We start from the raw sequence: 72,089 nt of genomic DNA, 5'->3' as shown, positions 1-72,089 counted from the left end.
AGGCATCCAAACAAATGTAGATTCTCTCAAATGCTGGATTTCCATTGTTCTCTGCACATTTAATAACCACAGTACTCTTGGGATTGGACCTCAATAAATCCTCTCCATAGCTTCTCAAGTGTCTGAATTGATCTATACCAGCACCTTGGATCATTTCCAAAGCCTTTCTTTTAGCCCTATATGCTTGATCTGTAGTTATCTTTGAACCCCATCTCTGAAGAGTTTCAGCAACTAGACCAGCTGGCTTCATGTATGGACTGTGCATTAGCAATTGTGTAAACCTCAAGTGGATCCGATACCTTATGTTCCACATAAATATCAATCAGCTCATGACCTTCGACATCTTTAGCAAACTGCAAGACATCATTGTCAGTGTTCAAACTCCTTAGACCACGAGTAAAACTATAATTGGGGTGCCTATACCACAGATTAGCAATGTCAACATAACCCTGTGCCCTAATCACTTGTCTCATTTCCACGATAGACATATAGTCAACATCAAACTTCCATCCAAATTCAGTAACCTCACCACCTACGTACAAATTAACAGGTTCATTTACAAACATACCCCTATGGTGTATCTTTAACCTAACTTTTATCTCTTGGGATGGCCTGAAATTAACAATATTCAAATGCAAAGTTAAAACTGGTGGACCACACAAGCCTATGGAAACTACTATAATAAGCGACAATAGCAGAACATGGTGGACCACACAAACCAATGGAAACTACTATAGTAATAAACAATAACATAAAACCAGTGGACCACACGAAACTATAAATATTGACTATCACCATGTTCAAAGAAGGCAAAAAAACATACCTAAAACAAAAACGTTCTTCCTCAGTCGCCATTGTTCTTCTAGAGGTTCTTCAGCTATTGACACCAGCTAGCAATACGAAGACTTTGGCGTTTGGAGAAGACAATACCACCACCCACCTGTGCACTGTGTAACAATGGAGGAGATGAAGGAGATAAAGGGGCTTTTTGGATTTTGACGAACAGAATGAACAAGAAAGGGATTAGGGCAAAATTGGATTCTTATGTGTCCAATTAAATGAATTAAAAATATTTTAAATCATTAAATCATTAAAAATACATTTTCCAAATTAAGTTTATTTTACAGATAACCTGAAAATATTTTAAATAGTTAATGTTTTCCATGTCATTCATCATTAAATCATTACCCATGTGGCAGGTTTATTTTCATGCCATGTCATTAAAAATACTGCCAAATGGAGGGGGGCTTCAAAAATTCCAACATAGTAAAACTTTGAAGGCATGAATCCTGGGTTTTAAACTGGGGGGACTAAAAGTTTAAGAGGCTGAAACTAGGGGGACCAAAAGTGCAATTAAGCCATATATATATATATATATATATATATATATATATATATATATATATATATATATATATATATATATATATATAAGTACGCTCGGGGTTGCCAGTACCATCCTTTTTCTCCCTGAGTATGGTGATGTTCAATCGCTAGGTTAATCGAAACTGATAGGAGAAGAAATCTACCGAGAGAGAAATAAGAATCTAGGTAATTGAGAAATATGGAGAGAGCAATTGAGAAATTGTCATACAATAGATAAATTGAAACATCAATTGAGAAATATGGAGAGATAAAGATACTGAAACACTGCAGATGTGGAGAGATATGTACGAATCACAAATCGTACCAAAAGTAAAAATATTTTTGACACACTAAAAAAATTTTTGACACTGCAAAATTTTACATGTTCATCATAATATTAAGCATTCATTTAATCTTGTCGCTATTTTTAGAGGTTTCACGGATGAGATATTTAATTGAACCCTCATCTTAGACACAACCTTGTAATTTAGATTTAATTACAATAAATGCTATTATAAATTATGAAATTCATTTTTTATTGTGTTTTCATTGTAGTAATTAATTATAAGATTAAATAAAAAAATTCTATTAATAGTTTTTATAATTTTAATTTTGTTTATTTAAATCAATGCTTAATTTTCAATAGTTTTGATATTTTTAAAAATAGGTTTTTATGAGAACACTTCGATTCAATTTCTTAGGTGTGGTTTGTACTATTTTCCAATGAAAATATGACAAGTGTATCATTTCCTCTTACGCATGATGTCAAAGTACAGTTGTCATATTTTCATTGATGAATAGCATAAACCACACCTAAAGAATTGTAGGTAAGTTTTTTCCTATCCTAATTAGTTTTAGTTATGATAAAAAAAGGGTTAAATATATTTTTGATCTTTATAAATATCTCAAAATTTATTTTTAGTCCTTATTAACGGAAACATTAAGTTACTAATTAAATTTTTTAATATTAACGGGAACAAATTTGGAATAAACGAAAACACGACGTTACTGATCAAAATATTGAATATTAACAGGAACATGAAGTTACTGATAAAAATATTGAATATTAGCAGGAACATGAAGTTACTAATCAAAATATTAATATTAATGGGAACATGAAAATACTGATCAAGATAATGAATAATAACGGGAACATGAAGTTACAGATCAAAATATTGAATATTAACGAAAACATGAAGTTACTGATCAATATATTGTATATTAACGGGAACATAAAGTTATTGATCAAAATATTGAATATTAACGAAAACATGAAGTTATTGATCAAAATATTGTATATTAACAGGAACATGAAATTATTGATCAAACTATTGAATATTAACGGGAACATGACGTTCGAAAAATTGACCATGACACTGTTGAACACCTCCCACCATTGTCGTACTCACCAACAAACAAAAAATTCGCAACAAAACAAAATGAACCCGTGTTTGGTCATGTTCTTATTAGGACTTAGGTTATATGGGCCTTTCAATAAATAGCGCATTCATTTTATGGGTTATAATCCATACATTTTCTTTACACATATTATTTCTCAATGGATCCTCTACATTTCTTAAATACATCCTTAGATGTATTATTCAATCTTAAACAATATAAATTTTATTTTCTTAATTACTTTTTATTTTTAATATTCAATTTTTTAATATTAGTATTTTTATAACTTTTCTCATTTTAACCTAAATTTAATCTTTTACTAATACCTTTTATTTTCCTCAATTCAAATGCGCGAAATCGGCGGGTACCCGTGCGAATGCACAAGTATCACACTAGTTTTCATTGATGAATAGCATAAACCACACCTAAGTTATTGTAGGTAAGTTTTCTCCCTATCCTAATTAGTTTTAGTTTTGATAAAAAAAGGTTAAATATATTTTTGATCTTTATAAATATCTCAAATTTTATTTTTAGTCCTTATTAAAAAAAGGGTTAATGAACTTTTTGGTCCCTCTAAATATTGCAGATTTCGTTTTTAGTCCCTCCAAAATTTTCCTTCAAAAAATCGTCCCTTCAAAATTTTTCTTCCGAACTATTGGTCCCTAACGTCAAATTTCGTAGCTAATTAGTGGCTAAAATCGTAGCTAATCTCTAGCAATTTTGACGTTAGGGACCAATAGTTAAGATGAAAAATTTTGAAGGGACGGTTTCTTAAAGGAAAATTTTAGAGGGACTAAAAACAAAATCTGCAATATTTAGAGGGACCAAAAAGTTCATTAACCCTTAAAAAAATAACATATTTTACTCACAACAAATTTTTTATGCATGTAGTTTTAGTCTTGTTATTTTTTTAAATCTTGAAAACACCTTAACTACCTTTTAATTTTTCAAATTTTTGAATAATTTTTCTCATTAATTTTTATAATACTGTAAAATATTTATTTACCAAACTTTAGAATTGTTGTAGAATTAGGTTTTTCATCCATTAGATAAGCAATCCGCTGAGGAAAAAGAAGTCCAAGGATGTAAATAAACGTGTCTTCTCGTCATCTAGGTTTCTATCTATCACGACGAAAAATTCGGAGGTCAAGCTATTGATTAACTTGAATTGCGAAAAAGCAAGAGTCGCCACAAATTCTCGATCGTTCTGCACTTATAAAAAGCTTGTCAGATTGGATTGTTGTATATACGAGTTCAGATCTAGGAATATATGTTGGCGTCTTTTCACAGTGGTTCGAGATCCAAGTGGAAGATCGACCGAAGTTGATTCAGAATTAAAAGGATTTAAACACTACAAATATGAGATATTGACTCCGTAGGTCATCAATTTCTTCATGAGACTCTTTTAGATTTTGGATCTGCGAAGCAGACTTGACCTTGTGAAAATCAAAGGAATCAGAAGTCGTTTCTCATAGATGGTGCCACTATTTTGTGGTGGAATTAGAAATAGATGAGATTACGGAAGTTACAATGATTCATGGGAGTAACATCTCGATCTAGAGGTTGTGATCGTGACGTATCGTGAATCAAATGAGTTGATCTTGAATCGGTGTTGCTAACCTCTAGTGCGATGGACTTAGGGGATGCTTGCATGGTTAGCACTCCAACGTCCCAGTTATTTAGGATTCAATATAATTGTGTGAAAGTGGAGATAGAAAATGTGTACTTGAAAATCTTTTATAAAAGTATTTATACTTTGAGCTCAATATAGCTAATTAAATAAGTGGACCTTGTCTTGCACAAAGCATTAGTATTATAAAATATTATAGAATATTAAGTTTAGAATAATATACAAGTATATTAAAAATTGAAATTACAAATAAATAAAATATTAAAAATAAATAGATAAATTAAACCAATAAATAATTCTAAAATAAATTAATTATCAACGAATAATAAATTGATGTAGTATTAATAAAATTAAATAAATATTAAAGTATATAAATGCGGTTCGATTTAGACCTGTTTAAAAAAATTAAGGGTTAAATGGCTTTCACCCCCTGCAATAGTAGCGAGATTTGATTTACCCCTTTTAAAAAAACAATTTGTTTTACCCCCCTATCATATTAAAATTGTAAGTTTTTTGCCCCCTAAGAGGGAAAAATACCCCCTGTAAAATATAGATATATTTTTTATTTACCACCCTCGTTTTTACACGTTTAGGGGGTGCCCAAATATTACAGGGGGTAAAACAATTTTTTTTAAAAGGGGGATAAATCAAATATCGCTACTATTGCAGGAGGGTGAAAGCCACTTAACCCAAAAATTAATCTAAAATTCGACCCAATATGTATAGTTTTTATAAAAGAGAATTTAAATACATCCAATATTATTAGTTTCTTTTTGTAATTTTTTGTACTTTTAAATTAATTTACGGTGTTTATTTGGATTTGACCACTCTAATCTATATGATAAGAAAAAATTGTTTATAAAATTATTGAATGATCCATATACTTATTTATATATAGATAAAATATATTAATTATGTGTTGTTAAATTTTAGCTCCACTTATAGGGATGGCAATGGGCAGGGTTTGGGCAGGGTACTATAGTACCCGTCCCCATACCCGCAGTTTAAAAAAATCCCCGTCCCCGAGCCCAAACCCGCGTGGGTATCAATATTCATGCCCGTACCCGTACCCTGTGGGTACCTCAATGCCCATACCTGTACCCGTTTACCCGCAGTTATACTAAAATTAAATCGTTTGATTACAAAATATCATATAATTTAAGTCTTTTTAACAATATTAAAAAAATTATGTATGTTATTTTTGAGTTAGGAAACAAATAAACATTTTTATTAAAATGTGTAATGATTTAATAGCGGTGTACTTTAAAAAAAATTTAGAATCATACATTTTTTTATAATAATATAAATGACATTATAGAAATATGTAATGTGGGTATGGGGCGGGTTGGGTAGTAAGGTACCCGTGCCCGCATCCATACCCGCATATTTTAATGGGTAATTACCCGTGCCCGTGCCCATACCCATTTTTATGGGTATTTACCCTACCCGATATGGGGTTTTTTGTGGGTACCCACTGGGGATGGGCCAAATTGCCATCCCTATCCACTTATAGAAGTTGATATTTGAATGTTATATCATTATAATTTGAACTTATGTAATCACGGGTGTATTATAATTTAAATTTTTTTTTTTTTAATATGGAGGGCTAAAGCCCGAAAAAGAAAAAACTAAGTACAAATCAACCTAGGGTACCATACACCCTTTAAATCTTTATCAAACCTCTCAGCCAGTCAAGGAGGAACCTCATGGAACACTTTAAAACCACCACCCAACTCTCTTCCATGCAAGGCTAACCGATGAGCACATCCGTTAACCTCTCGATATACATGATTAAACTCCACCTTCTCTAGCAGCACCATCTCCATATGAATTTGGCGCGCCAAACTGCATCTATATACTCGCGTTACGTGAGTTTCTGATAGTTACTCAATTATATGTATCATGTGTTTTATTGAGTAAGAGGGTTTTTTTTTTGTCAATTAACTTTTAAACCCTCGGAGTAAAATGGTAAAAAGAAAAATTCTACAATTTGATTTTATTTATAAAATAATCCTACAATTTTATTAGGAAAAAAAGAATAAGAATACAAATTGTGAAAGTTTGGGTAATACAAATTGAATATCAATGTATTATTAACATATCAAACTGCAGCAACAACTAGAATCTCCCTTTTTAGTGTAGAAAGTTTCGTTGATTATAAATTTTTTAATAAAATGATAAAATATTCAATAAATAAATAAATGTATGATATTACTAAATCTAAAACATATCCATGACTAGTTTAAAAAAAATGTTTATTTTGTATCTTTAACTTTATATAAAAATCTCAAACATGACTATATTTGAATATTCAGTTGTAGAGATTTTCTCCAACAGAATCTTTGATTATTTGGCATCCTAAGATAATAAAAATTAGAATAATTTAATATAAGTATATCAAACACCAAGTCCCTTTTCAGATACATTTAACTACACTTTTTTTTTCTTCTTCTTACTTTTCGAAGAAAAAACAAATAGTCTTTCTCTTTTCTTATTCTATTGCAAAAAGTTTACCTATCAAAATCGACAAATATAATATAATGTATTGCACATGCTTATGATTCAAAAAATAAGAACAGAAACGAAAGAAGTTTATATGGAATTTCATGCAAAAAAGATTACAACCTCAAACTACCTGTACGTTGTAACAAGAGGCTTTGTGGTTCAAGTCATGGTTAGTTAGCCAAGGTGGATTATAGTTCTCAAGCTACGGATATAACACTCCTCAATCCTTTTAAAAATGGGGCATCTATCACTTTACCACCCCTTTACTTCCCGAATTTGTTTAGAAGAAAAGACAGTTATGAGTATGATGTGCATAAGGTTATTTTATCTACTAATCTTACATTTAAGCCACGCGATTTTGTAGTTGTAGCAATTTACATTTAATACTATGTGAAAACATCTTTCTTTTCTAAAAGTTGGACAAAAAAATTGAATTTATGTTGATGGTATTCATTGTGTCTTCAATGATATTATATTCTACAAAGGCCTAGTCTATGCCGTGGATAAATGAGTAACATTATCTCTGTTGATTTTTCTTATTTAAAAGATTGAAGGGTAATTTTCAAAGTTGTTTCTTCGAAGGGAGATGATTTTGCTAATCGAACTTATCTTGTAAAATCATTAGAAGCTGACTTATGGTTCGTAAGAAAAATTATGGGGTATCCCGGTGACGAAGATGATGAAGATAATGTCGAGCCTAGTAATGGTGCGAAAAGATTTGAAGTATATAATTTGGAATTGGATCTTTAAACAGGTGAACTTATTCAAATGTTAAAAATTGATAGTTTAGGAGACAATGTCTAAATATTCCTGGGTGATAGTGATTCTATTGCTTTGTCAGTTTCATATTTCTCTAGTTATCTTCAAACTGATTCAATTTATTATACAACTGATTGGTACGGAGACGCGCCACCTTACCCTAATGGACCATTTGATATGAAAATCTACAATGTAAAAGAGAACAAGTCTAATGAACACTGCCCTTTTTATCCCCGGTTTAAACGAATGTCACCTGCGGTATGGGTTATTTCACCATTTCAATGAGATTGAGATCTTCAAATTGAAATATGATATTTTGTTTATTAATCCTGTTACATTACCATATTGTTCTTGACAAAGATTTATGTTTATTATATTTTAAATATTTCAATTAATTTTTATCTTTCATTCAATTCTGTAATTTTAATTTTTGGAATTGTATCAAAGAGGAGTAATGAGTTATGCACTATTAAAATTTTGAAACCGTTAGATTACTTTTAGATAAGAATTCAAGATTTTTAATTGATACTAAACAATTCAATTAGCATTGAATCATTGGCATTTTAATTTCAGAAATTTAAGGAATGATTTGAACAACGTTATAGTTATGAATTCAATCTTAAAATTTGAAACAGTAAATCTAGCCAACAAACTGCAAATCCCGCATCATATGAACCAACATTAACAAACAATTAAAACCAATGGATATGAATTGATATGAATAAGAATTTTTTTTGACAGAAAATAAATGATATTCATTTATTCAAATCAATAGAGTACATCGTTGCAATACAAATTGAAAATCGCCAAAAACAAAAAGATGAATCTGCGAACAAATCCACAGCATCCATGCTAATAGCATACAACGGCAAATTGCATATGCCTACAAATATTAATGTATTGATTGTATTGAGATGTCCGAAATATTCATGCTTCCGGATCTGTAGCGTTGACGGCACCAAAGTCATTGATTGAATCTGCACTAAATCGAAACTAATCTTTCAACCTGAAACAAATGAACACCGCACAAAAACGGAAAAACAAAATACCCGCACAAAGACGAGAAATCAAAATACACCACATAAAAATGGGAAATTAAAACAAACGATGACCCACAAAATCACAAAAAAAGACAAAAAAAAATGGGTGAAAATCACTTATTTAAGAAATAGATAAACAAAAACGATTCTGAGGGGTGATTTTGGATCAAAATTGATCCTAAATCACCCCATTTTTATATGTTTAAGGATTTAAAATTGAATAATGCTAATTATCGTGACAAAAACAATAACGAATTTCGCGACGTGCCCCGCATTTTCAATTTCTCTCTATTAGTATTGTAGCTACGCCTGCTCCCCCAATAAAAAAACAAATTTTCTTTCATCCAAAGCTAAATCGAGTTCATCCTTCTCTCTGGGAGTTCCACATCTGCTTTATTGGAAACGAGTCCAGTCCATGGTTGTTGCGTTGCGTTTATAGGTGTTGCTTCCATGGCTGCCGTCAAGCAAATGGCTATTGAAAAAGGTAATGCCAAAATATACCTTTGCACTGTGCGTCACTTTATTACTTGAATAGATTTACCATGGCTCAAATATGACATGTTATGTAGTTTTTAGTTTAAGATCAAGCATCCCTCGGCCTTTGTTATCATCAGACTTAGTTTTTGGGTTGGCATGCCATGATGTGTTTACCTTTAGAGGGTGCAAAAGTTATGGCGGTGGCAATTGGTTATTTACTTGTTACCCCATGCTTTCTTTTTTATTTAAACAAATAAATGTAACTGCAATTATTTTTAAAAATTAAATAATCGTATAAAATAAAATAGCTTTCGTGATATTCGTGGACAATACTGTTCGTGATATATAGCACTACTGTTTAAAATTTAAGGTACTTTAAATCCATAATATATAAAAAGATGAATTTGATGAAAAATAGATTTTATTAAAAAAATGAATAAATGAAGGGACTTAACAATACAACCTCTTTTTTTTTATTAATTTGAATATATATATATATATATATATATATATATATATATATATATATATATATATATATATATATATATATATATATATATATATATATATATATATATATAAGGCATATCTAGTGAGAATGAGTAATTTATATCAGAATGTGAGAATGAATCTGAACCATTAGATTTTAAAAAAAATGGTGGAGATTAAGTGAGAATCTTTTTTTCTCTCTCCTCCATTATTAAAATAAATATTAAGGAAAGAGAAAAAAAATAGTGACACTTAATATCTACTGTTTATTTTAAAATGCAATGGTTCAGATTCATTCTCATATTCTCACATAAAAATGTCATTTTCATACAAATTTAGTGTGACTCGTAACTTTTAAATATTGGTTTTAAATTTCAATATTATTTTATTATGAGGAGGGATATTCTTACTCCAAGAGTAAGTTATCAAGACTTACTCCTCATCATGATCATTGATTCTTCTCAATCTAATGATTAAAATTAATAAGTAATTAAATATAATCTAATAATTAAAATTAATAAATAATTAAATATATAGAGAGAGAAAAATAATACTCATTATGAGAAAATAAAAATAAGTATCGTTGTCAAAGATTGAACTCTGGACCGTTTTTTAGATAAATACGCTCAATATAGTTTCTTTTCCAATCAAAAGAATAATGGGACTATCAGTATAAAGTACTCTTTCTTACTCTGCAAGAAGACTTAATTTATAAGAGGAATTGTAGGTCTTTAATGATTTATACCATTACATGCAATGACTAGAATAGACATTACATTGCTTGCATAGTTGAGAAAAGGAGGGCTTTATGTTTTGATTTGGGAAGAAGTGAATGAATATACTCATTTGTCTTACTGGTTATTTATCGAATCAGTCATCTAATCGAGGAGTCAATGGAGATATTAATTATGGAGCCTACAAATTCAACAACATATTTGTGGGTTTTGACTCACTATGGAGGGATTGGTCCAAGTTATCTCTTTTATGTAGGAGAGGTGGTCAATCACTAGGACCATTAGTACTTTAGTTATTAATTCAGAGAATTTTATTTGAATCACTTAAAAATGTGGTTTGTTACGTTCTTCTACAATATACAACAAAGAGGAAGTGAAGCGAGTTGGATCACATGTTCGCCACATGATCTCACCACTTACTAATTAGATATAATGTAGGTTATTTAATAGTTAGCGAGTATATGTTCCAAGTTTATGGGCCATATCAAAGATATTTCACTTGATAGTCCCTTAAGCACAATGCATGTAAGAGTGAAGTGATTAAGTGAGAACATTATTGACTGCAGTCCTCAAGCATAAAGATTTTAAAGGCAAACTCGTTAAGTGAAAACATTATGGTTCATAGTATCTCAAACACAGGGCATGTAAGAGAAAACTGATTAGGGAACCTATGAAGGAGATGCCAACTGGCCGATTGATCCATGTGTGTATTCGAGTTTGGTTCTTTATTGTGGTGTTTCACTAGAAGTTGGTGGCGACTTAATTAGGATTAACGGTTAATCTTTTGGATTAAAGGTGTTGTTAATGTAGTTAAATGATTAAAACTATCTTGGGAAGGACCAAACAATCTAGGACATGTGGGATCGTTAATGGCAAATATGTGTACCTTATACTTCAGTGGAAAAGTTGAAACCATTAGTTTCATCTTCAATAGTATGGTAAGGATAGCTTCATTTTGTAAAGTTTTATTCATATCCCTACTAGAGATGAAGCCATATATAGTTGCATGTCCCTAACACACTCAAGGGGAACACCCCCTGTATAGTTATTTTGTTGCTTATCTTACCGCTTTCGTTTATTATCATTTATTGAGTCTCCTTCATGATTGCACATCATCTCTGAATCAAGTTTGAATCGATTTGTTTTTAGAATGCATAAATCAATGGTTATATTTTAGATTGATCATGATGCTTCTAGCCGATTGCATGAGTCAGTCGAATAAGAACCATGTATGTTATTGATACAAGTCAGGTGGAAAGAAAAATCTCAAAGTAATTTAAAAACCATGAAATGTTGAGATTTTGTGAGCTTGATTCAAATCAATTTGGACAAAGGCAAACCAAAGTTTTTAAAAACCCCTGATTTGAATCAACATTTATACTTAATTCGAATTAGTCTGTAAATGGTTCACCTCTGCTTCATTTGATTCAAATCACACTTTACACCTGATTCAAATCAGTCATTTTTCTCATATTTTCCTATTGGATCTAGATTATTTGACTCGAATCATATTTTTCACTTGATTCAAATCACGGGTTTTTGATTTGAATCAGCCTTTATACTTGATTCGAACCAGACAGGAAACGAGTAAAAATCTATTTCTTTCGTATTCCACTTCACTTGTTCACTTGATTCAACTCATAAAATGTTCTTTATTCAAATATAAGCAACTTTTTCTACCCATTCTTGTGCTCAATATCAATCACATATAAATTATTTTTGTCATCATGAATCACGTAACACTTTTTCATAATTCTATTGTGATTTTGTGAAATCGACACTCTCTCACTTTTTGAAAGTTCAGAAACCCTTGCAATAGAGTACCTTAATAGTGACTATGTTAAAGACTACAGATAAGTTGGAGTTCTTCTTAAATATTCAGATAGTTCATCTCTCAAGGAATCAGTACGATCGAGGGGTGATTGATCACACAAAGGTTGGATCAGATTGGTGATATTGGGAGATTCAAGAAGCGTGAAACGAGTAAAGATTACACGGAAGAGTTTGGCCTTATGTTGTAAATAAGTCAAGATCCAAATAGGAGATTTATTTTTCTCAGGATTATTGTGGATTAGTGATTGTATGAACTCTTGCAATATTTTTCACATAAAAAGGAACAATTCATGTTACAATGGGAAACAATTAAAGAGTGCGCGTAGGAAAAGCGAGGACGAATGCCTAAGCAATATATATTTGGTGTTCTCTCTCTCTCTCTCTCTGTCTCTCTCTCTCTCTCTCTCTCTCTCTCTCTCTCTCTCTCTCTCTCTCTATCTCTCTATCTCTCTCTCTCTCTCCCCCTCTTTATCTCTCACTCATTTTGCATTAAATTTTTGTAGTATATTGCATACTTAGGTTTCCAATTCTTAGCGTAGTTTATTGTTTATTCAATTGGTAGCGGTTATTATGTAAGGTTAGGTTTTGTTAGAATTGGAGTCTAATTGAGCTTTAGTGGTGATTAAATTCTACTAAACATTTGAATATACACACATCTCGTGCAATGTACAATCGAATCAATTAAATACCTTCTGTGAGACATCATTAATCATCTTTGGTAATTGTGAGTTGGTTTGGTGTTAACGTAATCAAATTCCAATAAAAGAATAATCATCACAATTTTTGCCTTAAATCTTTCTCGCGCATTTTTGAGAAACCTATTATAATCCTTTTTAGAAAATCGGTTAAATTTTTAACAACGTTATTTTTTTGTCTATTTACCACCCCTCTATACCGTTTCATTAACTCTATATTCTCACCCAACAATTGGAATCAATAGTTGGTCTTTTGATTAAGTGTAATCGACTCCAAAAGTTGTAAGAATATGGTAGACAATGACGATCCAAAGGGAGCATATAATAGGGTACTGATTTTTAATGGTTAAAATTATACTTATTGGAAAGTGAAGATGTATGTACACTTAAGTTGACAAAAAATATGTGGTGCTATGTCACTAAGTGACCATTTATCCCTACGAGCAATAATGACATTGTTAAGCATCCAAAATATTCGATGGATAATGAAACCAACAAGGCTTCATATGACTAGAAAGCGAGGAACATACTTATCTCCGATTTAAGCGCGAAAAGTATTCTACTCAATTTCACATCATGAGTGCTAAGGGTATGTGGGATGGTCTCAAAATTCTCTAGGATGTTACGGAAGACATCAAGGATTCTAATATAAACATGTTTATAGAGGAGTTCGAACTATTTCATATGGAACTAAAAGAATTCGTAAATTCCATGCAAACTAGATTCCTCCACTTAACCAACAACTATGAAACTTGGGAAAAAATTATTCTAACAAATATTTTATTATCAAAATATTGAGATCTATGTGCAAGGAGTGGAAACCAAAGATTACATCTATAAAAGAATATATTGATCTTAACATTTTGGATGTTACAAAGTTGTTTGGAAAGTTAGTTGGGCATGAAAAGGAACTGAAATGACTCGTTGATAACGAAGTAAAGTTGGATAAAAAAGAGAAAGGCAAAGAAGAGAAAAAAGATCTTTCTTTGAAAGATTTGACATCTAAAGATAGTAAATCAAAGGAATAAAGTGACAAATTTTACGATGAAACTGTTAAACAAGAGGAGATGGGTTTATTCGTCAAACGCTATAATAGATACTTAAAAAAACCAGCTCAAGCATTCCGACAAAGGATTGGTAAATTTCATAAATACTCACCCGCCTAAGAAAGAACAAAAGAAAAAGGATGATGATATTACACCTTACGAGTGAGGAAAATTTGGACATTATAGAACTACTTGCCCAAGTTTCACCAAGCATCATAAAAATAAAGATAAGGAACACTACGAGATGAAAGGAAATAATTTCAAAGGTCGTAGAGGCTATATTGCATGGAAAAAAGGGGATGAGAGCTCCTCCTCAAATTCTTGCTCAAGTTCAGATGATGAGTGTGCCAACCTATGTTTGATGGCACATAAGTAAGGTGAAACTTTAAAAGGTATATACTTTTGAACCCAATGATAAATATTCATATAATGAATTGTTGAAAGCATTTAATGATATGTATGTTAATTCTATAAATGCGTTTAAGAAGATTGCTCTCCAAAAATAATTAATTTTGGGACTTGAAAAAGAGATAAATCATCTTAGACATTGTACCAACCAGCTTAAAAATTTTAATAAAAAACACAGTCGCCACCCTTAATTTATTTTAAAAGATAAAAAGGGAAAAAAAAACTTTTAATTTGATGAAATCCGGGTCAGTAGGTAATTTAGGCAAATGGAAGGTATTAGACACCCTTTTCCTCCCTTGTACTCAAGGGGGTCATTTGGAATTTAGATTTTAAAAATAAAAATATATGTGAAATAAAGAGTCAATTGTTGGGTGTAATTAGGGTTATTTAGAAAATTGTTAGTTTAAGAAAAAGTATTGATAGAAAAGGGTTGGCCTCATATCACATGATATTTAAGTCATTGGCCAAAAGGGAAAAAATCCCAAGGGTTTGGAAAACTATATTATAATCATGAAAACTTAAACCAAAGTGTAGCAACAATAAAACATGAGGGAAAAGGGAAGGCCTCATGTATCATCATTGGCCAAAAATAAACATTTAAAAAAAGGGAAGGGTGCCTCTTATGAAATCATTGGCCCCAAAAGCATATGAATTTTGATAAAAGGGTTTAAAAAGTTTTTGTGTAAAAGGTCCTATTTATAATGTTATAAACTAGGTTAAAAACCCAAGAAAGGAAATAACCCACACCCAAAAATCCCACAATTTGATATTTTGAAAAGGGAAAGAAAATTAGTAAAAATAAAAGAGAAAAATGCAAAATTGTCACTTGTGGGATTCGACCCCTTGACTTCTTCCTTGCAAGCCTTATTTCTTACCAATAGGGCTATGTTATTTATTCAAATGTGAAACCAATTGAAAGTATATGAAGTGTAGGAAAATATTTGCTATTTAAGAAAATACAAATAATTTACGAGTAAACTATTATATTATTAAATAGACAAAAGAAAGTGGAAACCAATATTTATAAAACCCAAAATTATTAAATAGACAGAAGAAAATGTAAATAAACCAAAGAAATTTAAAATCCAAAATTTAAACCAAAGAATTTTATAAAAAAAAACCCAATTTTAAGATTATACGACTTTTTGAAACAGTGTGGGAAAATTTAGGGTATGACAGTTGTCCCTATTTATTCACTCTTTAATTGAAAGGTGCGATAGTATGCAGTTCTCACACGTTCGAATCAAAGGGTTATTAAATACCGAAAGACCCCAAAATTTGACAGGACGTTTGAAAGTAAATGAGAGTAAGCAAGGATTACGCAGATACCCGAGAAAAAACATAGATTATCAAGAAATAACGATGCGGATAACTTGCCAATACCCGAGAAAAAATGATCGTAGATAACCTAGATATGACAACGCGGATAACTCTTACATATCGAAAGTAACCAAGAGAAGACGACGTAGATAGTCAATGATCACTGCTAGGGGACTAATGTGATTAAAGGTAACTTGTTACTGCTCAGGAACTAACGTAACAAGGCGAAAGTTGAATTTGATAATTGAGAGTGTGATTTGGAAAAATAGGAAAGTTTGAACTTGATGATTGAGTTTTGACAATCAAAACTTGAATAACTAGGCTATGAATCGTAAGTGTACCACCTAGTGTCAATTTAATTTTGATACCTCTAGCAGTTATGTCTGTCTTTAAACGAGGTAGTATAGGATACAAATAATGTTAAGCTTGGAAATTGAACATTTAGCGCATCTTAGCTAGTAAGTCTGCCTTGAGATTTTCCATAGTTTTTCATGAGCATGTATGATTGAATGTACTGTGTGTATGCATATTTGATATGATTATGCTTGATGTATGTATGATGCATGGTATGTATTCTTGATATGATAATGTTATGAGTTGAAATTATGCGATGATTGGTAAATGCAATGCCCATGTTATCTGGACTGTGGATTTGAAGATAGCTCACGATTATGTTGATAGAGATGTGTGAGGCTGCTCACGTCTTTTTGTTGATTGAAGTGTGTGAGGCTTCTCACGTCTTTTTCTGATGACAACTTGCTAGGGAAAGATGAATAACTGACTTGCTAAGGCTTAGAGACTGACAGAGAAAGTTGTATCGTAGATTTGGAAATTTACAGAAATGTAAGGGATAAATAACACCATTTTGATAATTCGTTGATGCTTCGAGACTAATACAACGGATTATATCGTATATTTTTCATACTGATCACAACCTAGAGGATAAACATGACGAGTTTTGAAATGGCATTTTTTTTTGAAGTTGACTTAAAGATAGTCCACCAGGTAGAACTTGGTTTTGAAATAATTTTGTGAAAATAAACAACAGTAAGGTTAATAGTGTTGGTAAGGTTACCATATGGAAAACATAGTAAAGTCATTATCGTCAGTAAGGTTAGCAGAAAGGACTTGAGATAGTAAGGTTACTGGAATCAATAAGGTTACTAAAAAACATCAATCAGGTGATTGGGATGAATATCTCCGTAAGGTTACTGGCATCCGTAAGGTTACCGGAAAACATCAATCAGGGGATTGGGATGAATACTCAGTAAGGTTACTGGAATTGGTAAGGTTATCGTAAAACATCAATCAGGTGATTGGGATGAATATCTAAGTAAAGTTACTGGCATTGGTAAGGTTATCGAGAAACATCAATTAGGTGATTGGGATGAATACTCAGTAATGGCAATGGTAAGGTTACTGGAAAACATCAATCAGGTGATTGGGATGAATACTCAGTAAGGTTACTGGCATCAGTAAGGTTACAGCAAAACATCAATCAGGTGATTGAGATGAATACTTGGTAAGGTTACTAGAATCGGTAAGGTTACCAAAAAATTAATTAAAAATTAACATGAAATATAAGCTCTCATATCCTCACCAAAGTCTATATATAATTAAACCTCATACCTATCACAACCTAGAGGATAGATAACATAAGTTTGAAAAAGTAACTTACTAAAGCCTCGAGACTAGCATAGTAAATTATATCACATATTTTGCATAGTCATCACAACCTAGAGGATAGATAACACAAGTTTGAAAAAGTAACTTACTAAAGCTTCGAGACTAGCATAGAAATTGTATCTCAGATTTTGCGAATTCATCACAACCTAAAGGATGAATAAAACGGGGTTTTTAACGGGTAACTTACTAAAGCCTCAAGACTAACATAGCAACTTATATCGCAGAATCACATATTTACCGTAACCTAGAGGATAAATAAGATAAGTTTAGATAAATCATTTTTCATTTTTGGGACTAACACAACGAATTATACTGTAGTCATTATGTACCTACCACGACCTAGAGGGATAAGTAACACAGATCAGGTAATTTAGTGTTGCACAGTAAATTATACCGTAAACTCCTTTATATCTATCACAACCTACAAGATAAAAAATAACGAGTTCAAACTCTATCTTGGGTTTTAATCCAGTAGAGTTAGGGGAAGATGGAGAACTGACTTGCCACTGCCTAGAGAGCAAGTCGTCGCTGATTTCCTCTTAATCTATCACGACCTATAGGATAGATAAAGTTTGTGTTTGAGCTAAGATTGGATAGTATAATCACTGCCGATGATTATGTCTATGCCAATTGCTAAACGTTCACACCAAATGTTTGCACCAAATGTTCACACCAAGAAAGTTCACACCAAATTGTTATCTTCAGCAAAATATAAGTATTAATTAGACATTAAATTTTTTTATTAGAAATAACAATAACAAAATATAATATGCTTTAATGTGATATTAAGAAAATAAAATATGCTTTAATATGTTATTAAGATAGAATGATAGTTGGGAGAAATTGCAATTATTAGTGATAATAATCAAGATATTGTTTAGCATAAATATAAATTAAAAAAAATTAAATAATACGTGGAATTTAGTAATAGACATATAGGATGTCACCTAAGCAAAAGTTGACGCCGTTTGGAAAAAATGGATGGAAAGGACTAACGTATGCCTTTTTGAATAATTAAAGGACCACTTTGGAACATTTTAAAGATAATGGATCAAAATGTACCCCGAGGTATACTTAAGGGACCAAAAAGAACATTTAGTTATTATCAAAACTATACAAATACAAAAATAGTCTTTCATTTAATACTAAAAATATTAAAATTTAATTTTATTAAATAATTTCATAACATGTAAATAGATCATCTAACTCACTAATTAAAATACCAAAAAATAATAATTTCTTTTCTTTTTCTCAATATGAAATACAAAAATGTTAATTCCCTCTTTCAAGAATTTAATACGAATTGTTTTAGATTTTTATTAATTTTCGGTCAATAATTGCTCATGATTTTTCACCATCTTCTCATCCATATTTTATGCATTATTACTACCATTTTCTTGATTTTTGCGAGGTACTATTTTAAGCCTTTGGACCGTTGTGGACATTCGCAAATTGCTTTTTACTTCGTACATTTACAATTTAAATTTCCTCGCATTTTTTTGTTATAATTATGTAACTGTTTATGGGATGTAATAGTAATTTAGGATCTTTACTTTTTCTGCATTTTACTTTTGCGTAAGGTTTAAATTGTAAATCCCCCATCCCGAAGCCTTGTAATAGCGTAGGAACTTTATATTCTGCACTTTATTTTCAGTACATATTTAACTGTTAGTACTTAGGGTGTGTATGGCAAGATAAAAATAATCGTTAGCTCACTAACTTCAAAGATATAATATTTGAATACAACACACTTCGCAGTCACTCACCTTTAGGGTAACCCTTTCTTCGTTGCCTTTCGATTTAATGGTCAAGTCCCTCGAATGTGAGGATACTCTTAGCAAGATTGCCTACAAATAAAAATCATCATAAAAGATCATAAACCCTTCGAGTTACCTACGATAAAAATGATCTTGTCCCTCGATGTTGCCTTCGGTTAAAAGATGATCGTCCCCTTGAAATGCTAAGGTATCCTCACTTGTTGCCTTCTATGACCATCCGATGACCCTCGATGTCCCTTCACATCCAATGAAAGGACTTCCCACTAACTAATGGTGTGGATAGTCTCTTTCCCTTAACGAAAGACTTAAAGAACAAGAAAGGCAAACTTAGGGTAGGTAGTTCTTAATTGCTTGCTCAAATCAATTCAAACTTTCAAATTCTTTTCACACCCCGCTTTTCAAAAACTCTTTTCAAGACAAGTACTTTGTATATATTTAAATGATGAATCATAACAAAGTAATGTTCTTCTAAAAACTGTTTTTCTAAACATACACTATACTCTTTTCAAACAAATCAAACAATTCAAAAGTGAGCTAAGCATTTAAGAGCCCATGGATAACCATGGATACAAAGGGTGCTTACACCTTCCCTTTGTATAACCTACCCCGAACCCAAGTCTTTTTAAAAGGTCTTTCCTGTTCTTTTTGTCTTTCCAATGGATAAAATAAAAGTCGATGGCGACTCTTGCTCACCGCAACATTTGTTTGTGAAAGATATAAATAAAAGTCAGTTCTCCCACCATATTACACACGCCCGTTTTATCTTTGGACACGTTGACATAGTTCTTTGAAGACATCAAAAGTGTTAGATTTTTCTTTAATAAATTTGACCCAAGTATTCATTGAGAAATCATCCACTAACACAAAGACATATCTTTTCCCACCTAGAATATTTACTTGCATAGACCCCATCATATTCTTATGAAATGTATCTAAAACTTTTGAGGCGGTAAGATGCTGAAGCTTCTTATGGGGGCATCTTGGTCTGCTTGCCTATCTGACATTGTCCACATATTTTATTTTCTTCAATTTTAAGCTTTGCCAATCCTTTGATAGCATCTTTAGATATGATCTTTTCATACTTTTTTGGTTGAGATGACCGAGTTTTTGGTTCCATGGCTTAGTATTATCTACCTTGGATATCAAACATGTTGAAGGTTAACATTTTCTTTGAGATATTCATAAATAATATTTGTCTTTAGATCTTGAACCTTTCATTAATACTTTTTTTATCTTTGTTGGAAAAAATTCATTTTGACTTGTTGAAGCTCACATTCAGACCTTGAACATATCTTTGACTTACACTAATCATGTTTGCAATTAATCCTTCTACCAACAACACATCATCAAGGTTGGGTAGACCTGGATACAATAGTTTACCTATACTCTTTATTTTTCCTCTTGCTTCATCACCAAAATTAACATAAATATTAGAGTAAGGTTTTAACTTCTCTAGATATTTCTTTTCTCCAGTCATGTGCCTAGAACATCCACTGTCAAAAGTACCAATGTTATATTGAGGAAAATCTAAGAGATGTAGAAGCTATGAGACTTGTGGTTGTTTCCTTCGGCTTCCACGCTTTCCTTGCTTTAGTGATCTTGTTTCTTTTTCTGTTGAACCTTGGATGACTATGGGACTGAGGATATCCATATAGTCTATATCACTAGAGCTTTATAAGACCATATCTTCCACAGTAGTGACATCTCTATGATGATCTCTTGTTGCCTCTCTTTTGATGATGCACATGTCAAACATGATATTATGACATATGGTCCAACATTAGAAACTTAGTCTTCTTCTCATGGGGAACAAATTTCTTAGTGATTTCTTTGTACATGGAGTTGTAGTCACACCCTTTTCTCTTCATATTCCTAGACATCTTCTCAACTTCCAAAATTTCATCTAACATGTAAGACCCATTGTTTAACATACGAACATATTTTTAAGCCTGGAGTTTAACAGAGTAACTTCTTTTTCCGGAGAAGTGATGGTTGGAGCAAGTTTCTTTTTTCCTGAAGGAGAGAATTTATAGTTCTATTTTGTTTCTCTCATACAATGCAAGCTTCCTTCCATTTAGTGTACAAAAGTTTTTATGTTTCAATTAACTCTTCATCATTGATTTCTTCGTCATTATAATCACTACCAGAATCATATTTTCTAGTGAAAGCCATCACCTAATTAGTTGTTTCTTTTTTTATCTCATCATTAGAGTCATACAAACTGAATGACAAACCCTTCTTCTTTTTCTTTTAAAAAGTAGGACATTCAACTTTAATGTTACCAAAACCTTCACATTCAGAACATTGAGCTCCTTTTTCTTTGTTTGGTTTGTCTTCATATTTTCTTCTATGATACGGATTAATGTCTGACACTTTGTGTTTGACATTTGTCCTCCATCTTGTGTCAAGTTTCTTCAATGGTTTATTAAAATTTATACCAAGAAGAGCTATAACATCTGATAGAATTTCTACACTTTCACCTTGATGTTCATTCTCTTTAGTGTTGGATACAAGAGTTATACTCTTGTTCTTATTTTTTTACTTGTCATTTATAGCCATCTCAAAGGTTTGTAGAGAATTATGGAGTTTATTAACTTTGATGCTGCTTAGGTACTGGGCTTCTTCTATAGCTATAACCTTCATATCAACTTAAACATGTTCTTCTCCACACCTCTAAAAATAAAATTCAAGGCCTTAGATTTTCAAAGGGTTTCATTTTTTTCAACAATTTTCCAATCAGCTTCATGCTTTAAGATTTGATGTTTCCATCTTCAAAGGTTGTCACAAGGTGTTACCAACCTTTTATAACGGCCTTCCATGTTTTATTGTCCTTGAATTTAAGGAAAGAGGTCATTTTAGCTTTCCAAAAGTCATACTTGATGACATCGAAAACATGTGTTCTATTCACAGACCTTCCATCCTTGGTAGTGTCCATTTGAACAAAAAATACTTTCCATGGAACTCATCAAACTTCTTAGGTAGAGATCAATTGGCAATATACACATGTTTACTGCATTAGACACATTTCACAAAACTTCACATGCGAGATCAAAGACAAGAAACTTTGCAAAAAAATTGTTAAAACGGGTAACGATTTATATTTACCCTTGATATTATAATTTATACCACTATTCTCATCTACATATCTTTGTTAATTTTTCATATACATGTTATGCGTTAACTTAGCCGACATTCAATTATTACCGTGGCGAAATACAACAAACAAACATAGAAGTTTTATGGTGGGTCGACAATATTCCACAAGAAAAATGGGCAAGAGCATAAGAAGAGGGTCACTAATAGGGCCATATGACGCCACCGAATTTTACTTCACCATTGCCAAAGGACCCGTCGTGGTAGAATCTATTCAATTAGTCGTTTTTCTTTTCTTTTTATTTTAAAGTCCACTTTTCACCACAGTTGGAACTTCCAACCGTGGTGAAAAGTGGCGCCTGGTCACGAGTTTGAATCATAACACCTACAATTTTGTATTTAAAAAATATAATTAACTAAAATTTTATACCTTTAAAAGAAAAAATAGTTTCAAATTTAACACATAATAATAATAATATAAAAAATAAATCCCATTCATTTTATTTACTCTTTTATCAAATAATTGTACTAGATTCAACAAAATAATAATAATTTCTTATTCAACAAAATAATAGTAATTTTTTCTAATAAAAATAACATATATCAGTGAGTACGAATATTTAAGTAATTTTTAGATTAAACAAATTAATATTTAAGTAATTTTTCTAATTATTAACATATATCAGTGAGTACGAATATCATCAAACTCGTATGTGTGTCTCTAAGAAAATACATAACTAAATATTCGTTTATTTTATTCATATATATATATATATATATATATATATATATATATATATAAATTAAAATATCCAACCCGTACCTGTGACGAGTTTTATCTGCGAGTACGAATTTTTTTACCATCCTTAATTATGATTGAACAAAATTATTGACTCCAGGGCCACTTTATACATATAATTGCAATAAATATCCAACAATCACAATAATTATTAATTATATTTTTATTTAATTTAAAATTTTTTTATTTAAAATTTTATTAAAAAGAAAAAATTACATACAAAAATGTTTTAACATTTAAAAAAATTAAACTTAAATAGTTTTTGAGTTAAAAAGTAGTGCACTACTGTCATCCAATAGGAAGTCATGAATGTGTCATGTCATTAATATTTTTTTAAATAAAAGAATATTTTAATTAAATGCATGGTGGTAATTGGTTGACAGTGTGCATGACCCATTTCCTCATAGTTTTTTTAATTTCAGGTTAGCTTGTTTTTTTTTTTTTTTTTTCCCAATAGTTAAAACATTTGAAAAAGTGTCTTACTCTCGTTTTAGCTTGGGATGTAAGTTACTACTATATAACTAACACTGTATCTCTTTTCTCATTTCTAAAAGTGTTTCTTCTGCGAATAACGGTTTGATTTGCAGAAAGGTGAACTATATTTCTCTTCTCTCTCTCTCTCTCTCTCTCTCTCTCTCTCTCTCTCTCTCTCTCTCTCTCTCTCTCTCTCTTCTTTCTCTCTCTCTCATATTTATTTTTCTTACATTGTTGTTGTAGGTTTCACTGTTGGAGTTGTGAAGTTGCAAGGTTTTTTATACCAGGTGATTTCAAGAACTTCATCCACTCCAAGTAATTTTCTTGCATCTGTTTCAGTTAATCATTCTTGTTTGCGTTGTATGTTTCTTGTTCTTGTTGTATAGTTTTTAGAATTAACGTTTAGGGTTGAAATAACTGTGTAACTGAATTCAGTTACGTTCTTCTTCTTCCTTCCTTGTTTTTCAATGGAAATATGTGTGTCTAATGGTGCTTGAATAATCTTTTCGAGTATTTTTTGCCCTCTCAGTTGAGAGGGTTTTATCTTGTTCATGAAAAACAAGTTGCAACAGGATAGTTTGAAAGCCAAATGAAAATGTCATCTGTTCCTTTATGTTGAAAATTGTATTAAATTTTTGGTTTTTTTACCTTTTCAGATATGGAGCATAAATGTCATCTGTGTCAAACTAGTTTTAAGAAGCTAATGCGCATGATGGATCATATGGTTGCTGCACATAGCAAGGAAGCAAAGTATAAGTGTAAAAAATGCAAAAAACTCTATCTCACTAGGATGGAAAGAAAAACTCACCAAACTACCGAGGCATGTTCAAAATTGAAGTGATACTGTAACATTGTACCTCCTTCTGAATGGAGACGGAGTGATAGTGGAGTGATAGTCTTTTCTGTACTCTGATTGTTTATTTTGTTGGTTTTATGTACTCTCCTTCTCGATGGAGTGATATTCTCTTTGAAAGACAATGATTGTTTTGTTTCTGTACTCTGATTGTTTATTTTGTTGGTTTTCTGTACTCTCCATCTCGATGGAGTGATATTCTCTTTGAAAGACAATGATTGTTTTGTTAAAGTCATATGATTGTTTTGTTAAACTCATACAATTTGGTAATGCAGTTTCTATTTTGATAGAATAAGATTAGAACCCACTCGCCTAGGATACAAGGGCATCACTTTTACCAACCGAATTACACAAAACGCTGTTTAGTTTACCCGTCGTTAAATATTCATTACATAAGTTTAATAGAAGTAGGTAGTAAATATTCTATTCTTTTGTTCTCTCTTTATCTTCCTCTACAGTATCGAATTGATCTAAATATTCTCTTCTTTTTTCTCTCTCTCTCACTTGATCTTCTCCAAAGTCTTTTCAACCTTTGCTATCTTGATTTTGCTCATAAATTCATTGACACATAGGTCGTTGTCAGTTCTCTCTTAACTTGACCAAATGCGGTTGTTTCTTGATCCTAGACAGTTTCAGTTTTCAAGGTCCAAAGTGCATGGAGTACATAACAAAGGAAGTATAAAATGGTTTAAGGAATCAATGTGTTTCAAACTTTGAATCTTTTCTCCATAAAACTCTCCCTTTCTCCAAGTTTGCAAATATCTATTTTACTCATTTTCTTGAGTCAAATGATTGAGTTAAGTGTTTTAACATATTATTAATTATAAGGATTTGATATTGTAATTGAAAAATACATAACTCTCCCATATGTCACTCTTGTTATTTTTGTTTTTTTTTGGTGAAAGCAATGCGATGTAAGTAGGGGTGTGCATGGTTGATTATTTTTAAAACTCAAATTATAATTATTTTAAAATCATTTAAATGGTTTGGATTTATAATCATAATAACATTTTAATCAAAATTGGTTATAAAATCCGTTATAAATTTGATTATGATTATATAATCGGTTTTTTTTTAATCCAATTAAAAAAGAATTTTTTTCCAATTTTTTTTTTTTAAAATTATTTTGAGAATTAAAATAATTGGATTTGGATATTAACCGGATTATAACCAAATCCAAAATAATTTAACCGGTTAATAACCAGTAATTATATCCGAATTATATGAACGGGCAACCAAACCATTAATAACTAAACCGGTTAATAACCATTCAATTATACCCGGATATTTAAAAATGGTTTAGGTTTGATTATGGATTTGAGCATCACATCCTGATTTTTTTTTGGTAACCCAGATATATTGCAATGAGAACTGAATGTTCTCAACCAGATTACAAAAGGAAACGAGACCAAGCTCGACAAAAAGAAAAATTACAAACCAATCGCAACTTAAGATAAATAAAACAAGGGATATTTGATGAATTCATAAAAATTGCAATTTGGATAAGTAATCTTCCCGATGAACATTCATCTCCAAACCATAGTTTTAATACTCCACACAATATCTAGGACGTTCCACGAATCCTTTCTAAAGATAATCCCATTCCGCGCAATCCACATGCACCAACACGTAGCCATCCAAATCAATCCTTCCTTCCCGTTTCTCACCTTGGCTCCGAGACAAAAGGAACTCCAAGATAAGAAACTCTGCTTGAAGCACTGAAAATAAGAATGCTTAAAACCAATCCAATCACCGATCTCCCTCCATATGAGCCTAGCTACATAACAATCCAACAGAGAATGTTTCAAAGACTCGAAGAAGTGCCCGCAAAACACGCACTTGCGGTCATCGGTAGGAATAGATACACCCCTGAAGAGAAGAAGATCAATAGTGGGGACCCTATTAATGCAACATCTCCAAGCAAAGACTTTAACCTTTGCCGGGATATCAACCTTCCAAATTAACATGAAAACATAATCAAATTTATTAGCCGGCCCGAGAGGAATGAGTATCGAAGCTAACAAATCGAAGAAGCTACGAACGGTGTAAAAGACGTCCGTCGAAGTACACCACGAGACCTTATCATTGACATCCGAAATAGGCTGAACAGGGGCCAACAAAACGGTGAGCTGCTGCCACTGATCTGCAGCATCTTGCAGCTGCCGGTTCTGATGAGGGCCAGAAATCTCGCCAGCAGCCATAAGCAGGAATTCTGGAGGAAGGCCCAAACAGCCCCACTGCCAGCCAGAAGCAGTCCAGCCTCCCATATTTGCAACAGAGGCAAATTTCAGACCTGAAAAAGAGAAAAGCAGAGGAAAACAGGTGCTGAAACATTTACTCCCCATCCAAGAGCTCAACCAGAAAGAAGTAGAAAACTCGTTGCCTAAGGTAAACCGACAATTGTCCATGAATAAATTCTCTGAATCTTTCGCTATAATTAACGATAGGTCTCTCCACCAAAGAGAATCCTTACGCTTTTTCAACTGGTTCCGCCAACATTAGCCATCGACAAATTAACATCACCATAACGGGACTTAAGAACTATATACCACAAAGAGTCAAAATCTTCCAAAATCCTCCATCGCCACTTTTGAAGAAGCGCAACGTTGAATACATCAATACGTTTTAAACCGAGCCCCCCTTTCTCAACCGGAATACAAACGTCCTCCCACCTAACCCAATGAATCCTTCTCCTCTCCTCCACCCCTCCCCATAGAAAATCGCTTAGAATTTTGTTAAACTTATTCACGAAGATAGACGGAGCTTTGTAGAACGAGAGCATGAAAATAGATGAACTAGATAACACCGATTTGAGAAGAGTTAATCTACCACCGATACTAATGAGCCTTCCCTTCCATTCGTTGAGGCGATTCCTAACCTTTTGAAGAAGGCCACTCCATGTAGAAATTCTTCTAGGATTGGAACCAATGGGAATTCCAAGGAAGACAAAGGCCGAGTTTTCCTTTTGACATCCAAGAAACGAAGATGCAATATCCAACCTATAAGAGTCAATGTTAATACCGATGAGTTTGCTTTTGTGAAAATTAATTCCCATACCCGAAACCATTTCGAAACCTTTCAACACTGCCTTGATGGCCCAAAGATGATTCCAACTATCATTCCCCACCAAAAGAGTATCATCGGCGAATTGAAGGATGTCAATCAAACAACTTCCATTAATAGAAAACCCCGCAAAATCTTCCACCCCCTTGCTCACCAAACCCTTGAGATCTTCCGAGGCAATGACAAAAAGAAAAGGAGAAAGAGGGTCTCCTTGTCTCAAACCCCTCTCGACCGGAAATTCCTTGGTTGGGCTACCGTTAACTAGAACCGACATCCTACTAGAAAAAATCAACGCTTCCATCCACAACATCCACCTCTCACCGAATCCCATACTTTTAAGCATGAATGTAAGATAGTTCTAATTCACTTTATCGTAAGCTTTCTCAAAGTCCACCTTAAAAAGTAAACATTCTTTCCTCTCCCTTTTAGCAAAATCCACTAATTCATTAGCAACCAACATTCCGTCAAGTAATTGCCTCCCCGGAACAAAGGCAGTTTGGCATTGGGACACTATTGAGCTTAAGACCGGTTTAATTCTATTTTACATACCCCTAGATGCAACTAAGTGTGGTGCAAAGATAATGGGATGTAGCTAAGAAAGAAGATATGATCAAAAAATAAGTACCAAATATATTTGTCTATATTAATAATTGGATTAATAGTCATTTATTCCTGTAATATGTAATTGTCATAAAAGAACATAAATAAATTAATAATATAATATATTATTAATTATATATTCCGTTTTCTTTATTTTTTACAATATTAATAAGTCTTCTTCATCTTTATTGTTTCTCATTGTTTATGAATGTTTCCGATCCGTTTTCGGTCATCGTTTCTAATCATTAATGTTGTTAAAAAAAACTACAGAACCGAATCGAACTGCCGAACTGAACCGAACTGGAGTTAAATTAACTGAACTATTATTAATGGTTAGTGAACCAAACTTATATTTTATTAATGATTCTAGAACCGAACCGATAAGCAATTAACCACTTTGAATTTAATTCCAAACCGAACCGTTAAAACTTTAGTTTCAAAATTCTAACTTCTAATAATTTCAAACACTCTGGCTTTTGAACCGTACAACTTTGAAAAACAATTGAACTGATGAAGAACTCTAAACTCTCAAATTGATGAAGAATCTAGTAGATCATGTGAAAATCATAAAAACATTTCGTTTAAAAAGACTATATCTTGAATAACCTAAATGCTTGTTTCTTTCTCCTACCCAACTTCTTCGCTAATTCGATGAGAGAAGGGTTACCATAATACACTAGCGCTCAATGTGGATGAACAGTTTTTTATCTACTCCCCATTAAAAAAAACCTTTATATACTCCAAGGAAAATATTATTCGGAGGTATTGTGGTAAATTATCATGCAGAGATCCATGCACTCTTTGTTAGTTTAAATTTGTGTTGGAAAACTGTTTTTCTAAAGATTATCTATTATTAAAATACTCTCCACATGAGAGTCAGTAACTATATATACAGGGTCGGCCCCGAGCCAGGGCAACCAGGCTCACAGCTCAGGGCCTCCAAAAATAAGGGGCTCATAGTTTTTGGACATGGGCTTTAGAAACTAAAGAAAACAATATATATATATATATATATATATATATATATATATATATATATATATATGTTGTGAATTCAATGCCAAGAACAAAGTATAAAACAAGGAAGAATAAAAGACAAGGAAGAAGAGGAACACAAGAATTGGTTATAACTGTTATTCTTATACTTTCTCTTAAAACAAGATTACAAGTTTACAAGAATAACAAATAACCTCTCTCACCCTAAATTAGGATTTGCAGCTTAGCAATGATGAGAGACTAGTATGCTATTTATAATAAAACTTAACATACTAACTAATGGGCTTTTTCCACAAGGCCCATTACACAAGCCAACTTAATAAACAAGCTAACTTAACAAATTAGGGTTTAAACACTAAAACCTAATTTAACATGCTAACAACCCTAGCATCTTCGACACAAGCATGTGAACAACCTTCGACTTCATGCTTAATCCTGTCGAACCAAGAAGCTACCCTTCGGCCATACTAGAGTTCGATCCAAAATCTCACAAATCTCCACCTTGGATCTAACTCTACAACATCAAGGGAACAAACTAGCTTTCTTCATGCAGCTTTATCAACTGCATACAGTGGAAAAACTTGCAACTCGGCAATGTCTTGGTGATCATATCAGCAGCATTGTCTTCAGTCGAAACCTTCAGCACTTGGACTTCTCCACGCTCGATTACTCCTCTGACAAAATGCAGCCTCACATCAATGTGCTTAGTTCGCTCATGATAGGCTGAATTCTTCGACAGGTGTATTGCACTCTGACTATCACATTTAACAGTGATACTTCGACCTTGAAGTTTCAGCTCCTTTGCAAAACCTTCAAGCCACAATGCTTCTTTCACAGCTTCAGTTAAGGCAATATACTCCGCTTCAGTGGTTGATAGAGCAACAACCTTCTGAAGTGTTGCTTTCCAACTAATTGCTGTGCCAAACATAGTGAAAACATATCCAGAAATAGATTTTCTGGAATCCATACAACCTGCATAATCAGAGTCGACATATCCTTCGATTACTGCTTTACTATCTTCACCTAAGGCTCCACCATAAATTAGGACTCTATTTAGAGACCCATTTATGTACCTTAAAATCCACTTCAATGCTTGCCAGTGAGCCTTTACAGGATTCACCATGTACCTGCTTACAAGACTTACTGCGTATGCTATGTCGGGTCTAGTACCGACCATAGCATACATCAAAGAACCAACTATATTAGCATATGGGATGCTATTCATATAGACTCTTTCCACATCAGTACTGGGACACTGATCAATACTCAGCTTGAATTGAGGGTTTGTTGGAGTCACAACTGGCTTCGAATTCGACATACCAAACTTTTCAAGAATCTTCCGTAGATATGCCTCTTGAGATAGGCATAACTTCGACTTCTTTCTATCTCTTCGAATGTCAATTCCAAGAATCCTGGAAGCAGCTCCCAGATCCTTCATATCGAACTCCTTATTAAGTTCAGCCTTCACCCTCATCACATCTTCGACACTGTTGCTTGCTATGAGAATATCATCCACATAAAGCAACAAAATAACAAATGAATTACCAGGTCGAAATCTGAAGTAAACACAGTGGTCGAACTGACTTCTAATGAAACTTATGCGTGCCATGAACTTGTCGAATCTCCTATTCCACTGTCGAGGAGATTGTTTCAGCCCATACAAGGATCTCTTTAACTTACACACATAATCTTCCTTCCCCTTTTCGACATACCCTTCAGGTTGCCTCATCAGGATCGTTTCATCTAGATCACCATACAAGAACGCAGTTTTCACATCCATCTGTTCCAGTTCAAGATCGAACTGTGCCACCATGGCAAGCAGCATTCGAATGGACCTATGCTTCACAACAGGAGAAAACACATCATTGAAGTCGACACCTTCTTTCTGAGTGAAACCCCTTGCGACTAACCTTGCCTTATATCTTTTCGACGTCACTCCTTCAATTCCTTTCTTAACTTTGAAAATCCATTTACAGCTGACTAACCTTGCCCCAGCAGGTTTCTTGATCAGTTCCCAAGTGTGATTATCATGAAGATATTTCATCTCATCATCCATGGCCTTCAGCCATTCAGTCTTATTTTGACTCCTCATAACTTCCTTATAATCTCTAGGTTCATCATCAAGAACCTCACTGGCAGAGATTAATGCATAAGCTATAAGATCTGCATACCCAAGTCTCTGAGGTGGTTTGATGACTCTTCTCGACCTATCTCTCGACAATAAGTAGTCATCGTCAGTTTCCTCAACTTCCTCAGCATCTTCTGCTTCTTCTTCGACCAAATCATTTTGCTGTGGAGTACCTGCAGTAGTTCTATGCCTTGCAATACCAGAGGCAGCACAAAAACTGTCGAATGCCTCATTGCAAAATTCAAGGCCATTGTCGGTTCTCAACCTCTTGACCTTTCTGCCAGTCTGATTTTCAACCAGAGTCTTCCAACTTTTGAAATTCTCAAAAGTTTCATCCTTAGTCTTCTGGATGAATACCCATAATTTTCTGGAATAATCATCTACTATGGATAGAAAATACCTTGCTCCTGAATGTGATGGACACCTTGCAGGCCCCCAAAGATCAGCATGGATGTAATCAAGGGATCCATGTGTTCTTTGTTTGCCTTTGTTGAACTTCACTCTGCAAGATTTTCCAAGTACACAAGGTTCACAAAACTTCAGCTTTTCGACTTTGTCTCCACCAAGCAGATTTTGTTTCCCTAATTCGACCAAACCCCTTTCACTGACATGTCCCAATCTCATGTGCTAGATTTCTGTTTTCGACAAAGGTTTCGTGGATGCAACATTTGTCGAACCACTGTTGGAGCGGTAAAGCGGCAAGCAACAAAAGTTTTGGAAATATTTATCCGGGAATTATCGTGTCCACAGAGATCGGTGAGAAGAACTGCCGTTCGACTATCTCGCGTTCTAAGTTTCATGATTGGTTGCGGAAAGGTAAATGCGGGAAAAGTAAATAAAAGCAGATAAACAATCTCAATAGTCTAAGAGAAATAGTTATGGAATTGCATTTCGTTCTACCCGTCGAATACTTAAATCTGAAGATCTATCGCTCGACACTCACAATACGCATCAACATCACCGGGCATCATTCGAGATGCCGCATCGGTGTCCATGTCTGCAACACCGACGAAAGCTCAACCGTACTATTCACATCAGCGATTTCTCCACCGACACAAACAACACGGAGGCATTAGACTCGATACCCACTAAGATTGTTAGTCCTGAATCCATGTCTGCAACCCAGAAACTAACAGCTATCATTCCTAATCAAGATCTATGGTGTCCATGTCTGCAACAACACAAATCCAGAGCATTTAAGCAAAAAGATCAAGAACAACAACAATGAAGATTTGTAAAGCGAATATATAAACGATCCCAAGATCCACAAATATACATACAATAAGAGTAGAAATATACATACAACACCCACCATTGGAATGAAACAAAGGGAAGAGAGAAGATGAACCGGAAAGATCTCACCGGTACAATGAAATCGAGTCAGATCCATGATCAATCCACATGACGTCACACCCAATGGTGTTTCCTAAGCCTCTAAACTACCAAAAAAGGATCAGAGCTCAACTTGTCAAGAAGAGGTGATCAAAAACCTAAAAAAATCTGTTATTAACTATTTATACAAAACTGAGTTTCGCAGTGGGCGCGACGCGCCCTATTTCGGCGCGATGCGCCCTTTATAAATTTACTAAACCGCCCTAGAGCGCGACGCGCCCAAATCCGGCGCGACGCGCCCAATCTTCTGCCAGACTAAGTTCTTCAAACTCAAAGAGGGCGCGACGCGCCCTACAGCGCGCGAAGCGCCCTGCACCAGAACAGCAGAATTATTTTCTCTTTGCTCTCGCAGCCGTGTCTTCGACACTTTATTCCTCAAGGCTCCGAAAACGCAAGAATACCTACAAAAATACAACAAAACTATCAAACGGTATAAAAGTATATGAAAATACAAGTATTCGTAAAGTAAACGTAATTACACAAAAACGGGGGATTATTCAAACGGTATTAACAAAAAGCATTGATAAGTGCCACTATTTACATACACAAAATAACTACAATTTGGCACTTAACAACTCTCCCCAACTAGAATCTGTTTGTCCTCAAACAGGGCCAAACACTCAAATCGCAAAAGTAAAAATCCAAAGAATCAAGAATCGACAAGATTTGGAAAAACAAAACAATTGTACGGTTCAAACAAAAACGTACGAACAAAGTAAACACTTACCACTATCCTACAACGACAACATGAAAACGAAACGAATCCTAAGTACAAAAATTCATACAAAACATCCTAAAACAAAACAAACTCAATAATGAATCACGCCTAGCAAAAACTCATCGGTAGATGAAAAACACCGAAAGGTGAGGACTTTGAACACTCATCCAACAATCTTGAAAACAATAGACAAAATTATGCATTCATCTAAAAATAGTATTGAAAATGCAACGGCACGAATCACAAGGGCTTTCAAGGTTGTAATGTGGCTCGGTTAACAAACAAGTGATAAGTCCTAAAGCTAATCGAAACAAAAACTTGTCTAAACCTAAGGGAGTAATTACTTCCACAAAGTTTCAAACAAAGGAATTTCAATCAAACTTTTCTCTTCATCACATGTTTCACACCAAACACAAAACTTATTAACACAAATCTTATTCAACTCTTTTTTGTTATTTTCTTTTTCAAACTTTTTCTCTTTTTTCTTTCTTTTTCTTTTCTTTCTTTCTCACATATTTTTTTTCTTTTCTTTTTCTTCTCTTAACCTCACATCAATCACAACATAAGCAAGCAAACATCCTCTCCCCAACTTGAATCCAACCACAATATCAAGTGAATACTCCCTACTTTCTAAGGCAAGGTAAAAATCCAACTAAACATCATAGTTAAGGTCAAGAAAACAAAGATAATCAAAATCCATCAAAAAGGGTGAACTATGTCTCAAGTTCAAAAACAAAATGGACAATGACAAAAAGGCTCAAAGGGGGTACGAATGGTCACACACTCACAAGGTAAAATGACATTTGGCTAGGTAGTTGTGCTCAAAATCAAACAAGTGCCTTGATCACTTTCGTGCATTCACAAAATCAATACAGACGAAAGATTAAACATAATAATATCTAGTTAAAACAAGAAATATTGGTCGCTCGCATATATACACAATGGAAAGCCACCTCACATTTATGGTAAAAAGATAACTAATTGTGATTCAAGTCATGAGCAAGTTATGCAAAAAGAATGAATAGTATGAAAATTGTACAAATGAAAAGTCTCCTAAACATGCTATGCTATAGAATGCGATAAACGAGTACCTTGCTATGTACAAATTCGATCAATCATTACCGCACAACCAGCTTGTTGAATCAATCAAAATCGGAGAATTACCGAATGCGACTCCAAGTAATCGGGCCAAAATTTGAGTCTAAACACAAACAAAAGAATTAAAAATAAATCGATAAAATACTATACTATAAAGCCTTGGTGTAAGTGGGAAAAAGGTAAGCCGAGTGACCCGTTAAAAAGAGGTCACTGGCCAAAAGCTACCCAGCGCGCGACGCACCCATGAGCGCGCGACGCGCGCTACACCAGAAAAACCAGACCAATCTAAAAAGACAGATTTTTCAGTGAGCCACCACTTAACACCTACACAACTCAATTACAGAAAAACAGAAAAATAAAACCGTTGGGGTGCCTCCCAACAAGCGCTCGTTTAACGTCGTTAGCTCGACGCCTTTATTGTTTCGCGAACGGTAAGAAACTTCCTCGCGGTACGCCAATGCTTTCGCCTCAAACGCAACCTAAAGAAAACGTCCTGCACAAACACTTAACAAACGAAACTTAAAACATAAAACCATCGCAATGCGATTAATCTCAACCAATCCCCGGCAACGGCGCCATTTTGTTGGAGCGGTAAAGCGGCAAGCAACAAAAGTTTTGGAAATATTTATCCGGGAATTATCGTGTCCACAGAGATCGGTGAGAAGAACTGCCGTTCGACTATCTCGCGTTCTAAGTTTCATGATTGGTTGCGGAAAGGTAAATGCGGGAAAAGTAAATAAAAGCAGATAAACAATCTCAATAGTCTAAGAGAAATAGTTATGGAATTGCATTTCGTTCTACCCGTCGAATACTTAAATCTGAAGATCTATCGCTCGACACTCACAATACGCATCAACATCACCGGGCATCATTCGAGATGCCGCATCGGTGTCCATGTCTGCAACACCGACGAAAGCTCAACCGTACTATTCACATCAGCGATTTCTCCACCGACACAAACAACACGGAGGCATTAGACTCGATACCCACTAAGATTGTTAGTCCTGAATCCATGTCTGCAACCCAGAAACTAACAGCTATCATTCCTAATCAAGATCTATGGTGTCCATGTCTGCAACAACACAAATCCAGAGCATTTAAGCAAAAAGATCAAGAACAACAACAATGAAGATTTGTAAAGCGAATATATAAACGATCCCAAGATCCACAAATATACATACAATAAGAGTAGAAATATACATACAACACCCACCATTGGAATGAAACAAAGGGAAGAGAGAAGATGAACCGGAAAGATCTCACCGGTACAATGAAATCGAGTCAGATCCATGATCAATCCACATGACGTCACACCCAATGGTGTTTCCTAAGCCTCTAAACTACCAAAAAAGGATCAGAGCTCAACTTGTCAAGAAGAGGTGATCAAAAACCTAAAAAAATCTGTTATTAACTATTTATACAAAACTGAGTTTCGCAGTGGGCGCGACGCGCCCTATTTCGGCGCGATGCGCCCTTTATAAATTTACTAAACCGCCCTAGAGCGCGACGCGCCCAAATCCGGCGCGACGCGCCCAATCTTCTGCCAGACTAAGTTCTTCAAACTCAAAGAGGGCGCGACGCGCCCTACAGCGCGCGAAGCGCCCTGCACCAGAACAGCAGAATTATTTTCTCTTTGCTCTCGCAGCCGTGTCTTCGACACTTTATTCCTCAAGGCTCCGAAAACGCAAGAATACCTACAAAAATACAACAAAACTATCAAACGGTATAAAAGTATATGAAAATACAAGTATTCGTAAAGTAAACGTAATTACACAAAAACGGGGGATTATTCAAACGGTATTAACAAAAAGCATTGATAAGTGCCACTATTTACATACACAAAATAACTACAATTTGGCACTTAACAACCACTTACAACTTCAGCCTCAAGGGTATACAAGCCTTGTTTCTTCACGCCTCTCAAGACTTCCTTCGAACCCTTCATGACTCTTAGGATATTTTTATCTCCTCGGAAAACATATCCTTTCTTGTCGAATTCACCAAGAGAAAGCAGATTTCTCTTCAAATCAGGAACATACCTGACTTCAGTCAACAACCTTATTGACTCATCATGGAGCTTGAATCTCACAGATCCAATTCCTGCAATCTTGCAAGCCTTGTTGTTTCCCAGCAATACCGATCCACCATCTTGATCACATAATTCCTCGAACAAGTCTTTGTTTGGAGTCATGTGCCAAGTGCAACCTGAATCCATAATCCACTCCTTCTTAGAGTCACTGCTTGAAACCACAAGAACATCAGATGATTCGAAATCATCTTGAACAATGGCAGTGTTGCCATTATCCTTACCTCCATGATATTTCAGGCGTTCAGGGCACACCTTTCTTGTGTGACCCTCCTTCTTACAATGGTAGCATCGAATGCCAGATGCTTCGCCACTGTAAGACTTCGACTGGCTTTTGCCTTTCTTCTTGTCGAACTTACTATCCTTTCGTAAGAGTTTTCCTTTAACGGCCAAACCTTCGCCAACAGTCGAAGGTTTATGCTCCTTTCGTTCATTCAAGTCCTTAGAGTACAAGGCTGATTGAACTTCTTCAAACGTCAAGGACTCCCTTCCATACAAGAGAGTTTCTTTGAAGTGAGCATGTGATCGAGGCAAAGAACACAATAGTAACAGCGCTTGATCTTCATCATCGATCTTCACATCAATATTTTCAAGATCAAGAATCAGCTTGTTGAACATATCCAACTGCTCAGCCAATACTTTGTCTTCAATCATTTTGAATGAATACAAAGCTTGCTTCAGGTAGAGTCGATTTACCAGCGATTTGGTCATATACAAACTTTCAAGTTTCACCCATAACCCTGATGCCGTCGTCTCCTTTGATACCTGTCGGAGAACCTTATCACCAAGGCTCAACAAAATTGCACTGTGTGCCTTCTCGATCATAGTTGTCTTCTCCGCTGCCGTCAATTCTGCATTCATGGCTGCCTCTCCCTTCAACGCTTCCAAACAACCCTGCTGAACCAGTAGGGCTTTCATCTTCTAGCGCCACAGACCGAAATCATTCACTCCGGTGAACTTTTCAATCTCATACTTTGTTGAAGGCATCTTCTCCACGCTCACCGCACCAATTTGTTGTGAATTCAATGCCAAGAACAAAGTATAAAACAAGGAAGAATAAAAGACAAGGAAGAATAAAAGACAAGGAAGAAGAGGAACACAAGAATTGGTTATAACTGCTATTCTTATACTTTCTCTTAAAACAAGATTACAAGTTTACAAGAATAACAAATAACCTCTCTCACCCTAAATTAGGATTTGCAGCTTAGCAATGATGAGAGACTAGTATGCTATTTATAATAAAACTTAACATACTAACTAATGGGCTTTTTCCACAAGGCCCATTACACAAGCCAACTTAATAAACAAGCTAACTTAACAAATTAGGGTTTAAACACTAAAACCTAATTTAACATGCTAACAACCCTAGCATCTTCGACACAAGCATGTGAACAACCTTCGACTTCATGCTTAATCCTGTCGAACCAAGAAGCTACCCTTCGGCCATACTAGAGTTCGATCCAAAATTTCACAATATATATATATATATATATATATATATATATATATATATATATGGCGTATCATATGAGAATGACATATTTATATGAGAATATGAGAATGAATCCGAACCATTGGATTTGAAAATAAATGGAGATTATGAGTGAATCTTTTTTTCTCTCTCTCCTATTTCATTTATTTCAAGATACAGGAGAGAGAAAAAAAAGATTCACTCATAATCTCCACTATTTATTTTCAAATCCAATGGTTCAGATTCATTCTCACATTCTTATATAAATATGTCATTCTCATGTGATATGCCATATATATATATATATATATATATATATATATATATATATATATATATATATATATATATATATATATATATATATATATATATACACAGATATATACATATATACAGATATATACATATATACATATATATACATATATATACATATATACATATATATACATATATATACATATATATACATATATATACATATATATACATATATACATATATATACATATATATACATATATATACATATATACATATATATATACATATATACATATATATATATATATATATACATATATATATATATATATATATATATATATATATATATATATACATATATATATATATATATATATATACATATATATATATATATATATATATATATATATATATATACATATATATATATATACATATATATATACATATATATATATATATATATATATATACATATATATATATATATATACATATATATATATATATATACATATACATATATATATATATATATATATATATATACATATATATATATATATATATATATATATATATATATATATATATACATATATATATATATATATATATATATATACATATATATATATATATATACATATATATATATATATATATATATATATACATATATATATATACATATATATATATACATATATATATATATACATATATATATATATATACATATATATATATATATATACATATATATATATATATATATATATATATATATATATATATATATATATATATATATATATATATATATATATATATATATATATATATATATTCGGTGAGTTGATTAAATGTAATATATTAGCTTCAGTGAAGCGGTTGTTGCTTACAATTTCAAGCATGTGGAGATGTGTTCAATCCTTATCTTTAGTGAAATGTAACTAAGTTTTTTGTTTTATTTCGCTTTTTTAAACACAAATTTTAGATAATACTGATATTTTACAAATAAATAATTTTAAATTTATTATTAGACCATCTCATTTATTATTAAACTTTTATGATAAAATATAACACACTATTATATGTATTTAATTTATTATTATTTTTACATAAAAAAAATATATTATTTTGTACTCCCTCCGTTCCTTTTTAAGTGTCGTTTTAGAAGAATTTTTTTGTTCCTATTTAAGTGTCGTTTTACAATTTAATGTTATAATTTGTCATTTATACCCTTATTTTCTCATTAATTCCACCTCAAATTTTTTAATTAGTTATTGAAAAAAGAGAGTTTATGATTGAATTTATTTGGAAAAAGAAAAATAAATAAGGGTATATTAGGAAAAGTAACTCTAATAATCCACTATCTTGGTTTAAGAGCTTTTTGCTAAAACGACACTTAAAAAGGAACGGAGGGAGTATTATTTTATAATCATATAAATTTTTTTATAATATTAATATTATTTTAAATTAAATCATTATAATTAAGTATATATAAATTAAATTAATAAATTTAAAAGATTTTTGAGCTAGAGTTAGTTTAGTTTACCATAGTATTTTAAAAATCTTATAATTATTCGAGTTAGTTCCACTTTCTTAATCCTATTATATCAACTCAAATAAAATATAGAGATATTTAGAAGTCTATTTTTATTTTTGGTCCTGAGGCTCTAAAATGTCAGGACCGCCATATATATATATATATATATATATATATATATATATATATATATATATATATATATATATATATATATATATATATATATATATATATGATCAAATGACACCAAGGTGTCAAAGTTTAATTTGACACCAAAATCTCAACCGTTAAAAGAATTGATCAAACGGTGATACTAAATGGAATAAAATAATACATAGCATATATCTCTCCTAAAAAATAGGCTATTTAGTATCACCGTTGGATCAATTCTTTTAACGGTTGAGATTTGGTGTCAAATTAAACTTTGACACCTTGGTGTCATTTGATCCTATCCCATATATATATATATATATATATATATATATATATATATATATATATATATATATATATATATATATATATATCACACTCTCAAGACCTAAGCGTTTTATCGCTAGATCACACATATATATGGACATACATGGCTTTTATTATTATATCAATATGTTGGTTAAAAATTGTGTATTAATATTATATTAAAAATTTTATTAAAAAAATACCAAAAATAAATTTAAATAGAATTTTTATTAAAAAATTCAAAATTAAATATAACCGTTCAGTTTTTTAGTAAATGGTTGGGTTTAAAAAAAACTGTTTTGTATTGATTTGATACGGTTTGCAATTTTGAACTTTTATGTGAAACCAAAACTTTTGATTCAATTGAATTTTAAAAAAAATTGAAACGGTTCAGTACAATTTGGATGTATTATATAATAGTTTGTTCGGTTCGGTTTGGTTGGATTTTCTGAAATAACCGAACCATGAACAACCTTACTGATCATCATCGTTATCCATTTCCGATCCACGTCCTTCTCCGTTTCCGATCATCATCCTTCTCTGTTTTCGATTAGCCTGGTTCTTCGTCTGCGATCGATCTCATCCTCTTCCGTCTCCGCTCGACATTGTTCTCCTCCAATCTATCTCTTATCCTCTTTTAGTATCAGTTGGATAAATGTTCTTCCATCCTCTCTCTCCCTCTTCAAATTTCTGAGCAATTTTTGATCTCGAGCCCCAAATCCAAATCCTAGTGCAGAGTTTCCATCTTCTTCATGTTTACTTAACAGAGGTTTGATTATATTCATTTAATGATTTGTAGCTTTCTTTTCTCTTATACTTCAATTTCTAATTTCAATTTTAGAACTCTATCTTTCATATTCTCCTTACTAATTTCTATTATTATTATTATTATTGTATTTTTGTTTTGATTTTTCATAGGACAAGCTATTGCTTGTATTTCACAATGAAAAAGGAGAAGTAGGAGCCTGAACTCTGATATAGATTCTCATACGAGCAGGTTTTGGCTGATTTAAGTTATTTCTCATTCTGAATTGATATTGCTTTTTATCTAGTAATTTGTCATTTAGACTATATTCAACTCAGTTGTAAAATGATTGTTTAGTATGCATATTCTTCTTGTGGGTATTCAGTTCTAACTCTTGCATCATAAGCATTTTGTCATCTAATCTACCCATTCTAATGGTAGATACTCAATTGTTTACTTCTGTGCTCCAGCCTGGAGTTCCATTTTCCTCCTGTTTTTATCGCAACACCATCTTTGATCTTATGACTAATTGCTCACGGGTTTTGTTTCTAAAATTCCAGTGGGATGACATTTTACTAATATTAATAATCGGATGCAGTCTATTTTGTTGATTGTTTGATTTGAATGGCATTCGTTAGAAGTGTTTTCTCATTTTTCAGACTTCGATCCCTTGCGGTATAAACTGAAAATAAGTAATTGAAATCCTTGTTTTACTATATTTTCCGATTGCTAATTTTTTTGAGTAATTTATTTGTGTTTTTGATTGTTTCTGTAACATGCTGAATTTTTTGGTTCATTTTAATGGGTTGGTGATGATGATTTTTTTTCATGGCAGGCTCAACAACCTAGTCTCACTAATTTATTTCGATGGCTTCAAATGCAGAGCTCCACTAACACTGTAATATCTCTATCTTCCTGTTTCTGTCTCTTCCCTTGTCAATGTAAATGTGGGTATTATTAGGTTTTGTGAGTTTTCTGTGTTACTATGTAGTTTTATCTTGTGTTGATTGGACTTTGGAGTAGATCTAAAATTAATATATGAAATTGCTTGTATGTCTTGAATTTGTCTATTTTGACTTTTGCTCGTAGTTTTGATTTTTTTTGTATTTGCGTTTTGCAGGATCTTTATTCTAAGATGAAAGAGCTAGTTCCAGAGTATCAGGTTTGTCTGCAATTTTATGTTTTGGTATTCTTGTGCTAGATGAGTTGATGCATAATCTGTGTTGCTTTCGCTGTTTGGTTTCCTTCAATTGTAATTACATATTTGTATTGGATTGAATTAAATTTGTGGTCCATTTGTATATCAGCATCACAATTATGAGCAATTCTTGCATGGACACGGTCATAAATTTTTATTCTTAGGCACAACCAATAAGAAGCTAGTAATTTTTAATTTATTTTTATTTTAATTTTGTTTTTAATTGGATTCATGGGGTGGTTGAGATTATGAAGGAGAGAGAAAATTCTTAATTTATTTTTTAATTAATTAAAATTATGTGATTGGTTGTGTGTAAAACAAATTCTTAGGTCCGTGTCCACCTAAGAATTTTCCCACAATTATAATCGTTTGTCACCTTTTTTTATCTTAAAAAAATATCATATTGGAATAAATACAACTTATTTCAAATAAAGAAAAGCAAAACTTTATATTATATTATGGACTTATCCTCCAAGGTATAATTTTTCAGTAAGAATGAAAATTCCCATAATAGCTACAATGATCATCATTAACAGATTAAAAGCTATGATAAAAATTGGCCTTTTATTTTGCATCACAATTCCTTGAACATAATATGTAAGACTTGATGATATTATACCCTGTTTGTTTATCAATGTTTAAACCCATTCTCTTGTCTACACACTTGCAATGTAACTTATTTTGGAAAGTGCGTTTCTCTAATTGAAAAGGTACTTGGTTAAATGAGAGGAATGACAAATTTAGTGGGGTTAGGCTCAGCTGTTGACCCATCTGAGGTATCTATCTCAATTGACTCGGGTTTTTCTCTTATCATATATGTCAACTATTAACTATTAATTAATTAATTAATTAATTAATTAATTAATATTATTACAAGTGGATTACATCTTGCTAATGATTATTGACTAGTTGATAGAATCTCTGATGTAGCATTTTCTTGTTAATGCTCATTAATTGGATCTGAGGTCAGCTTGTTTTGTGTTTTAGGGAATTCGCTTTAGGGGCATGACAATTCCTGGCTTCCAGAAAACACTTCCAGGTGCTTTTCCTGGTGGGGAGCCTTTACCCGAGGCCATACTGTGGCTTTTATTGACAGGAAAGGTATAATCAAATTGAACTTATTATTATAGATTTTGTGGCTTACAAGTAGTTTAACATCATGACATTACCCTATATGAAGGTGTTCTGATACAAACTCTTGGGTATTTTCATATAATCGATTCATACATTGTATTGAAGATACCAAACAAAGTGCAAGTAGATTCATTAGCTCAATAATTACGAAGACGTTCCAAAATACCAGGTTCATTTTCTTTTGAATTCATAAATTGGTATCTTAAGTAAACACCAGGTGTTTTTGTTTAGTGTATCTAAATCAGTCTTCATATTTTCACTGGAGACAAGTTCTTTCACCTGCTCCATATCTCTTGGAATTGTTCAGGTACTCATATCATGATGGAAATGCCTTTAATCTTAAAACTTAAAAAGGATGTGCTTAAATTTCGTTGTAATGTGTCATCGTACTCTTCTATCTTTCCCATCATAATGATTCATGAATCATGATTCATACCGAAAAAGAAAGAAAGAACTTGCACATACTATTGTCATACTTTAATCAAATAAAATTGAATATAGGTTAAAGCTACATTTTGTGATGAGACCAAGTTAATCACAGTTCGTGACCCAATTCCATGAAAGTGGAAACCTTAAACTAGCATTAATTGGTTATTTTCTTCTATGTATGAACTTCATTCTAATTTCTTATACTTGGGTGATCTTTTCCGGTGGAATTATACTCTTTCAGTTGTTAATGGCTTCAATCACCAAAGTTATTCATCCCATCCCTTCAAATTCTGATTCAAGCTTGCACCAACATAAGTTAGCCGGTTCTGCATCATTTGAGAAATCATCTATAACTGTTTTCTGGTGTCTACCTTATAAAGAGTTTGTAGGGGGTGTCAACTGCAGCAAGTCAACAGTTGGTTAGCTCATTTACTGTGGTTCTCTATTGAAAGTGTTCTATGATCCCAATGCTGCATTGCTGCTTTATCATTTGTTTGTTGCAACTTAGGGTCTTAATTTCTCGGCCACTTTACTAACGTGGTTGAATTATCACAATTTGAAAAGTCATAGAATTTGTGTAGGACTATTAGTAATCATCAAGAAAACAATTTTTTCTTAGTTTATACCTTTGTAATTTAGATTTAATAACAATAAATACTATTGTAAATTATGAAATTCATTTTTTATTGTGTTTCATTGAAGTAACTAGTGTCTTACCCGTGCGTTCGCACGGGTACCTGTTGTTTTCGCGCATTGTGATTGAGAAAAATAAAAGATATTAGTAAAAGATTAAGTTTTGGGTAAAATTGAAAAAGTTATAAAAAGAGTAATATTTTATTTAACAAATTATAATGAAGGAAAAGTTTTAAAATCGCAAATTCACGAATTATAATGAAGAAATATTCAATCAAATTATATAATTCAATTAGTGATAACTATTAGCCCAATCTCAAACTATCAGCTAAGGAGAATCGATTATTTTTTGCTAGCTAAGGAGAAAATTAATTATTTTGGCTCAGTTATAACTACAAACTATCAGCCTAATCTCAAACTATCAGCTCTATCTTGTAGGCCAATGAGAAACCACTACAAACTACATTTATAATAATGATTCATTCAAAATGCATAATTAATAGAAAAATACTTTGACCAGTTACTTCATGTTCCCGTTATTATTTATTATTTTGATAAGTAACTTCGTATTCCCGTTAATATTTCAAATTTCTTCCCGTTAATTTTCAAAATTTTGATCTGTAACTTCATGTTCTTGTTAATATTCATTATTTTGATCAGTAACTCCTTGTTCCCGTTAATATTCATTATTTTGATCAATAAGTTCGTGTTCCCGTTAATATTCCAAGTTCGTTTCCGTTAATATTCAAAAAAAATTATCAGTAACTTAATGTTCCTGTTAATATTCAATATTTTGTCAATAACTCCGTGTTCCCGTCAACATTTATTATTTTGATTAGTAACTTTGTGTTCCCGTTAATATTCAAAATTTGTTCCTGTTAATTTTTAAATTTTGGATAGTAACTTAATGTTTTCGATGCTGACAGCGTCCTCTCCTGTCCAGCATGTCGATGACGTTTTCCTTTGGAATCAAAACAGTAGCGGTTCCTTCTCCGTGGCTTCCGTGTCTGCTATAATTGCGGAGAATAAGGAGATAGCCTGGCCCGTGGAAACAATGGATATGCTTAAAGTCTTATGGAATTTGTCGGTCCCTCTCAAATTCAAGGTTTTCGCTTGGAGACTTCTCATATCAAGACTCCCGGTAAAGGATTCGCTCTTGAGAAGAGGTGTCACCTTCGACGCTACGAATGCTTGCTGTGAGTTTTGTCGGTTGCAACCGGAAAACTTGAACCATCTATTTTTCGATTGCCCCGTCTCAAAGCTGTTGTGGGGCAGAATTTTCACATGGATGGGAGTTGATCTCTCATTCTCTCTTGATGAGTTCATGGTGTTTGGCAAGTTTCATGACAAGGTGAAAATGGCAAATTCAAGACTGAAAATCAACACCATTTGGATAGCTACATCTTGGAGCATTTGGTTTATGAGAAACGCGATGATTTTCGATAAGGTGTCGTATAGTTTCGACGTGGTGTATTCTAATATCTTGTATTTATCTTGGAATTGGCTAGCTAGTAGCAATCCTTTGTCCTTCTGTAGCTTCTATGACTGGTTTAAATCCCCTTTGGATTGTTTCAATTCTCTGTAATTTCTCTGTTGTAAGGGTTGCACCCCTAGTGCGATTACTTATATCATTTGCCTATTGAAAAAAAAACTTAATGTTTTCGATAATATTCAAAATTTTGATCATTAACTTTGTGCTCCCGTTAATATTTAATATTTTAATCAATAACTTCGTGCTCCCGTTAATATTCAATATTTTAATCAGTAACTCCGTGTTCCCACTAATATTCAATATTTTGATCAATAAACTTCATTTCCCATTAATATTCAATATTTTGACCAGTAACTTCATGTTCCCCTTAATATTTAATATTTTGATCAGTAACTTCGTGTTCTCGTTCATATTCAATATTTTGTTCAGTAACTTCATGTTCCCGTTAAAATTCAATATTTTGATCAATAACTTCAAGTTCCCATTAATATTCATTATTTTGATCACTAACTTCGTGTTTCTGTTAATGTTTCAAATTTGTTCCTGTTAATATTCAATAGTTTGATTAATAACGCCATGTTTCCGTTATTATTCAATATTTTTAGCAGTAACTCCATGTTCCCGTTAATATTATATACTTTGCTCTGTAATTTAATACTCACGTTAATATTCAATATTTTAATTACTAACTTCATGTTCTCGTTAATATTCAATATTTTGATTAATAACTTCATGTTCTCGTTAATATTCAATATAGTTTTATCAATAACTTTGTTTTCCCGTTAATATTCAATAGTTTGATCAATAACTTCGTGTTCTCGTTAATATTCAATATTTTGATCAGTAACTTTATGCTCTCGTTAACATGCCATTTTTTATCAGTAACTTCATGTTTCCGTTAATATTCAATATATTTAATATTTTGATCAGTAATTTAATATTATCTTTAATATTCAATATTTTGATTAGTAACTTCATGTACCCATTAATATTAAAAAAACATTCTATTAATATTCAATATTTTGATTAATAACTACGTGTTCCCGTTAATATTCAATTTTTTTATCAGTAACTTCATGTTTTTATTAATATTCAATATTTTGATGATATTTTTGAAACAAAAATAAATTAATTTTAACATTGTTTAAAAATATTTGATGATAATTAAATTTTTTTATAATAACAAAAATCTTAAATTGACAAATTATAATGAAGAAATATTCTATCAAATTATATAATACAATTAATAATAAATATTTAATATAATTGATTAAACTCAATTTACAAATCAAATATATTATTCCATATATAAAATGTTTGAATCAATAGTTAATTATTCCTATATATAAATATTTTTGTTTTGGAATTATTTATAAAACTATTTAGGCTTAATTGCAACTTTAATCCTCCTATTTTGTCTTTTTCTTGATTTTGATCCCTCTATTTTAAAAATCACTATTTTAGTCCCTTTTTTAAGTTTTCTGTGCAATTTTCGTCTCTCTATTTTGTTTTTTCTGCAAAATTAGTCCCTATTCATGTCTCTTTTTCATTAGAAAACTCAAAAAGGGGACCAAAATTGTGGTTTTAAAAATGGGGGGACTAAAATCGAGAAAAAGACAAAATAGGTGGACCAAAGTTGCAATTAAGCCAACTATTTAAATCAATTGTAAACTTATTCTCGTTATTACATTTAATTAAATGTGTTAATATCAGTACCATATGTGCGTACCATATAATTATCCGTGTGTATCCGTAATATATTATTTTGTATTTGGATAGAATTGACCCATTAAAGTTTTAATGGTAATATTTCAATTATATTATATTATATATAGATAAATATATATATATTGATTATTGATGAACTTGTTCAATTAAATTTTAAATTTTATAAATGACAAACAAATTGTATGATTAATAAAAAATATAATACAATTTTGATATTATTTACTCATATATTACTTATGTTTCATTATATTACTATTTATTCATACATTACTTATGTTTCATTTTATTACTATTTATTCATACAATACTTATGTTTCATTCGATTACTTATGCTTATTAACACCCATAGTTATTTTTAAATATTTTTTTTTAAAAAGTCAATAGATCTAATATATTTATTTTATTTAATAATCTCTAAAAAATTTCATTCATATTTTATATTTTAAATAATTTAGTAGTATTAGTAAGAAATCTTAATAAAGTGAAAATAGAAAATAGTAGTTAGTTTTTCTATACAGAGAATGACGATGACACATGTTGTATTTTAAACATTTTGAAAATATACTTTATTTTTATAATAATATCTATGAATTTTTTATCAAAAAACTCCATACAATATATAAAAGCAATGATATGCCTAAAACATTTTATTAAAATATGTGTCTAATAATATTTATCCTTTTGTTAAATGAGAGGTTACAAATATTCTAACCATATGAAATTTGGTTTCAAAATTATGTTGATAAATTCATTATTTTGGAAAGTTTCTATTAAATAATTTTGAAGGAAATCAAGTGAGATAAATTATATTTATTAATTTTTAATGATAATATGATTCACTCAATTTTTGGTGATACAACATCAATATAATTGGAGTACTAAATATATTTGTAATGTATTTATTTTATACCAATTAAGATATTGGTAAGTAATTGATATGATTTTAATGTATTGATTCTATATCAATTAAATTATTCCCAACGTACTGATTTTAAGGTATGGGTCGTTAAAAAGGCTTTTATATCTTACAAAGTTAGATAATTTTAGGTAAATCATACAAAAGTACAATATTTACTCAAAATTATATTATTTTTAGGTAAATCATACAGTATTGTAAAAACAATATAATTTTGTAAGATATAAAAGTACAATATTTTCTCAAATCTAATAATTTAAATATACATATGGTAAGTACTAAAAGAATAAGAAATCAAAAGTTGCAATCACATGCATTAAATCATAAATTAAAAGTTACAATCAATCTATCAATTATTACTAAAGATAATTATGATATTTAACTTTTTTATAAGTAAATGATTCATGTCTTTTCATTCTAAACTCTTTATTTACCTAAAAAAAATATACTGTTTTTTTCTTTATTCTTTGATTTTATTTTCTTATACATTTCAAAATTATGTATATGTTTTGAATTTGTAATATTTTATTATATTCTATATTTTTTTTTTGTTCGACCTTAGAATAAATAAATATCAATAATATTTTATAAAACTAACTTTATAAATTATATATATATATATATATATATATATATATATATATATATATTGATAAACTTAATTTTTTTAATTTGACCTAACTAAAATATTCTTTAGTTATATGAATTAATATACAATATTATGTTATTTATATATTATAATATCTATAATTTTTATAGCTACTAAGATTTAATATAAATATCACTCAAAGATAAAATCAATTAATCAAAGAAATTTATTTATTAAAATTTGCAATAATATACCAATTATTTCCATATCAAGAAAATAGGTGTGCTGCTTCATTATTTCAACAAATCATTCTTTAAAATCACGTTCAAATCGACCATAATGCTTGGATTATTATGGATAAGAAGTTAAAAATTGTAATCACATTAAATCAAAAAATTAGGTAAATGATTTATGTCTTTTCATTTCAAAACTCTTTATTTACCTAAACAAATATAATGTTTTTTTCTTTACTCTTTGATTCTATTTTCTTATAAATTTCAAAATTATGTATACATTTTTAATTTGTAATATTTTATCTTTATTTTTTGTTTTGTTCGACCTTATAATAAATAAATATCAATAATATTTTATAAAACTAACTTTGTTAATTTGACCTAACTAAAATATTCTTTAGTTCTATGAATTAATATAAAATATTATCTTATTTACATATTATAATATCTACAATTTCTATAATTACTAAGATTTAATATAAATATCACTCAAACATAAAATCAATCAATTAATAATTATTTATTAATATTTGCACTTAAAATATAAAAAATTAAAGTTCATTCTAAGAATTAATATAAAATATCATGTTATTTACATAGTATAATATCTACATTTTTGACAAAACTTGCGCAAGCATAATCCAGTAATTTCAAGCAGATTCTCCATTGTATATTGACACCAGACAACTTGATTTCTACTTCTATAGCTCAAACTTTTGGGACAGTCAAAGAAGAATATTTATTTCAAACGAATCGTATAGACGATGTTTTCTACTGTCTGCACCAGAAAAAAAATCCAAATAGTATAAACCAAAATTTTCCACATGAATAGTCGTGGGGTGGGAATGACTGTAATTGCAAAAATAGTATAAACCAAAATTTTCCACGATTAGGTTTGATGAACATGATAGATACTGTGAAAGTGTGATGGTTATATATAGTAATGATAAAAGTGTTTTGGAACGTGGAAGGTGGAGGGCTTGGAAGGCAGAAGGGGCTTGGAAGACAGAAGCATTATATGAGGTCATTAGTGCTGTAAGCAGTTGTGAATGTGAATGGCCAGAGAAAGTAAATAATTTGTAACTGCAAGATCATGAGAGGTTGGAGGTTTAAAGTTCAATCCTATAGTGAGAAAGGAATGATGTGGAATTTTGTGAGGCTGATGTGGCATAGCTAAGAGATGAGGAAATTGTAGACTTTTCTTATATGATAGATTAATTATAAGATTAAATGAAAAAAAATTCTTTTAATAGTTTTTGTGCTGGGTAGAGAAGTTGTCCCTTAGTTTTTATAATTTTAATATCCTTTATCTAAATCAATACTTAATTTTCACAAGGGGAGGGTAGGGATTTTAAAATAAATTTACCTTTTTATCCTTATAAATATTATTATTTATGCTTAGTAAAAATAATTCTAAATAACAATAATATTGAGTAAATTTCACCAAATAAAAACTTGTTCATTCATAAATCATAATATAATCGTAAACAACAACACACACTAATTGAACTATATATCTTCAACGCAAATCAAACCATTATCTGAACTTATGATTCATCTAACCCAATAAGACAATTTCTATAATAAAAAATAAATAAAATAAGATTAGAATATTAAAAACTTAAACATATAATATTTGAGTTAAAAATTTTATTTATAACATAAATATATTATATTTGCATATTTTGGATATTGTTATTATTATTAATAGTATAATAAAAAAAGCCTTATTACTATCATATATAAGAACCAATATAAGTATAAGTATGTTATTATTATAAAAAAAATAATGATATCAAAAAGGGAACTTCAACAAAATAAAAAGGAAAATAATTCATCTGAGAGGAACAACGCACAAATAGCAACCGCACAGTAGAAAAAAATAAACGTGAAATAATTCAGAGAAAAAAATTTAGTATTTAATAATTCAATAAGGGCAATCTTGGAATTAAAAAAATGATTGAGGTTAAAATAGGGAAAATTAAAAAGTTATAATTATTAAATCTTCGCTCCAAATCCCTCCAATTTGGAGGGGAGCAAAAAGTGAGCTTAGGAGGGATTTTGCTCCCCTCCCCTCCCCTCCCTTTATAAAAAATGAACCAAACACATATTATTATAAATATCACCACCCCTCCCCTCTCCTCCCCTTCATCTACTCCCAACCAAACGGACCCTAAATGATGTCAAACTACACTTGTCATATTTTCATTGATAAATAACATAAACCACAACTAAGGAATTGTAGATAAGTTTTCTTCCTATCCTAATTAGTTTTAGTTTTGAAAAAAAAAGTTTAAATATGTTTTTTATTCTTATAAATATCTCAAATTTTATTTTTTGTCCGTATTAAAAAAATGACATATTTTAGTCACTATACAATTTTTATGCATGTAGTTTTAGTCTTGTTAATTTTTAAAATTTTAAAAACAACTTAACTACCTTTTAATTTTTTAAATTTTTTAATAATTTTTTTAATTAATTTTTATAATACTGTAAAATATTTATTTACCAAACTTTAGAAATTTTTTTTAAATGAGAAGAATTAAATATGAATTTTTAAAATTTTAAAAGATAATCATAAAAGTAATAAAAATCCCGACTTAGAAATAAAAATTTGATTTTTTTAGAAAGAACTTTTTAAAACCTTCAGAAAAGAAATTTAGATAGTTTCTATCACTCCTAGAAAATATTATTTAGCGCCGACCATACTTCGACTCTATAAGCAAAAAAATAACACCAATTGCAGGTTTAACGTCGAGTTAGCGTCGGTGTTAGGAGCAGACTAAAAGGCTAGAAGCTAACATGTTAGTGTCAATAAAAAATAGTCATGTCTACCATAGTGTCGGCTCAGCCACTTGCTAAAATCATAGGAATCATAAGTCGTTTCCCACCAGAAATAGATGAGATTACGGAAGCTACAATGATTCATGGGAGTAACATCTCGATCCGAAGGTTGTGATCGTGACGTATCGTGAATTAAATGAGTTGTTCTTGAATCGGTGTTGCTAACTTCTGGTGCGATGGACTTAGGGGTTGCTTGCAGGGTTAGCACTCCAACGTCCAAGTTATTTAGGATTCAAGATAATCGTGTGAAAGTGGAGATAGAAATAATGCACTTGAAATTTTTTTATGTAAATGCAGTTTGGTTTAGACCAGTTTTAAAAAATTAATCTAAAATTCAACCCGATATAAATAGTTTTTATAAAACAGAATTCAAATACATTCAAAATTATTAGTTTCTTTTTGTAATTTTTCCGTATTTTTAAATTAATTTGCGGTGTTTACTTGGATTTGACCACTCTAATCTATATCATAAGAAAAAGTTGTTTATAAAATTATTGAATAATCCATATACTTATTTATATATAGATAAAATATATTAATTATGTGTTCTTAAATTCTAGCTCCACTTGTAAAAGTTGATATTTGAATGTTATCATTAGAATTTGAACTTATGTAATCAAGGTTGTATTAGAATTTAAATTTATGTATTCGCGATTGTAGGTGAGTTTTTAGTAGTTATTCAACTTTTATATGTATCATGTGTTTTTATTGAGTAAGAGGGTTTTTTTTTTGTCAATTAACTTTTGAACCCTCGGCAACAAATAGAGTAAAATGGTAAAAACAAAAATTCTACAATTTTATTTTATTTTTAAGTTAGTAGAAATTCTACAATTCTATAATTTTATTAGAAAAAAGAATATGAATACAAATTGTGAAAGTTTGTAAACTGCAGCAACAACTAGAATCTCCCTTTTTAGTGGAGAAAGTTTCGTTGATTATAAATATATTTTAATAAAATAATAAAATAATCAATAAATAAATAAATGTATGAAATTACTAAATCTAAAACATATCCGTGACTAGTTTAAAAAAAATATGTTTATTTTGTATCTTTAACTTTATATAAAAATCTCAAACATAACTATATTTGAATATTGATTGAGATAAATTAATGTGATTGACCTAAATATAGAAACTACCCTATCAATTGTAGAGATTTTCTCTAACAGAATCTCTGATTTTTTGGGCATCCTAAGATAATAAAAATTGGAATTATTTAATATAAATATATCAAACACCAAGAACAATGTACGATTTTCTGATATTTTAACTACTGTGTTTTCTTCTTGCTTTCTGAAGAAAAAACAAATAGCCTTTTTCTTTTCTTATACTTGTTTTCAGCATTCAGTATGCAAATAGATTGGAGGAATTTAGAATCACTTTCTTTAAGTTTGATTTTTGATAAGTTAGTAGAAACTATTGATCACATCTCTTTCAGCCGCGTATGCAAAAATTGGTATTCTATTGCAAAGTTTAACTATCAAAATCCACAAATACAAAATAATGTGTTACCCATGCTTATGATTCCCACAAGAAATAAGAGCAGGACAGAAATAAGTTTATACGGAATTTCATCAAAAAAAGATTACAACCTCAAACTACCTGTACGTTGTAACAAGAGGCTTTGTGGTTCAAGTCATGGTTGGTTAGCCAAGGTGGATTATAGTTCTCAAGCTACGGGTATAACACTCCTCAATTCTTTTAAAAATGGGGCATCTATCACTTTACCACCCCTTTACTTCCCAAATTTGTTTAGAAGAAAAGACCGTTATGAGTATAATGTGCATAAGGTTATTTTATCTACTAATCCTACATTTAAGCCACGCGATTTTGTAGTTGTAGCAATTTACACTATGTGGAAACATCTTGCTTTCTTAAAAGTTGGACAAAAGAATTGGACTTATATTCATGATATTCATGACGTCTTCAATGTCTTCAATGATGTTATATTCTACAAAGACCTAGTCTATGCCGTGGGACATTCGAATATCATTATCTCTTTTGATTATTCTTATTTAAAGGGTGGAAAGGTAATTCCCAAAGTTGTTTCTTTGAAGAAGGATGATTATGCTGATCGAACTTATCTTGTAAAATCATTAGAAGGTGACTTATGGCTTGTAAGAAAATTTATGGGGTATCCTGGTGACGAAAATGATGAAGATAATGTTGAACCTAGTAATGGTGCGGAAAAATTTGAAGTATATAATTTGGAATTGGATCTTCAAACGGGTGAACTTATACAAATGTTAAAAATTGATAGTTTAGGAGATAATGTCTTATTCGTAGGTGATAGTGATTCAATTGCTGTGTCAGCTTCATATTTCTCTAGTTATCTTCAAAAGGATTCAATTTATTATACAGCTGATTTTTACGGAGACACGCTACCTTATCCTAATGGACCATTTGATATGAAAATCTACAATGTAAAAGAGGAAAAGTTTAGCGAACATTGTCCTTTTCGTCCTTGGTTTAAACGAATGTCACCTGCGGTATGGATTATTCCACCATTTCAATGAGATTGACATCCTCAAATTGAAATATGATATTTTGTTTATTATTCCTCTTACATTACTATATTGCTCTTGGCAAAAATTTATGTGTATTGCATATATGAAAAGAATTTAAGATTTTTATAATAATACTACTATTTTAAATATTTTAGTTAATTTTTATCTTTATTTCAATTCTGTAATTTTAATTTTTGGAATTGTATCAAAGAGGAGTAATGAGTTATGCATTATTAAAAATTTTAATCCGTTAGATTACTTTTGATAAAAAATCAAGATTTTTAATTGATAATAAACAATTCAATTAGCATTGAATCATTGGCATTTTAATTTCAGAAATTTAAGGAATGATTTGAACAACATTATAGTTATGAATTCAATCTTAAAATTTGAATAAGTAAAGCTGCCAACAAACAGTAAATCCCGCATCATATGTATAAGGATTTAAAATTTAAGGTATTTTAAATCCATATTATAAAAAAAGAGAAATTTGATGAAAAATAGATTTATTAAAAGAATGAAGGGACTTAACAAAACAACTTATTCTTTTTTTATTATTTTGAATCTATATATGATTACATCAAATAATGTGGGTCTCATACAAATTTAGTGTGATTCATACATAACTTTTAAATATTAGTTTAAAATTTCAATATTATTTTATTTCTAAATAGTTCTTTTGATTAATATAATTTATTTTGAATTTAAATATTGATTTATGCATCTAAAATTTGAATTTAACTTCAAATTATTATAAATAATTTTTTAAATATACTTTTTTATTTTAGTTTTGATTTTTTTAATCACATTGTGAGAAAATAAAAAATAAGGAGCGTACTTCTGAGAGGTAGAACTCTGGACCGTTTTTTAAACAAATACGCTCAATATAGTTTTCTTTTTCAACAAAAAGAATAATGGGACTATCGGTCTAAAGTACTATTTCTTACTTTGAAAAGAGAGTAGTACTCCCTCCGTCCCATAATGAGTGACTCAGCCCACCATTTCACACAGATTAAGAAAAGTGGTTAAAAGTAAGAGAGATAATAGTATTTTTACTATAGTACCCTTATTATGTATTGGAAATGATGAAACTTTTATTAATTAGAGGATAGAATTGGAAAAGTGTATTGGAAATTGAAATATATCATTTATTTTGGGACATCATTTTATTCTAAATGGGTCACTCATTTTGGGATGGAGAGAGTATATAAGAGGAATGTCAGGTTTTTAAAGATTTATACCATTACATGCAACGATTAGAATAGACTTTACACTGCATGCATAGTTGAGCACAATAAGGCTTTATGTTCTGATTTGTGAAAAATTGAATGAATCCACACATTTGCCTTATTGGTTATTTATTGAATCAGTCATCTAACCGAGGAGTCAATGGATAGATTGATTATAAAGCCTACAAACTCAACTACGCATTCGTGGGTTTTGACTCACTAATGGAGGGATTGGGCTAAGTTATCTCTTTTATGTAGGAGAGGTGGTCAATCCCTAGAACCGTGAGTACTTTAGTTATTAACTGGGAGAGTTTTATTTGAATCACTTAAAAACGTGGTTTGTTACGTTCTCCTACAATATACAACAAAGAGAAGTGAAACAAGTTGATCACATGTTCGCCACATGATGTCACCACTTACTATTTAGATGTACTTTATGTTATTTAATAGTTAGAGATTTTATGCGTCCAGTTGATGGGCCATATCAAAGATATTTCACTTCATAGTCCTTTCAGCACAATGCATGTAAGAGCGAAGTGATTAAGTGAGAATATTATGGTCCCCAATCATCAAGCCCAAAGATTGTAAAGACAAAGTGGTTAAGCGAAAAACATTATGGTCCATAGTACCTCAAATATAAGGCATGTAAGAGAAAACTGATTAGGACGCCATCGAAGGAGATGCCAACTGGCCTATTGATCCTTGTGTGTGAAATGATTAAAACTACCTTGGGAAGGACCAAACAATCTAGGACATATGGGATCTTTGATGGAAACTATGTGTACTTCACCCTTTAGTGGAAAAATTGAAACCATTAGTTTCATCTTCAATAGTGTAATTTACCCTTTATTTTATCAACACTAAAACTAATTAGGATAGGGAGAAAACTTACCTACAATTTCTTAGGTGTGGTTTATGCTATTCATCAACGAAAATATGACGAGTGTATTTTGACATTATTTAAGGAGTGAAATAGGAAGAAAAAAATACATATGCGTAAAAGGAAATGATACACTTATCATATTGTCATTGGAAAGTAGTACAAACCACACCTAAGTAATTGTATCGAACTATTCTCCATAAGATAGTTTATAAAAATAATATTAAAAAATACCTATTTTTTAAAATTTCAAAATTATTGAAAACTATTAAAATTATAAAAACTATGATTTAAATAAACGAAATTAAAATTATAAAAACTATTAATAAATTTTTTTTCATTTAATCTTATAATTAATTACTACAATGAAAACACAAAAAAAAAAATAAGACCCATTTTGGTCCCTCACAAATATTACACGAGTCAAATTAGTTCTTCACAATAAAATAGACACAATTTAATCCCTTATAAAATATAACCAGATCATATTAGTCTTTCTACTAATATTTTTTTGAAATCGGGTTTTTTTCTTAGTTTTAAATCATGACTGGACAACCACGTTAGATTTTATTTATTTTTCATCTTTTAAATACTAAATTGATTTTTATTTTTAATTTCATTTTTAAACTATTATAAATTAATAATATAAAAAAGCCAAAATTGTTTCTTATAACGAGTTGAACTCAGGCCAATGTGACTAATCTTAAACAATTATAAATTTAAAATAAAAAATACAAAATTTGTATCAATATGGTCTCGAACCTAAGTCCCTTCAGATTAAATGACAGTCAATTTAATACAATAGAAATTGATTTGTATATTTGTAAATGATAGTTACTTTACTAACAATAAAATTGATTTGTCTAGTTGTTATTGATAGTCACCTTATTAATCGTAAAAATTGATTTGTCTTGTTGTAAATGATAATCTTTTTATTAACAATAGAAATTGATTTATCTAGTTGTAAATGATAGTCACTTTACTAACAATAAAAATTAATTTGTCTAGTTGTAAATGATAATCTTTTTATTAACAATAGAAATTGATTTATCTAGTTGTAAATGATAGTCACTTTACTAACAATAAAAATTAATTTGTCTAGTTGTAAATGATAGTCACTTTATTAAAAATAGAAATTGATTTGTCTTGTTGTAAATAATAATCACTTTACTAACAATAGAAATTGATTTTTCTAGTTGTAAATTATAGTAACTTTATTAAAGATAGAAATTGATTTGTCTAATTGTAAAGTGAAAATCATTTTATAACCTGAAGGGACTTGGATTTGAGACCTCATAGGTAAAAATTTATGTATATAATTTGTTAATATTAGTAGAAATCAAGAAAATTACTTGTTTAAAAATTACTTTATAAGAAACAATTTTGACTTTTTTGATACTATTCATTGATAACTGTTTAAAAATGAAATTAAAAATAAATTAATTTAGTATTTAAAAAGTAAAAAATAAAAATAAAATCCAACGTGTCAGTTCCGTCACGGTTTAAAAGTATGAAAAGAACCGATTTAGAAGTAGAAAATAACCGATTTGAGAAAAATATTAACAGAAGGACTAATATGATCCGGTTAAATTTTGTAAGGGATTAAGTTGGGTCAATTTTTTTGTGAGGGACTAATTTGACTCTTCTAATATTTGCGAGGGACCAAAATGAATCTTCACTAAAAAAGATTTCATAATTTATAATAGCATTTATTGTAATTAAATGTAAATTACAAGGTTATGTCTAAGGTGAGGGTTCAATTAAGTCCCTCACCGGCCTCTAAAAATAGCAATAGGATTAAATGAATGTTTAAAATCCATTATGATACACTTGAGAATATGTAAAATTAGCTATAGGTGATTTTTTTTTACATAATGTCAAAAGTTTTTTTTAAGGTATCAACAATATTTTTAGATTTGTGTTTCGTACAATTCTAAAACATCTGCAGTATTTCCGTATATCTATCTTTCCATCTCTCCATGTTTCTTAATTTTTCCTGTCATTTTTTCCGGCGGTCACCGTTTAAAGAAAAGTACACCATGTCCAATTTCCATAGTTTGATAATTGGCGTTTTATAAAGCGACACCAAATTCTTAATCCCAAATGTGCTTGAGTATATATATTTGTAATTTTTCCTATAAAATAACGTGAATTAGAGCATCGGTACCATTTGCCGAATAGTTAATTGGTACAGGAAATGAAGAAAGAGCATCGGTACCATTTGTCGAATAGTTATAGGTGATATGGAGGTAAAAGGAGAAATTTTCAAATATTTGTATTAGTGTACTTTAGTACTTATGTTAAAACTATGTTGTTTATTGTGATAGGGACTAGAAGACGTGTCTACAAAAGTTGTTAATGAAACAGGTGAGACTACTGTTGATGATATTAGTGCTGAGGATGGAGAATCTATTGAAAATATTATAAATATTGATAAATATTGATAGTATGGAGGATATTCTTAGTATGGACCTGAAAAGATTAAGTCCCCATAAGACAAGAAAAAATCAATTTTCAAGCCTGAACATGGTTTATCTGTTCTACAACCAGTATGCTAAAACGAACGAGTTTACAGTTTGCAAGAGCAAGATTCCTCGAAGCAAGAAAGGAGAAATATTACAGAGGACATTTGTTTGTCACAAACAGGGGTTCAGGGAGGATAGAGGTTTAACAATAGGAAATCGTTAGCGTAAACCTAATACTCGGTCTGGATGTGAAGCAAAATTTTGAGTGCATATAGATAGTTTCTCACAAAGTTGGTGGATAACAGTTTTTATCGATCAGCACAACCATGAGCTTTTAGATGAAAAGTACCATGGAATGCTTGCTTCACATCGAAAAATGGAAGATTCAAATATAATGCAGATGAACGACATGTTGAAGGTTGGTATAAGACCGTCTCAATTCTATGATTTGATGTTAGGTTAACACAATGAATATAAAGACAGCTTGGTGGACATGGCTGAAAAAGCTTTGCACACAGAATGATGTATAGATATCAAAAAGCTTCAATTAGTTTTCTATAAAACAATGTAGGCATGTCTACAATGACCATTTGCATTATAATCAAGTTAATCCATAGGAATTTTCCCTTTTTACTAAACAAGCTTTTTATTAATTTGGTTAGATTTTGTTATTGTTGCAACACCCTGCACTCTTTTTTCCTTCCAATGGACTTTAATCCCTTTGGGGTTTTCTGATATGGTTTTAAACGAGGCGGTTGTTTTTATCCCTTTATGTAACTATGCAATTTTAATAATTGAATTAATTTCATAAACTTACTAATAATTGTTTAATAATAATGCCTTATGATATCTGTTATTAAAATTTTGTAATAGATATCGACATTGTTGGGTCCAAACAACCAAGATATAACTGAAACTGCAGCTGCAGAAATAAAATCAGAAATATCTCTTTTAGTGAAGTTCTTCTATGCAGAGCCATATATCACTGGTTGCAACTCTGCTATATATCAGTTGGTTTTTCTTGCGTATTTTGTCGCATAAATTTCTGTTGGTTTTTGGCGATAGTTCAGGAGCGGTACTATCTTTAAATGGATCAATATAACGGGGTTGGGTGGTTGCAGCATGCCTGATTTTTTTAGGTCTCATCAATCCGATAACTATCTTTCATCTCTTTCGTAGCTGCCTTCACATCAGGTTTCATTGTTTTTCTGGGGCTGCAGCAGTCCTTTTTGCTGTTTTGTTTCATCAACTCAGCATCCCTTTCTGGCAAGTGTAAATATGTTGTAATTCAGCTAAGAGCCTCAGTGATACACATATAGGCCACATGCCCCTTTCTGGTGGGTTTCATTGATTTTGAAATAGTGTAGGTTGCACATGCCCCTTCATACTTCATGTTTTCAAATAATCATTGATTTCATCTGATTATTTCAAGGACTGCTTGTCAAGTCAGCAATTGGTATATTTTGTTTAATGAACAATTATGTTAGGTTCAATCTAACTTTAAATCCTTCTGCTAGTGCTCGGTAACATATCCTGTTTCTTTGAGATGTACAACTTGCACTAATCTTTAATAACCATTTTCTTTTACTGAACCTATAGTGTATCACTTAATGAATTAGAATTTAGGGTAAAATCTGTATCATCAGTAACCTCTGAAGGATATATAGCTATAATTATCTTTCAGGAAACAAAATTGTCCACTCTGTGCAAAAGAGTATTTGATCGGTGACATCATCAACTGCTGGGGGCGAAGGATGTGATAACATGTCCATAATCTTGGTCCAGGTGCTATGAATTTTTGTTGCCGAACTGTTTCGGGCAGCGATGTTGACGACTTCAGCTGAATCATAACAGTGCAGAAAGTTGCTTCCAATATCCTTGCAGAGTTTTGAAGACATGAAACTATACAATTAACATCAATATTCCACCTTGTGTTTGTAAATTGAGATTATGAGAACTGTCTTGTATTGGGATCATAGTTCACAGGGACAAAACTTCTGCATTGTTATTTTTTCTTAGTTTTAATAGTTGCGTCTTATAGTCATTTTCAGGGAACAAGGCTTCAAAACTTAGTCGTTTTCAACATACAAACTTTGTATGGGATGTTACTAGATTCATCTTGGATATCCAAGAGAATGAAATCATCATATTATATTACTATTTTTTTATGTGCAAACATCTTTGATTTATCACCTGTTAAGCTAATGACAATCCTAAAAGTCAACCTAGATGGATCTTCCAAGTCGCATGTAAATAATATAAGAAGAAAAGCAAAACACATAAAAACACATACACTTGGTGGAGTTGTCTAGCTCTACGTAGTATTTCACATCTTCCTTTTTTTAATTAGCAAATAGTATATTAAAATAAACTCTTTATTCAAGTACAATAAATCCAGTGCATTACCAGGGTAAAAACATGCACAATTACTAGATGTAATACAACTGCTCCAAACGAGTAGAGAAAAACTTGCTGCAAGAAACAAATAACAAAAGGCCAACCGAAAACATGTTCAAACAATTAGGATTTAAGTCACTTATCACACTTTGATCACCGACATTTCTAAAAAAAGATATGTTCGCTCACTACACTAATACTTGCGATTAAGTTTAATTTACTCGTTATTTCAAATTATGTGCTAAGCGTCTAAAAACGCAAATCGGAGCAAAAAATTAACATTTCCTGATAAATTAGGCTCTTGTCCAGAAGAGTAAGGAAATTCACCATCTTATATTATTCAAAATCATTACAATCATTTCAAAACCATAACAACATATATACATAAACATTAAAATCATTATTTTTTTGTAAGTTTGATGTAAACCAAGAATGAACCCATTTGTTATTTGAATGTCTTAGTAGCAGTGTTGTTATGATAACATTTAATATTTCTCTATTGAATTGGCTTTTTTTAAAAAACAAATGTACTTTTAAACATCTCCACTATCACAATCACCTCTATATAATGTTATATAACTAGAATTTGACAGGTGTTTGGAACCATAAATTGCTGGGGGCGAAGGATGTGATAACTGTTGAGAATCAAGTGTGAGTGTGGATAATAGTCCCACATTGGAAATGCATGTGGTGACTTGAGCATATATAAGTGGGAGAACCCACTCACCTATCACCTTAAGGTTTTAGGTGGAGAAGTGGTGTCTCTACCACAAAGGTGTGTTGCTCAAAGGATTGTCCCGGAAATTAAACAATGCTCCCGACTCGACCCTCCCCCGATGTTGTGCTAACAATGGTATCAGAGCCTTTGGTTCGAAAAAAAAGGGACCGGCTAAAACTTGTAGTCCCACATGTGTGTGGTGACTTGAGCATATATAAGTGGGTTCGAAAAAAAAGGGACCGGCTAAAACTTGTAGTCCCACATGTGTGTGGTGACTTGAGCATATATAAGTGGGTCATGTATGTGGAATCCTTCCACATGAGGGGGAGCATTGTGTAAGACTCACACTTGAGGGGGAGGGTCATGTATGTGGAATCCTTCCACATGAGGGGGAGCATTGTGTAAGACTCACACTTGAGGGGGAGTGTTGAGAATCAAGTGTGAGTGACATATATAAGTGGGAGAACCCACTCACCTATCACATGAGGGGGAGCATTGTGTAAGACTCACACTTGAGGGGGAGTGTTGAGAATCAAGTGTGAGTGTGGATAATAGTCCACATATATAAGTGGGAGAACCCACTCACCTATCACCTTAAGGTTTTAGGTGGAGAAGTGGTATCTCTTCCACAAAGGTGTGTTGCTCAAAGGAATGTCCCGGAAATCAACAATGCTCCTCGCTCGACCCTCCCCCGATGTTGCGCTAAGGAATGTCCCGGAAATCAACAATGCTCCTCGCTCGACCCTCCCCCGATGTTGCGCTAACTATAACATGACCATGATATTGGTTCAGGTGTTATGAGTTTTTGTTGCTGACCTGTTTCAGGCAGCAGTGTGTCAGTTCGGGCAGCGGTGTTATCGGTTCGGGAAGCGGTGTTGTCGGTTCAATTGCTAGTTTCATGTGCTATCTATTCTTTGCTTTTTTTATGCATAGGGGGTTGCAGACAATTTGCAATATAACAATCGGTTTCGATAGTTATTATCCTTCTATTTGTTTCCGCATAGTGTATCGTCACTAGTAAGTCATCATACAAAACAAAGCTACTTCAATAAACTCAATATCAACAGCATCACCTCCAGTGCCACTGATTGAAACGAAAAGAGTTCATACATAAGATAGTATAAGAGTTTCAATTATTATAGAGCCTTTGGAACTGACCAACTATGAGATACTAACATCATTTTAATATTAATCAAATTCTCATTATTTTTTATTGGAAAGAGATGTTTTGAGTATGAAAAATTAAACTGCTGTGCTAAGATAATGTATGTATTAATGTAAATTGTTATATACTGTAAGACATAGACAAAGGGAGAGTATCAAGGACCATAGTTTGTAAGTTGCCAACAAAGGCACTTTGATTTTCAGCATCACTTCCAATGTTCAAAAAATTAGCAACTTCTACATGCTTTACCAAGCCATCAAAAGTCATTATTTGAGGACACACCATCAAGGAAACAACAATTTCATTGCACTCTGCACCAATATAATCAATTTGTGATCCAACTGTGTTACCAATTTTAGGCTTATAAAAGCAGCTCTGTTCATCATCACTGAAGGATAAAACAATAGATATTCCCGAAAAAGTAGCCATGAGATTTCCATGTGATGCTGTTCAGAGGGAATATGCAAAGATCCAGAAGCAAGGCTGGATGCAGCGGCAAGAGCACTGAAAACCGAACATGTCCAACTTCATATTCCACTACTCCCTAAATCAGATTGAGAATTTCTCATTCCATCAATACATGTGTCTCGATTGCTATGGGACGCGCTTAGCCAAGCTTCGACGTTTCCCTCGTATCGTGCGATTTTTTCACCGAGTCTACTTCTCCTCATCTCACTTAAGGACAATACATGCTCTGTTACAGAGAAATAAAATAACAGAAAAGTACTAATCTTTGGAATTTTGATTGCACTTATGGCTTCATTGAGTGTGTTTCTGAAAGCGCATTAAATTGGACTTGGAGGGTCAGTTGTTGATAGCTCGTTATGAATGTTTGTGGGTTAACTTAACTGATAAATGAATGTCTCTGCTCCATGATTTCGTTAGCTCGTTATGAATGTTTGTGAGAAGTTTAGATAAACTTGTATAGGCGTCTCTTTTTATGATACATATTTGAATTGTGATCATTTTCTTTCTTTTGTTTTGAAATTTGATAACACATTTTATTTTCTTTATTGAAATAAGAGGAAACTGCAGCGAATAGAAATTTCTACTTTTGTTAACGTTTGCTCTACTGACAATAGAAATTTCTGGAACATAATCTTCATTTTCAACAAAACTCTCCAAATAATAAAAATTTACTATTGGTAGGTGAATGTGTAATACAATCAAATTTTGGTGAATGTGTAATACAGTCTAATCAACTTTGCTACACAATAAAAATTTTCACCTAAAATTACTCATTGTCCATGATATGTGAATTATCTTGAAATAAGTCTTACTGTCACTGATCCCCTATCGCGCGCAGATCAAAAACGAGTTATTTTTGTAAAAAATATAGTATCGTGGTAACGGTAACTCAGATATCGTCTCCCAAGGATTCTTGATTATTGCTAACCGAAGGCAAATCGATTATGGGGGGGGGGGGTTAGATCATAGAAAAAATGATTAAAAAAAGTGATTATAAAATAAGTTGTTTTTGTGAAAATAAGTTATTATGGAATTAAGCTAATATGCTGTTTTGGTTCCTACTATCATCGATAAATATAATTCTGCAGATTTAATTCACATTCGAACACAATAACTTTCAACAAGCGAGAATGGAATTATAAGAATTATGTTCCACTTTCACCGGATTAAGCAAACGGTTCAACAATTAGCGGAATAACGAATTAAGCAGACGATATAACGCATACAAATTCAGGGAGCATAAATCAATCAAATTAACAATATTATTCTATGATAATTCGAATTAAGCAAACGAATGACACAAAATAAGATTGATATGAATAGAAATTAAATTGCAAAATAATATTAACCTCAAGTCTTGGAATCCGAATTACAGCAGATCAACTCAATATGGATTAGTTCTCCATCAATCGTTTCGTACAAGGCTACCGATTTTCGTGAATAGTACAATGTGAATAGTGTTTCATGAATAGTGAATTTGGCTGCCTAACCTAGGTGAAAACACCCAAACCCGTTTCACAACTTAACTAGGTCGACCCGACCCATTACAAATGACCCAAACACTAAAATAAACTAATGCTGCAACTTGCACGAATTTTATGGCCCTTCTATAGTCCAATTCAGCCCTTGACTTCTGAAAAAAAGTCGTAGCTGTTTCTCTTAGCTTTCCAATGACTGGTAGAACGCTTCAATCCGATACTCCAAGCTCTAGTTATGAATTTATTCGTGCAGGCTGTTAATGCTGAAAAATTAATACGAAAAACAAATAAGTGCAAAAATAAAATAAATTATAAAAACATATTGAAACATAAAAATAAATAAAACAAATCGAAGAAATGCTTGAGTACAAACATGGAAGAACGTGCATCAAAATGCAATGATCAGTCACATTATCTAATTACATTTTGCTTGAGTTACCTTGCAACCAAGAATAATAACAACAGAGAGAAAAAATTGAACATATTGAAATAACGCATGACTTTATTTTGTTATATGACGATTTATATTTTGAATACAAAATACATATGCTGATTAACCATGATAATATATACACATCGAAGCTGCCGCTAGGAGGGGAGAAATTGGCATATCTAACATGTGTACATAATTCCCATGAGTTTTTATAATATAAACAATGAAGAGGTTGAGTTTTTACACTAAAATCTATAACCAACTGTGTAACGATTTTTTGGTGACCTTCGGTGTTCCTATAACTGTTGGTCTCCTTGTGTGAAACTTCGTTGTTGTGCATTTTCTCCTAGCAGTGCTTATAGGGTGAGATTTAAAAGTTTAGATTTTTGTAACTCTGCTGTGTCATTTGGTGTGAATCTAGTTTTTGATTAGAAGAGCCTCAAGCCCCAATTCATTCCAAAGAAACAGTGTATTAAGATAGTTTATTTCACGAATACTAACATTTGGAATCCATAACAAAACAGCATGAAAAGTTGCAAAAGTAACAATAATAACAACAAACAGAATGTTATACAATACATTCAGACTTAGTTAAATCTTAGGCATAATATCAGAGCAAGACTTAAGCTGCTACTTTATTGTACTCTCTTTCAACTGCTTTCTTAAGGATGCTATCTTCTTCCAAAACCATTTGAATTGGCATCTAATTATGCTTGTCTTGTAATTTTTTCATTTTCTATCAAACTTGTGTAAAATTCCCTTCCTCAACCAGTGCATGATTCTACTTCCAATATGCAGAGTTTGTCAAATACTTTTCCTTAACCATTGCAGAAATTTGCTTCCAATATCCTTGCAAGACATGAAAGTATACAAGTAGCATCAATATTCAACCCTGTGTCTGTCATTCTATTGTAATATGATAGGTTGAACATGGTTAACTTGTTGCATCCGGTTGCGAGTGTTGCTAGCCCATCATCTCCTATATGTACAAAACTGCAATAAAAAACAGAATGAACAAAACAGATGCACTACTTTGTCTATAATTTTTTTGAATCATAAACATTTAGTCACATTGACTAAAGTTCAGTTATCGATAGAGGTCAAGTTCAGTCAACTTGATGCAAGTTACAAGCAATGTGCGCCAATCTTATGTCTGATGTGTTTGTGCATAATCATAACTTGAACTTTACAAGTTCAAAACACCCCTGATAGATATTTGAGCGTTTCACGAGTTCTACAAGTGCTCAAAAATATGAAAATCATAAAGAAAGACATTTAATCAAGCCTCAGTTCTACAACAGTTCACTTTGGTTTTGCTTCTTCTTGTGTGAACTCAATTAACCAAATATTAAATACATAATTTGTAGATAGAATATATCTGCAACTCTAAAGTATATATATTTTTTATAAACTAAGTCAAAAGAACATACAAAGGGTACCTCTTTGCATCTTTTTCCACAAAAGGAATGCCCTGAAATATTGGAGTTGGCAAGCAGGGAAATCGTATCCTTAGTACAGCAGTCTTGATCTATAAAAACAACAGGCAGTGTGTTAAACAAAATCAAACCAAAACAAAAGAAAGAGATAAGGCAGAATACATATTCCATGAACTTTTAATCTAAACAAGTAGAAGTAAGATACATTTTTTCTCGCACAAATCATAAAGGGTGTATACAGTTATTTCAACCTTTTGGTTTAGAGGTAAAATATATAATTTAACATATGGAATCCCTATGTTCATATTTACAAGTCTAGATGTAACAGAGGAAAAATAGATCTTTCCATGATTGAACGACTTGGTGAGACCTTGATAATCTGCATTCACAAATGAGAACCAACAGCCAAAGAGCAAATTGAAAATTTTAATTTTTATATTTGTAGTTTTAACTTTTTAAGTCTCCATTGAATTTATCATGTAAACCTAAAACACACATTTTTCTGATAGGGGAACATGCATCAAAACACCCAAAAGTAATTTAGAAAAAGACAATCCACATTTTCATATGACACAATATTGTCTCTCACTTTTGAGTGTGTCATGCACATCACCACTTGTAAAAAACTATTTTCTTACAAGATGGCATCAAACAGAAAGATGGAATCAAATAAAGTGTTGAATAAAATAAAAAATTTAAAACTGTTAAAATTTAGCAGAAAGATATTGTGCAAACCATGCACAAGTTCAGCGGATACGCTAAATCACACAAGAAATTGTAAAGTAAACAAACAACAAGAAATTGAATAGATGAATAACTTGCAACCTTTCTTCAAATCTGCCATCCTGAGAAGGTCAATGAGATCCATGTGATTCTTGAGTTTATGTGTTGTACCCTAAATTTTGCCCTGACTTTTTATTTGCATCATTTGCATTTGGTTTTCTTACTTTATCTTAAAAATTGAAAAATATATATGTAGCGTCTTATACGTTCATATGCATTAAAAAAATCAAAAAATATATATGCATGCATTTCATACCTCATTTTATAATTAATAGTATTTTTGTTTATTCTTACTTTTTTTTTTTGAGATTTATAATTTTAATTTTAAATTCAATTTAGATTTTAAGTTGAGTTTTTAATTAAAATTAATAAATCAATTTTAATTGTTATTACTTGTTTTTATTTTGTTTCTTTTATAGGTGCAATTAAAACAATTGATGGTCCAAGTTGATTCAAGTTGTTCTAAAGGCCCATTTGTTTTTCTCATTGATCCAAACCAAGAGTTGATACATTTGAGTCAAATTCAAGGCCCATTTTCTTTAATCCAAGTCAATTTCAAACCATGAAGCAAGAAAGTCCATGTGGGACCACTTCAAAGAATTCTCAACTTTTCTCTCACTCAGCATATTACAACTTTTACCAATTCTGAAAAAAATCTCAAAAAAATTAAAGAAGTCATCTAGAAGCTCAGATAAGACAAAAATGTAACAAGTTTTCAGCCAGCTTTCTCCAAACTTCCCTCACGCGTTTCATCTCTCCTTTCCTCCACGAAATAAGCACCCATCTAACCAATTTGATTCCCTAATCTTCACTGAAAATCCCTTATTGCCCTCTTATTCCTACTGCTATATATATAAACACCACTTCACATCACAAGAAGAGGAGGAAGAAAATATGTCGTGACTCTGCCCAAATTTGCTCAGAACTTCCTCCAAAATTTAGTTCATATCTTCAAATAGCTTTAGACGTAGTCATTCTCTTCATATTGCTCCCTTCTTATGTGCACCTCCCTTATTTGCTCTTTTTATTTAAGCTTTATTTAGTGTTGTTTGTTTCTTCAAATTTTTAGTGTATGTTTTTTAATTGATACATTTTTTATGATATAAAATACAAAAACATGTTAGTTTTGTTTTCTCATATAAAAAAAATACAAAAATATTTTATTATATTAGATTAGTTAGAATTTATTTCTCATATAAGAAAATACCAAAAAAAATGTTGCTTATGTTATTCCCCTTTTAGATTTTAATTTTAGATCTTTTTGTGCTTATTTCTATATTTTCTTTAGTTAATCTTGATTAATATTTGTTAGTATATTTTTGTTATTTGTTCATGCATCATTATATATATTCATTGCTAACATTTTCTTGACTTCTGTGAGGTACTACTATCATTGAGCTATTGGACTATCTTGTGGACATTTAATATTTGTTAATTTTTGTATATATTATTCTTATATTTAGCTTTAATTTTCAATTGGGTTGTAATAATTAGTAGTTAATTTTCATCCTCATTCGTTTAAATTTTTAATCCCCCCATCCGAGGCCTTGTAATAATTTTACCGCTTTATTTTATTATTTCTTGCATGTTTTAACCATTTTTCAAAATAAAATTAGGTTCTTAGCTGTTTTCTACCATAAGTCGATCGCACTTCACGCATCGCCCTCAACCGTACTTACACACACACACTTGCACGGCTTGAGACTGGATTTCTTATAGATGACCTACTCGATAAATTGTTTCGGTTGATCGTTTAGAGGCTAGTCTTTGACTAGTTCACGTACACTCTTACTTTACCTCTTTCATGTTCATTCCTTTATGTTTGAACCCTTATGCTTGTTTGTATGGATTTTACCTGTATGAGCTTGTATGTTTTCATTTACTTCTTTCATTTCTATCTTTTTAAATAAAATGTTCACCCCCGCATTACTTGGTCCATATACCAAGCCCCCAACCAACTCTTTGTAAGTCGAGCGCCTTGCACATCGCCATCGACCTATTTTCAAAACTCTTTTCATAATAAAACCTTGACTTTTGTCGAGTGATCTTCTTTAAAACTCTTTTGTGCATTTGCACTCTTTTTCCTTTAAAACCGTTTTCAATAAAACCTTTTTCGAAACTTTTGAGCAGAACTACAAATGCTCTGACTTCTCCATTGCACTGAGGAGGTATGTAGGCACAAGACACAACGTCTTGCAGAGCAAACTTTTGTAAATAATCTTTTTTTATTTCTTTCTTTTAGCAAACAAAAATGGTTTTAACATAAACACAAATTTACAAAAGGTTCTTGTGGAGTACCACAGATGTGAGAGGTGCTAACACCTTCCCCTTGCATAACCAACCCCCGTATCCAGATTTCTTTGTGGTTTTTTTCGAGTTTTTTCCCTTTCCTTTTGGAATCAATAAAGTTCGGTGACGACTCTTACTTTTTAACGAGTTAAGTTAAACAATGGCTTAATCTTAAATTTTCCGCCGCTACATTATGTTCTACTCTTTTCTGTCCCCACATTCTAATAGTGACATTGTTGGCCTAAAGTATTGATTTGATTTAGCCTCTGAATTTTTAAAACTAGTTATACAGTCACACTGAATCGAAATAGAACAAGATCATACCTCATCATTGGTGATTGGAACGGAGTCATGGTTGAGGTTACTAATCGTTTCCAATTTAGAAAGCAAACTATTTAAAGTTTCACGAACCTCAACCTCTTTGTCGGCTATGAATTTCTTAGTCTCTAATATTTTCACCAGCCTAACACAAAAAAAAAAATGAAATGATTTTCAATTGTAATGTGTATAAGAATTGAATGTAGTGATGCTTACACACTTGAGTTTGGAGATTTCCTTATTGTACTTGTTAAAATCTTTTATGAGATTCTCTAAATAGAATTAATCTGCAACAAAACAAGATTAGGTTGATGCAATTATTGTCGCTTTATATATATATATATATATATATATATATAAGTATATATATATATATATATATATATATATATATATATATATATATATATAAAAGTACGCTCCATCCTTTTTCCAAGAAGAGTTCGGGGTTTCCAGTACCATCCTTTTTCTCTCTGAATAGGGTGATGTTCAATCGCTGGGTTAACCGAAATTGATAGGAGAAGAAATCGACCGAGAGAGAAATAATAATATGGGAAATTGAGAAATATGGAGAGATAAAGATACTGAAACACTGCAGATATGGAGAGATATGTACGAAACACAAATCATACCAAAAGTAAAAATATTTTTGACACAGTAAAAAAAACTTTTGACACTGTAAAAAAAAAATCACCTATAGGTAATTTTACATGTTCTCAAGTGTATCATAATAGATCTTAAGCATTCATTTAATCTTGTGGCTATTTTTAGAGGTTTCACCGGTGAGGGACTTAATTGAACCCTCACCTTAGACTTAACCTTGTAATTTAGATTTAATTACAATAAATGATATTATAAATTATGAAATTTAATTTTTTTTATTGTGTTTTCATTGTAGTAATTAATTATAATATTAAATGAAAAAAATTCTATTAATAGTTTTTATAATTTTAATTTTGTTTATTTAAATAATGCTTTATTTTTTAATAATTTAGATATTTTTAAAAATAGGTTTTTATGAATATTAATTTTATAAACTATCTTATGGAGAATACTTCAGATTCCATTGTTTGGCTGCAGGATAGGTGGAATATACAACTAGGAACGGCTATAAGGAACTATTCGGTCTTCGTCAGTCTACGACAGTACCGGTTTCGATCAAGGATAGTTTGCTGGAAGTTTGGCATTCAAAAAGTCCTTTAAGAACTAAGGCCTTCGGGTGGAGATGTATAATGGATAGATTACCTTCTAAAGTATCGTTGGTTTATCGAGGTGTTAACATGGATTTAAGTTGCGTGTTCTATACAGAGGTGGATGAAGATTCGTGCCATTTGTTCTTTAGCCGTGGTTTCATAAGA

The 72,089-nt window shown here is 31.5% G+C and overlaps 3 protein-coding genes across 19 annotated transcripts; all 3 read left to right on the top strand.

Moving 5' to 3' along the window:
* The first annotated feature begins 40,663 nt into the window (after nucleotides 1-40,663).
* Nucleotides 40,664-44,873, top strand: LOC131662391 (citrate synthase, mitochondrial-like). 17 transcript variants are annotated; one of them, XR_009301538.1, is made up of 8 exons: nucleotides 40,664-40,993; nucleotides 41,143-41,221; nucleotides 41,805-41,867; nucleotides 42,090-42,131; nucleotides 43,155-43,268; nucleotides 43,407-43,470; nucleotides 43,572-43,608; nucleotides 43,972-44,870. XR_009301538.1 is itself a non-coding variant. In XM_058932164.1 (6 exons), exons 3-6 carry the CDS (start codon nucleotides 41,847-41,849, stop codon nucleotides 44,152-44,154), a joined length of 360 nt encoding a protein of 119 aa, XP_058788147.1. In that variant the 5' UTR covers nucleotides 40,664-40,993; nucleotides 41,143-41,217; nucleotides 41,805-41,846; the 3' UTR covers nucleotides 44,155-44,872. The 17 variants fall into 17 exon arrangements, 4 of the variants coding, with proteins under 4 accessions (XP_058788147.1, XP_058788146.1, XP_058788148.1 ...); XR_009301533.1 differs by having other exon boundaries at nucleotides 43,348-43,470; nucleotides 43,972-44,868; XR_009301537.1 differs by lacking the exon at nucleotides 43,572-43,608 and having other exon boundaries at nucleotides 43,972-44,869.
* Nucleotides 44,874-45,279: 406 nt separating this feature from the next.
* LOC131658869 (uncharacterized) lies at nucleotides 45,280-45,948 on the top strand. The gene has a single exon (XM_058928119.1). The coding sequence runs from the start codon at nucleotides 45,280-45,282 to the stop codon at nucleotides 45,946-45,948; it is 669 nt and encodes a 222-aa protein (XP_058784102.1).
* A 7,566-nt stretch (nucleotides 45,949-53,514) lies between these two features.
* On the top strand, nucleotides 53,515-59,225 carry LOC131658868 (F-box protein SKIP23-like). The gene is made up of 2 exons (XM_058928118.1): nucleotides 53,515-54,654; nucleotides 59,109-59,225. Exons 1-2 carry the CDS (start codon nucleotides 53,515-53,517, stop codon nucleotides 59,223-59,225), a joined length of 1,257 nt encoding a protein of 418 aa, XP_058784101.1.
* The last annotated feature ends 12,864 nt before the right edge of the window (nucleotides 59,226-72,089 follow it).

This window comes from Vicia villosa, linkage group LG3 (assembly GCF_029867415.1).
Source record: "Vicia villosa cultivar HV-30 ecotype Madison, WI linkage group LG3, Vvil1.0, whole genome shotgun sequence".
NCBI lineage: Eukaryota > Viridiplantae > Streptophyta > Magnoliopsida > Fabales > Fabaceae > Vicia > Vicia villosa.
The sequence above is the reverse complement of the archived record's forward strand: the minus strand, read 5'-3'. Positions and strand labels throughout refer to the sequence as shown.

Bases quoted from the DNA above. Each gene is read 5' to 3' on its own strand.
- LOC131658869 (XM_058928119.1), top strand. From the start codon at position 45,280: ATGCTGACAGCGTCCTCTCCTGTCCAGCATGTCGATGACGTTTTCCTT.
- LOC131662391 (XM_058932165.1), top strand. From the start codon at position 41,847: ATGCAGAGCTCCACTAACACT. The intron at 41,868-42,089 runs GTAATATCTCTA...TGCGTTTTGCAG, and splicing joins TGCAGAGCTCCACTAACACT to GATCTTTATTCTAAGATGAA. The intron at 43,269-43,971 runs GTATAATCAAAT...ATACTCTTTCAG, and splicing joins GGCTTTTATTGACAGGAAAG to TTGTTAATGGCTTCAATCAC.
- LOC131658868 (XM_058928118.1), top strand. From the start codon at position 53,515: ATGCAAATAGATTGGAGGAATTTAGAATCACTTTCTTTAAGTTTGATT. The intron at 54,655-59,108 runs GTATGGATTATT...TTATTGTGATAG, and splicing joins TTAAACGAATGTCACCTGCG to GGACTAGAAGACGTGTCTAC.